The 72,089-nt window shown below is 39.8% G+C and overlaps 2 protein-coding genes across 4 annotated transcripts in view; one reads left to right on the top strand and one right to left on the bottom strand.

Annotated features, from left to right (window-relative positions):
* Positions 1-14,777: 14,777 nt before the first annotated feature.
* NET1 (neuroepithelial cell transforming 1) lies at positions 14,778-61,151 on the bottom strand. 2 transcript variants are annotated; one of them, XM_032146678.2, is made up of 12 exons: positions 60,888-61,151; positions 46,872-46,938; positions 44,390-44,449; positions 22,162-22,269; positions 21,590-21,757; positions 21,221-21,283; positions 20,487-20,583; positions 20,273-20,349; positions 19,311-19,568; positions 18,715-18,885; positions 17,554-17,740; positions 14,778-17,241 (listed from the first exon to the last, which is right to left on the bottom strand). In XM_032146678.2, exons 1-12 carry the CDS (start codon positions 61,013-61,015, stop codon positions 16,835-16,837), a joined length of 1,791 nt encoding a protein of 596 aa, XP_032002569.1. In that variant the 5' UTR covers positions 61,016-61,151; the 3' UTR covers positions 14,778-16,834. The 2 variants fall into 2 exon arrangements, with proteins under 2 accessions (XP_032002569.1, XP_032003208.1); XM_032147317.2 differs by lacking the exons at positions 44,390-44,449; positions 46,872-46,938; positions 60,888-61,151 and adding an exon at positions 27,221-27,470.
* A 7,871-nt stretch (positions 61,152-69,022) lies between these two features.
* The window catches only part of TUBAL3 (tubulin alpha like 3), a 12,011-nt gene continuing 8,944 nt past the window's right edge, over positions 69,023-72,089 (top strand). For both annotated transcript variants that reach the window (XM_032163202.2, XM_032163195.2), the window contains exon 1: positions 69,023-69,061. In XM_032163202.2, the coding sequence (XP_032019093.1) occupies positions 69,059-69,061 (3 nt within the window). In that variant the 5' untranslated portion in view covers positions 69,023-69,058. The remainder of the gene's footprint in view (positions 69,062-72,089) is intronic.

Raw genomic sequence — 72,089 nt, 5'->3', positions numbered from 1 at the left:
TAGCAGGCAAGTGATAACAGGCTTTAATCCTTTTAAAGCATGCTGTGGGATGGGATATTGGCATTGAGTGGGGTAAGGGTGATTAGGTTTTAATGAGATGGTAAGGGGTGCATGACCGGTCACCAAGGAGGGAGTAGAGGTATCTTATACTTGTGGGTTAAGGTGGGGGGATACAATAGGAGGACGCAAAGGAGGCTTTGGATTGGGAAGAAGGGTGGCAATGAGATGTGCTGTAGTCCAGGAATAGTCAGGGAAGCAGATAATTTAGTTAAAGTGTCTCAGCCTAATAAGGGAGCTGGGCAGGTGAGGATAACTAAAAAGGAGTGCTTAAGAGTATTGTCTAAGTTGGCACCAGAGTTGGGGAGTTTTAAGAAGTTTAGAATCCTGGCCGTCAATACCCACAACAGTTATGGAGGCAAGGGAAACAGGCCTTTGAAAAGAAGGTAATGTGGAGTGGGTAGCCTCCGTATTGACTAAGAAGGGGACGGACTTACCCTCCACTGTGAGAGTTACCTAGAGTGTCTGTGATGGTCCCGTAGGCTTCCAAGGTGATCAGGCAGTGTCAGTCTTCAGCTGCTAAGCCGAGAAGATCTGGGAAGAAGTCAGTCAGAGAGCCTTGGGCCAGAGTTCCAGGGGTTCTGGTAGTGGCTGCCAGGTGAGTTGAACAGTCCGATTTTCAGTGGGGTCCTGCACAGATGGGACGAGGCTTAGGAGCAATCCTGGGCTGCGGGCATTCCTTGGCCTGGTGGCCAGATTTCTGGCACTTGTAGCAAGCTCCTGGGGGAGGCGGGCCTGGAGGAATGCCTGGCCACTGCGGTTTAGGCATTTGGAACTTCTTGTGTGCTGGAGATGTGGCTGGGGTTTGTCTCACAGTGGAGGCAAGGAATTGCAACTCAGAAATATGTTGCTACTTGGCTGCCTCTACTTTATTATTGTACACCTTGAAGGCGAGGTTAATTAAGTCCTGTTGTGGGGTTTGAGGGCTGGAATTTAATTTTTGGAGCTTTATTTAATGTCGGGAACATATTGGGTAATAAAATAAAATGTGTATTGAGAATAAGATGGCCTTTTGACCTTTTAGGGTCTAGGGCTATAAAGCATCTCAGGGGCCATGAACTGGGCTGGGTTTTTTATATTTGATGAAAAAGAGCCTAAACACTAATTGATTTGGGACAAGTCAGATAAAGAAAAAGGAGCATTAACCTTGACTATGCCTTTAGCTCCAGCCACCTTTTTAAGAGGAAATTGCTGGGCAGGTGGGGGAGGGCTAGTCGCGGAAAGAAACCGTAAGCTGGACCGGGTGTGAGCAGGGGAGGTGATAAAAGGATTATAAGGTGGAGGAGCGGAGGCTGAGGAAGAATTGGGACCTAGCTTGGCCTGGCTAGGAGGGGAGAGGTCAGATGGGTCTGTAGAAAAGGAAGATTAGAAAGACTCAGCGACCCTTGGGGTTGGGACTGAAGGGACAGGCGGGAAGGAAAGAAGGAAGATTTGGGACGAGTTGCATTGGGCACAGAGACGAGGTAGGGACCGATGTGTAAAAGAATGCCTGGACGTCAGGCACCTCAGACCATTTGCCCATTTTACGACAAGAATTATTTAGATTTTGTAGGATGGAAAAAATGAAAGTGCCATTTTCTGGCTATTTAGAGCCATTGTCAAGTTTGTATTGGGGCTAAGCGGTGTTGCAGAAGAAAATAAGATGCTTAGATTTTAGGTCAGGTGAGAGCTGAAGAGGTTTTAAGTTCTTAAGAACACAGGCTAAGGGAGAAGAAGGAGGAATGGAGGGTGGAAGGTTGCCCATAGTGAAGGAGGCAAGTTTAAAGAAAAGGGAGAGTAGAGACACAAAGGGAAGGGGTTCGGGGGTTCTTACCCTCTAGAAAAGCAGGAAAGGGGTTGGGGCATGGAAATAAGTGGTTGGGGCACAGAGATAAGAGGTTGGGGTGCAGAAATAAGGGGTTGGGGTGCAGAGATAAGGGCTTGGGGCACAGAAATAAGGGATCAGGGCTCAGAGATAAGAGGTCAGGGCACGGAAATAAGGGGTTGGGGGTTCTTGCCCCCTAGAAAAGCGGGACTTGCCGCTAAGGGTGAAGGAGAAGGGGTTGAGGGGTTCTTGCCCCTCCCCCAGAAAAGTGGAGAAGGGGTAGAGACACGGAGAGAAGGGGTTGGGGTTCTTTCCCCTCCCCCAGAAAAGCAGGACTTGCCACTAAGGGTGAAGGACCAAGGCAGGCATCCCCATGTGGTCAGACACCTCTGAAATGTGGGTGAATTATCAGAGAGGCGTCCCTGCAATGATTAAACACCAAGGGAAGGCTGCCTTCCCAGTCCGTGACTAGCGCCGGAGTTTTGGGTCCACGGATAAAACATGTCTCCTTTGTCTCTACCAGAAAATGAAAGGAATTGAAATTAAGAGAAGCAAGAGATTGAAGTGTGGTGCCAAGATTGAAAGGAGAAAGACGTTGAGGGATAGTGAGGGAGGTTGGAGAAGAGAGTAAAAATAGGCTGCTTACTGGATTTGAAATTGGTGAGATGTTTCTTGGGCTGGTTGGTCTGAGGACCTGAGGTCATAGGTGGATCTTTCTCATGGAGCAAAGAGCAGGATGACAGGGGGTTGATCTCCCAAGGGAGGTCCCCTGATCCGAGTCACGGCACCAAATTTCATGCGCGTCCGTGTGAAGAGACCACCAAACAGGCTCTGTGTGAGCAACATGGCTGTTTATTTCACCTGGATGCAGGCGGGCTGAGTCCGAAAAGAGAGTCAGTGAAGGGAGATAGGGGTGGGGCCGTTTTACAGGATTTGGGTAGGTAAAGGAAAATTGCAGTCAAAGAGGGGTTGTTCTCTGGCAGGCAGGAGTGGGTGTCACAAGGTGCTCAGTAGGGGAGCTTTTGAGCCAGGATGAGCCAGGAGAAGGAATTTCACAAGACAGTGTCATCAGTTAAGGCAGGAACAGGCCATTTTCACTTCTTTTGTGGTGGAATGTCATCAGTTAAGGCAGGAACCGGCCATCTGGATGTGTACATGCAGGTCACAGGGGATATGACGGCTTAGCTTAGGCTCAGAGGCCTGACAACTTATATTAATGAAAATAAAGTTAGCAAATGGAAGCAATGCAGCATCACGGGGAATGCATGGAATTAAAACTGGGAAAAATGTGTGATGATCACAGGCTCCTTCCAGTCACCACGCTGCCAACGTTTGCACCAAACACTCATGGGTCCTCCCTGGCACAGGCTTGGTGGGACCCACTCACCATTGTCCACTAACATGTGCCCTGGCTCCCAGCCGCCTTAGGCACAGGCAGAGGAGGGTGTCCTGGCAGGTGGTGGCTGTCGTCATGGACCCTGCAGATGGGGGTGCTAGTTTCCTGGACTGTCCCCTTGGGCTTTGTCACTGCAGCCACTGATGCAACTCTGGGCCTTCCAAGTAAGGCAGCACCAAGCAGGGTCCCCAGAAGGGCCAGATATGCTGCTGCTCTGTCACCTCCAGGGAGCTTGCTTCTCCCTTCTAGAGCAAACACACAGCTAAACCATGGAGGAGTTTCTCCCTGGAGGCTGGTGATCTGGGACCTTGCAGATGAGCGGTGGGAGAGAGTCCAGGAGGGCCTCCGTGAGGGGAACCCTGCCTGTGTGCCCACGGCACCGTGGCTGCCCACACATGCTGAACTGGGATCTGAAGCAGAGTGGATTGGTAGCAGGATGGGCCAGGGGCGCTAGGCCGGGACGATCCCCCCAGTACCTTGGCTGCCTGCTTTCCTGGCTGAGAGCCCTGTCTCTGGTCACTCTGTCCTGATCCATCCTGGGACTCTAGGCTTGAGTGGCATGGTAGGGCCCAGCAGCGACTCCACCCTAAGCCTCTTTCTTCTCCTCCTCTCCTCCCTCGTGGGCATGGGCCGGGCCACCTGTCCCATTCCACTGGCCTCAGCACCTGGAAGGCTCAGCATCCAGACTGCCTGTGGGACCAGGCGGAGCTGTGTGCCGCCCCTGGCTCTGCCGCCCACCGGGCAACCTGGAGCACATCCCTGAAGCCTCAAACCTTCAATCATCATGAGGATTAAATAAAATAGTGGGTTGTGTTTAAAGTGCCTGGAAAAGTCCTCTCCTGAGACCTAGACGTTGGGCCTCTGCTCCTGGTGGCCCTCACTGTGAAGGCTGCAGGAGTCTCTCCAGCCCTCCCACATCCCCTGAGACCAGGGCCTGCTGGGGCATGAGGTCATGCCAGCCAGAGCATCCACCCCACTTTTAGAATGTGTTTCTCGCAGGGGTTGAGGGGAGCTGGAATTCCCTTCCTGTGTTTGCTTCTGTCTGTGGGACTAGCTGTGTGGGGTGTAGGGTACATGGGCAGACATGGGGTTGAGGGCAGGGCACATGCGAGGACTCTCCGTGCAGGACAGAGCTGGGCTGGGAGGAAGGGACAGACTGTGAGCTGCTGGCCTCCGCTTACGGTTCTTTTCCTGCACCTTGCAGAGAGCAGGAGCAGGGCTGGGCGAGACAGTGGGTGTGCATCAGCGGTGGCTCTCACTGTGTTTCTATTGAACCATGATGCTCATGCATCTGACAAAGCCTACACTGTTGTTATGCATGGGGATTAGGATGATCAGAAGCATTCTGGTGTGAGAGAGATGAGGGGGAAGGAAGAAGAGACAGAGGAAGGAGGAGGGAGGGAGTGGAGGGAGAAAGGAGGAAAAGCGACTGAGCCTCATACTGTTCATTGTGTGGCCGGGGTGGCAATGTGACCACCACTGAGCTGGAGGGAGGAACTGTGCTTGTCCCCACGTCCGCAGCCACCCAGGAGCTGTTGCTAGAGATGCATTGATTCCCTCCCGGGTCTGTTTCCCCTGCCATGAAATGAAGCAAGGTTGAGTAAGACGGGGACATTCAAGGTCAGCTTATTTGCTGGTGTCCTCTGGGACACGGGATCCAGGGACAGAGGGCAGCTGGCCTCAGGTCTCAGACTGCAAGCAATGCCTGATGAGTGTTTATGTGGCCTGCTTGGCCTGCTCCTCTGTTTTGGGCCTCCAGGGATGAGGTCTTGGTGCCTCTTCTTGAGATTTGCTGCTGCTTTATTCTCTCTGGTTTGGGCCAAATCCGAGAGCTCTGATGAGCTCCTTCTGGCCTGGCTTACCCAGTGGTGTACACCATCGTGACAACCCAGCCAACTTTCAGGACTTGGAGTCCTTACCCATTGCTGCACAACAGACTACATGAAAATCCAGGCTTCAAAGCACAATAAACAGGCATTTCCCCCCATTTCTCTGGGGGCTGCTCAGCCAGATGGCTGTCTCAGCATCTCCCATGAGGCTGCAGCCAGAGAGCAGCAGGTGGGGCTGCATCATTTGAAGGCTCGACCGGGGCTCCCTCCTGCAGGAGGCAGTGGGTGCTGGTTGTCTGCAGGAGGCCTCAGTTTCTCCTGTCTTGGACCTCTCTGCAGGGCAGCTCAAGTGTCCTTATGAATACTGGCTTCCTCCAGAGCAGGAGGTCCTGGACAGGGTAAGCAGAGGCAGAAGTGTCTCTTATGGTGTAGCCTCTGAAGTCACATTCTATCACTTTTGTCTTACTCTGTTGGCCTTGCTTTAAGGTACTGGCCTTGACACCTTGTGGGAAGGGTGTGAATCCTGGGAGGTGAGGTCCTCTGAGGCCTCCTGGAAGGCTGGCTCCTGGAATGCTGGGTCTGAGAGGCTCTGAGTCCCTGAGCAGCTTGTTCACTGAGCCATGGACTCTGGCTCATGCAGAGCTGAAATCAATCAGTCTTTACAGCTCACTCAGCAAACAAGTTTGAACACATTCTGTGTCACACAAAGTGGTAGTTTAGGGGGACACACAGACCGATAGACTTGGAGACTTGTAGAGAGGGCAACAGCCAACCTGGGAAGTGTTCGATGTTGGGGGCAGGAACCTAAGACCAGAGCATGGGGTAGGGCCCAGCAAGTAAAGAATGGGCTTCCCGAGGGACTCAGGGAAGGCTGCCTGGGAAAGGGAAGGCTCAGCTCCATGTGGAGTGGTACAGGGGATCCCGGCAGAGGGCTCTGGGGAGGGGGAGGCACAGCCCTCCAGGCAGGCGGACCACAGTGAGCAAAGGCACAGCCAGGCTGGCTGGTCAGATGACTCAAGTTGCTGGGCACTGCCGGAGTTCGGGTGTCATTTCTCCAGTATGCCCGGATTCCAGAACCTTCCAAAACAACAAAAAATTTCTCCTGCTTTGTAAAAGTCCTGTTAAGTCAATGGTTAACTTGTTTGTTACTGCAACCAAGAAGCTCATTAGAAAGTTCTGGAGAGACTCAGCCCTGGAGGACCTGGGTGTAATGTTGGGCCAGCCAGAATGAAAGAAATAGTTTCCATCATGGAAAAGATTGTCTCATGCTCCTTCGCTGCAGGCGAACATAGCTTCGTGGCTTTCGGGCCCCTTCCCCACTTGCTCTCAGCCAGGGTGTCCATGCATGTGTATTTATAGGCCCATGTGTCATTTTCCTTTGTTTTGGAAGAGTGTACTACCCACAGGGATCAGCGGAGGCTGCAAAGAACCCGAGGGACTCACGGGCCTGCCGGGGCTGGAAAGTTTAAAGGCTGCTTTGAGCTTTCGGCTCCATCTGCCACACCATAAAATGCACATCTATGCGCGTTTGATGGATGGAAAATAACACGCAGTCTATTCATTTGTACGCATGGTGTGTGAGCTGCCGAGGCCTCTCCCTGTGGTCTGTCTGTTTCAGAGCTGCCTGTCTTGGATTATATATTTCTAGTGGGCAGAGACATTCTGCTAATCCTACCCCTCCTGCCCGGTGCACAGAGAGGCATGCATGAGGTTCTGCAATGTGATAGAAAACAGGACAGGCCTGCAGGCTACGTCGGCCTCATTGATGTCTTGTTCCCCTTTATCAGAGTTGCCCTGGGAGGCCCTGGCCCTCCCGGCCTCCCCCTCCCCTCCTTGACAGTCCCTCCTGGCTTCTTTCCTTCCCTTCCCCCACCTTGGGTAGGGAGCAGAGGGCTGAGCTCACACCTGGAAATCGCCCAAGACAAAGAGAACCTACCTAAGAGTCTGCCTAAGGGGTGGGGACAGCAAAGCCTGTGATCGTAGTTGGCAAAGGTAAATGATGTCAGACAGCAGACGTTCCTCCAGCCCTGCAGCAGTTTCCAGGCGTGGAGGGAGGCCTGGCGCCAACTTCTCAAGTCACGTTCAATGAACAGTTGTGGTTTGAACTGTGGAGAGTGGGGCCTGCAGGGGAGAGAGAAATGCACCAGCCAAAGGCTGCAGCCTGACCCTCCTGATCTCATCGCTCAGCCCTACTGGGGAGGAGTCTGGGGCTGCAGCTCTGGGCGACTTCATAGTGGACGGAGAGAGGAGATGGCTGTGTTTCTGACTGCAGCAGGTGGCCTCCTTCCTCTCTGCCATGAGGCCGGCGAGAGGAGATACAAAGACAAGGGGAATCTGTCCCCAGGTTGGTTGACTCCAGGTTACCCGGAGCAGAGCCCAGGGACACCCACAGACTTGCCTGGGGGAGGATGGCGAGGCTGTAAGTTCCCTCATCACCCAGATCAGGGTGCTGCTGCTGAAGGCTGTGATTTAGGAAGACACCAGTCCTTGCCTTTTACCTGGTTCTTTTGCAACCCTGCTTCCCGCCCACCCAGTGAAAGGTTCACCTGCACAGGCTAGGGCAGCCTGGGGTTGGGCCCTGAGGCTCCTGGGCCTCTGGATGTAGAATTTTCCTAAGTAGTTATTGTCTGAGAGTGAGAGGTTGCAGCCCAGACCTCCAGATGAAAACAGCCTGGGCCACTTTGCTAAGCATTTAAATTCAGCGTTTGTAGAATTTGTATGGTATGATTCCAGTTTTGATCTCCATAGATAGGACTTGAAGGAAGTGTACTAATGCCATCTATTTTTCTGGGTCTGGATATTTTTTATCGAATTTATGTTTTAAAGACGTTTTATGTTTATAGTTAAATTGAGTGCTAAGTACAGAGTTCTCAAGCCTCCTCCGCCATCAACATCCCCACCAGATGGTGCGTTTGTTACAATCGGTGAACTTACATGGACACATCATTGTCACCCAGAGTCCACAGTTTACCTGAAGGCTCGTTCTTGGTGTTGTACATCGTGTGGGTTTGGACAAATGTATAACGACATAGATCCAACATGATAGCATCATACTGATCATACTGAATTGTTTCACTGCCCTAAAAACCCTCTGTGCTCTGCCTACTCATCCCTTTCTTCCCCCAACCCCTGGCGACCACTGATCTTTGCACTGTCTCCATAGTTTTGCCTTTAGCAGAATGTCCCACAGTTGGAGTCTTATAGGAAGTAGGCTTTTCAGATGGGCTTCTTTTGCTTAGTCATGTGCATTCAGTGTTCTGTGTCTTTGCACAGCTTGATAGCCCATTTCTTTTCAGTGCTGAATTGTATTCCATTGTCTGCATGGTCCACAGTTCATTCATCCATTCACTACTGTCTTAGTCTGTTCGTGCTGCTATAAAAAATACTGGAGACTGGGTAATTTATAAAGAAAAAACATTCATGTATCATAGTTCTGGAGGCAGGAAAGTCCAAAATGAAGTTGCTGGCAGATTTGGTGTCTGGGGAGGGCTGCTCTCTTGTTTTCCAAGATGGTGCCTTGTTGCTGCGTCCTCTGGGGGAGGTGGACACTTTGTCCTCACATGGCAGAAGAAATGGAAAGGAAAGAACCTTCTCACTTCTCTCCAGCCCTTTTATAAGGGCTCTAATCCCACCTGTGAGGGCTCTACCCTCATCACTTAACCACCTCCTAAAGGCCCCACTTCTTACTACTATCACATTGACCATTAAGTTTCAACATATAAATTTTCATGGACACATTCAGACCATACACAGCACCTGCTGAAGAACATCTTGGTTCCTTCCAAGTTTTGGCAATTATGAATAAAGCTGCTATAAACATCTGTGTGCAGGTTTCTGTGTGGATATAAGTTTTCAACTCATTTGGGCAAATACCAAGGAGCAAGATTACTGGATTGTAGGGTAACAGCATGTTTAGTTTTTTAAAGAAGCTGCCAAACTGGCTTCCATTTTGCATTCCTACCAGCAGTGAATGAGTGTTCCTGTTGCTCCACATCCTTGCCAGCATTTGATGTTGTCAGTGTTTTGGAACTTGACGTTCTGACTGGTGTGTAGTGCTATCTCATTGTCGTTTTAATTTGCAATTCCCTAATGACGTGATGTAGAACATCTTTTCATTTGCCTATTTGCCATCCGTGTATCTTCTTCTTCTTCTTCTTTTTTTTTTTTTTTGGTTTGTTTTGAGACAGAGTTTCTCAACTCATTTGCCCAAATGAGTTGAAAACTTATATCCACTCAGAAACCTGCACTTTGTCACTTAGGCTAGAGTGCAGTAGTGCAATCTCAGCTCACTGCAACCTGTGCCTCAGCCTTCTGAGCAGCTGGGATTAGAGGCCTGTGCCACCATGCCTGGCTAATTTTTGTATTTTTAGCAAAGAAGGGGTTTTACCCTGTTGGCCAGGCTGGTCTCAAACTCCTGGCCTCAAGTGATCCACCGCCTTGGCCTCCCAGAGTATTGGGATTACAGGTGTGAGCCACTGCGCCAAGCCTGTATATCTTCTTTAGTGAGATGTCTGTTCAGGTCTTTTGTTTGTTTTTGAATTGGGTCATTTTCTTATTGTTGAGTTTTAAGAGTTCTTTGCATATTGTGGATAACTGCCCTTCATCAGGTGTGTCTTTAGCAAATATTTTCTCATTATCCGTGGCTTGTGTTCTCATTCTCTTGAGGTAACTTCTTTTTTATACTTTCCTAATTTTCCGTGATAAAAATGTATAATTTTAGCATCAGAAGAAATATGTTTAAAGCTCTAATATTTTACTAAATTGATATTTTATCATTATCTAATTTTTGCTTTAGAAAGATCATTTGGCTGCTATATGGAGGATGGATTGAAGGATGGTGAGAGTTTGGGGACCAGTTAAAGGCTAATGCTGTTCTTCAGGCCAGAGCTTTCTGCAGCTAATACTGTTCGGAACAATGAAGGCAGTGGGAAGTGGTAGAATTCTGAATGCATCACGGAGGTGACACAGCCTGTGGATGGAGTGGTCAGGAAGCATGAGTAAAGTAGAGGAATCAAGAATGGGTGGAGAGTGGCGCCATTTACTAAGATGTGGAAGACTGGGGGTGGAGAGGATTCAGGATGGAAAAGCTAGAGTCCTCTCGGGTCCTGTTAAGCATGAAGCACATTAGACTTGCAAGAGGACATGTCAAGTAGGATCTGGGTAGCAAGTCAGGAGCTCAGAGGGGTGGTCAGAACTGGAGATGTAAATTTGGAAGTTGTCAGGTGTTGGTGATGTTAAAGCCATGGGATGGATCAAACTCCCCAGTAGATAAAACAAGATGTCTGGGAACTGAGCCATGGCTTTCCAACATTTAGAGGTCTGGAAGAACAGAGGTCCAAAGGGAGAAGAGGCGAGGGCGGTAGGAGATGAGGAAAGTGTGCTGGCGCCCGAGAGTGGAGGAGAAGGCGTTCCAGGTGCTGTGCTGCCGAGGTTGAATCTGATGAATTACCCCTGGAAGCTGCCGGCTGCTGGAGATGGGAGCTGGGGTTGAGGGTGGCTTAGAGGAAGGTGGGGGTGGGGGTAGCCTAGAGGAAGCTGGGGAGTCAGCGTGCAAAGGGAGCAGGGACGTCTGGGCAGAAGTGCAGTCGTGTGAGCTGATGATGGAGGGGGAAGGGGGTGCAGGTTTAGGAGGCCGACCCTGGATAGTGGTACTCGGGGGAGAATCGGAGGTGGGGAGCATGCATGGTAAAGAGCTGCTTTGCCTTGGGAGGGGACCACTGAGCTGAGCATTTACAGCATGGCCTGGGAGTTTGGGGTAGGGTAGAATGGGGCAGGGGGGCCACATCTCAGGCTGGAGGGAGGGCAGGCTGGATGGGAGAGGAAAAGCCGGTGCTTGGTGGGATGAGGTGAAGGAGGGAAGGAAGAACAAATACAGGGGCACTCAGATGCATTTAATCTCAGCTTTGCCACAAGCCAGCTGCCTGATCTTGGGCAATTCACTTGATGTTTGTAGATTTCAGGTTCCTCAGCTGGCAAAGGGGGTCAGACTATGTGATTCATGTGAGTTTCCAGGTCTAACTTGATAGATCTGTCCCTGCTTGTCCTGCCCAGTGAAAGAGGAAAACAAAAGGCCATCCACCCGCCGCCAACAGCAGCTGTTGAGGAATCTCGATTCTATGGGAGATTATCAGATTCCTCTGAATCTAGCTAATTTTGCCTTACTTTCTGATCTACTCAACAGCAAACATTTCCAGGTATTGTAACACTCTCTCCTTTCTTAGAAGACAGTAATGCAGCTCTCGCGCTGGCCGTTCATGAAATTCTCAGGGCCAGGCTGGGTGGATTGCTTCCTGGGAGGCCGAGGAGCTTCCTGTGTCTTCTCATTGCCTCAGCTCACATGGAGTGTGGCAGCCACGTTTGTGTGGCAGAGAAAAAGGTGTTGGCAAAGGAAACAAATCATGGTCGAGAGATACAAGGAGGAGAGGAGAGGGAGGAAAGGGGCTGTATTAATGAAGCCAGAATCCAGATTAGCCTAGTATGACTGCCAAGTTGTAATGGAGAGGACAGCAAGTGTGAAATTCAGGCAAAAGGTCTGAGTTTCTGTGAGATAGTAAAATGCAGTATTTTGAAAAGCAGAGGCTGCGGGTTGGGGGGAGTTAAGAGGCTGAGGAGCTGGAAGCATTATAGATACCTGGAATTCCACAAGTTCTTTTCTTCCTTTTCATTTTTTAAAGCGGTGGTTTCTTCGCGTGTCACCCAGGCTTAGTGTAGTGCTAGTCACAGGCAGGGTCATGGCTCACTGCAGTCTCAAACTCCTGGGCTCAAGCGACCCTCCCATCTCAAGTCTCCTGAGTAGCTGGGGCTACAGGTGTGTGCCACTACACTTTCTTTTTAACTTCCGCTTTTTTAGTAAAGAATCTCCAATATACACACAAATGTGTGTAAAGAGTATGATGAATTCCCTGTGTGTCTGATCCAGCTTCAGTGATTCCCAGCTTATGGCCAATCTTGTTTCATATTTGCCCCAACCATTCTCCTGCCTCGTAATTTCAAAGAAAATCCCAATTGTCATTCAGTTTTACCCATAAACATTTCAGTAAATGCCTCTATGACTCTAATCACAGTGCTATTGTTAAACACAAAAATCTAACAGTAACTACTTGACTTTAAATATACACTCAGTGCTGGATGTTTTCTTAAAGTTTGATTTAGCTCTAAATGAGGGCCATGCATTGCAATTGTCTCGTAAGTCATAGATTTCCCTCCATCTCTCCTTTTTCCAGTTTCTATTTCATTGAAGAAATTCTACTTGTCTTAGTTTCCTGGAGATCAGATTCACGTGTGACCTCGGCAGGACTTAGCTGGGATGCAGGTCCCTCGGGAGGTAGTGGCTTGTGTGTTCTGTGCCCTTGATGACCCTTCAATGCATCAGGGTTATGAGATGGCGATACTCTACCATTCCTTCATTTATTAACCGGGCTACTGCTCCACAGAGAATCTCCCCTTTGTTAGCTCTTTGGCTTTTCTGATAGTCTGTAGATGAAATGGTAGGATAAATGCCTGACTTTTTCCCTTTATTTACAGTTTTCAAAGCCCTACATTGGTTCCCTGAGATACTCCAAAGGAAATCAAAGTTATTATTTTGTAAAGAATCATTATGTAGCTATGGGCTTAAATGTGTCTGATGTTTCAATCCGTGGCAGTTATTATCCTAATGAGCTCTAATTGTCTCAAGCACTTTTAAATTAATGCCCCACTCGTCATGAGACACCTGTGTGTCTCCGTACAGGCCCATGTCATTCCAGGCTTAGGAAAGGCACCTGCTTTCACTCAAGTCTGCATTCATCTGTCTCATAAGCAGCCCATCTTCTAAGAAAACAGGCACATTTCTTGATTGAACAGGTCTTAGAAGAGAGAAGTATTCTGAAGCTAAGGCTATGTGGTATCAAATTGAAAGTACTTTACAAAAGCATACTTGATACTTTTCTGTTATCCCAAAGAAACATATTCAGCACGGTTGAATGTGTCACAAGTGTGATTTAGCAGACCAGCGAGAAGTGTGAAAGATTAAGGTTTCTGACTCTTTATATAACAAATGTGATGTCAGTGCACGGAGAACCCACAAGAACAAAGTGAATCCGTGTTCCCCAGCAGGTTCCCTGGAGTCCTGTCAGGACAGACAAGAGGATCTCAACTTGGCATCCACAGGGTGGTCTGGGGAATATCCCTGAAGTTCCAAAGTCATGTGGATGTGGTTGTACATCCATTTTCCTGGGGAGAGGGTCCAGAGCTTTTATTAGAATCTCACATATGCATGCTGTAAGTGTAAGTACCACCGGACTTGAATCACCGTCCATCCGGGAGAAGTCTTTGGTCTTGCAGTTGGTCCTGGGGATTGCTGAGTGCAGAAAAACTTAAAACTTCTCTGGGTCCAGGGAGATTTATTTTTGAGGACATTCCTCCCACCGGAGTTAGATTCCATGGACAAAGGGGTATTACTCTTTCATCAGTGTTCTTTCATGCCAATTTTAAAAAGCCCATTTAGGCTGGGCACAGTGGCTCATGCCTGTAATCTCAGCACTTTGGGAGGCAGAGGTGGGCTTATCACCTAAGGTCAGGAGTTCAAGACCAGCCTGGCCAACATAGTGAAACCCTGTCTCTACTGAAAATACAAAATTACCCAGGCGTGGTGGCACGTGCCTGTAATTTCAGCTACTTGGGAGGCTGAGGCAGGCGCATCAGTTGAACCCAGGAGGCAGAGGTTGCAGTGAGCTGAGTTTGCGCCATTGCACTGCAGCCTGGGAAACAAAAGCAAAACTCAGTCTCGAAAAAAAAAAGGCCATTTGAAGGCTGAGATATCATCTACTTTGAACCCCCAGGACTCCTAAGTGTATACTTCTTAGCCAGTTTCAGCTCTAGGGACAGGCAGGAATTTCAAGTGAGGAATATGATGAAGACAAACTGTAACATTGTCACTTTAGGTCTTTCTGCCTCTGTCATCAACATTTACAGATGGGGGCCTTAACTAGGCATTTTCTGATGCTTGTAAAATTAATTACTGGCATTATAGCCATATATATTTGAAACAAATATCGTGCTGTCTGCATACTGAGAAAAGCATTAAATACAAAGTAGACCCAGCTACCACAAAAGTCGCTGAACACATCTGATGGGTCAGTTGTGTCCTGATAGATCCCAGGGTGATTTACCTGTGATCCACGGATGGCTAATAAGATGACCTGGTTTCCCTTACCACTGTGCGTACACACATCCTGAGACGGACCGTGAAGTTTAAGAAGATTTTCAGGGCAGAGACTATTCTTTGGCTGAAAATATGTAAGCACACAAACTGGAGAAAGGTAAAAAGGCAGGGAAATTAGACTCTCTTCAGCTCTGACTTGGAACAGGTTAAGGCAAAAACTAGGAATATGGTGGATACATGTTGACTTACTATCTATCAGTTACCCAAAGGGGGCTGATATATAATAGATGAGTGAAAACTCAGTGCTGGTCCAAGGAATTCACAGCATCGGAATTGCTAGGAGGGATGCTTGCAAACAGAAACAATCAGCCCTCTACCCTGACGTCCCACAATCTGGATTCAGTAACACGGTGTATATGGGGTTGCAGGGGGTATGTTAGGGGGTGAGGCCCAGTGACTTTTTTTTTAAAGCACCTCTGGTGATTGTGATACCCAAAGAGGTTTGAGAACTAATGTGCTAAATCACTGAATGCTCTCAATGACAGGTGCTATTTCTGAAGAACATTCATTTAATATATTTACTTAGATTCTGGGTCTTATTTTTACCCTTGAGGCAACCAAAGGAAGATACAGTTTTAAATAAAACATCATTCCATTAACAACACTTGAACTACTACTTGCTTCTTAAACTTCAGAAGCTGATCAAGGTAACTCTGGAATAACTATTCTATACAACACCTCTGGAAATGATTAGAAATCTTGCTTTCTGGTGTTGCAGATCATAATCATTGGTGTAATATACACTTTTGAATGTGAATTTCCAAAGACAAGAACCTGAGGTACTCACATTAAAATCTGAAATTAATCAGGATGCTTTGCCACTACCCTTACTATCCTATCCAGAAAGTAACAGGTGTTCACTTATTTTCAGTACAACTGCTGTGTCTGATTACACCATGTTGTTAAAAGATTTCCTAACACGAGACTTATCTACCTTTCACTGATTCATCAATGAATTTCAAAGGTTGAACTACAATTTTTACTAACTTTTATGAGGCTCACCACTACCTCCTTTGCCACACCAGCATATTTTGCCAAATGCCCCCAATATAGCCACCAGGCAAGAAACCTTCAGGGTGATTATGTGTGTGCTTTTGTTTTTTTAATAGTATCATTCATTTGTACAGAGAAATCACTTGGATGGATCTATTTACAGTCTTTTCTGATTATCATTTCCACTGGCCAAATATATTTCACAGAATAGTCAACACTGACTTGAATTGATCACCATTATAATCGGGCTTTTACTCCTCCTCCCCCCTTTCAAAGATGATGATCCCATTTTAACAGGAACATTTTGTAATAAAAGATTCACCAGTCTTTTTCCATCTTATGAATAAATCCACCAAAATTTATCTAATATGGTCAAATTTTTAACACATTTCATTGTTTCTTTTCAAACTCATTATTTGCAGGTATTGCAAACCAAGGCAAATAAGTCCACGTCCCCTCGAGCCTTCTACAACTTACTACACGCCCTCCAGTTGAGCTTCTCCTACCTCCTTTCACACTTGTGAAGTGTCTGGCACAACCAGCCATTTTACTTGAAGACAAAACCACTCTCTTTTCCTCCCTTTTTCTTTTAACTCACCACCAATCGCCTTCCCTCTTGCATTTCAGACAACACTAAAACTTTCAACAAAATCTTTGAAGTGGCTTTCTTTCAGTAGTCTAGAATACATCCAGTCATCTCATGGGTCTTTACCCTGAAATGCTACACTTTAAAAATGGCAATTTTCTTAATTGGCTCAAAAACAGTATGGCTTGGTTTCGCTTGGTAAAATTAATGTGATTAAAAAAATATATATATATATACACACACACACACACACATACACACACATTTTTAATCAGGAAGAAAAATACTTTAAAGACATGCCAATTTGAAAAGGCATCAAAGTAAAAAATTAAAAGCAAATGCTAAAAACTACTTTACAATAAAAAAATTAAATAATCGGCAGGTTAAATGAATGTAAAATGAGGAATGTACAGTGAAAAACAAACTAATATAAAGCATTCCAGTTGATAGAAACCTCCTCAGGCTTATGGTTTGTTTTCCAAGGAAATTATGTTTCAATGTAAAGTTTGAAATACTCCAGACATACATTCCGTGTAGGGTTTGGATGCCAATGTTAAAATTTCAAATTTTGCATGCAAGGCTTATCAAGGAAACACTGGCAGAATTCCAGTACTTGCAAAATTCTAAGTTTTGGTGAATATTGTAAATATTACAATTGGTATTAGAAAGCCATGATGAATCCAGAATTAAGAGAAAACCCATTTCATAAATATTTCGTTTGATTAAAAAATGCCAGGCTTACCATGTTCTAAATAATTCAAGAAAATATCTTTGGAAAAAAGAGGACTGCAGTTTAACAGTAATCTGTATATCTTTAGCTGCCATTAAAAAAAGAAAAAAGAACAACCCAAAACAATGAAAATGTTACAACTGGTATAAAGTAACTCTATGATGCTCCCCTTACGAGGAAACAAAACTGTACACATTTATCAACAGCCTCTGCAGCAGTTACCATACAGAGCCTTCTCTACACCAAAGTCTCCTTCCGTTTGCCACCAGACCGGGCTTTGTCCCTCGCTCTTCGGATGCCGGGCTGTGTCTGGTGTGTCTTGAAGCTCTTGCTGTCCTCTGCCATCTGCATGCCAGAGCCACATTTGTAAGCGTTTTCATCAACTTCTACCTCAGTAACACTGGAGACTGTGGATGCCCTCCTCTGGGCTGTGAGCTTCCTCACAGAGGGGTGGTCCCCCTCACGCTCTTCGTGCAGCTCGGGCAGGCCCTGCAGCTCAGGCGGACTGCCTGCTGACTGGAAGGGGGCAATGGCCGCCCGAATACAGTTGAACCACTGCTGCTTGTGGAACACGTCATTGGCTTGCAGAGTGTGAGACTGGCCTGGAGAGGGGTCATGGAAGCGAATTCTAAAGATATTTTTAGCTGAAAAAAAAAATTGGAAAAAAAAAAATCAGGCTAAAAAAAGGTTTATTCTAGACAAAGTGGTCATACAATCTTAACATGACTGTCAATTTACGGCAATTTATTTATGTCAATGTGAATACATTAAGCCTATGCATTATTTCTTAGATACACCTGCGGGTGTTCGAGCTGAGAAGGCCTGGACAACTCAATGGATGTAACAAGTATAGGACAATGGAGCCATTTCATCTCTAGAATTCTTAAAGGCAAAACTAAATTCACTTCAGTTCTGAGCTTCTATTTCTTTAAATTATTTTAAGGCCTGCATTTTACCTTTCTCTGAGTTGCTGAAAGCTCCTCGAAAGGAGCCTCCCATTCTCACATCTCCGTCCTGCAGGTCTTCTAGGACCAGCTCCTGGACTGGGATTGGCTGCCGGTAAACCTGGTAAGAGTGCCGTTCGTTCCGTGTGACGGGCCGAGTCAGAACCAAGATGTCTTGAAACAGGAAAATGTAAAGTTTCTGGAGAAATGGGAAACAAACTCTTTCTAAATATGAAACTTGTGTTTTTAAGTGACTGAAATATATTGCTAAAATAACTTGACATTATTAATTTCATCAGATTTATTTTTCGAGGATCTAAGTGACAAATCTAGTAATCCATAAAGACAGTGATTTCAAGGCTAAGCATGTTCTATTTGGAAAGTTTTTCCAATCTCAGAATAAATAAAATGTTTCTTATTGACATGTAATATCAGATTAAGCAGCAGCTAAGTGAATGCTCTGCATCACAAAGACCGATTAGTAGTAACATGACTTGAAACACTAGTGTTGTATACCACAGTTTTCTAACACGAACTAGGGATTAAAAATGCAAGCTGGTAAAATGTTAATGGTTCTATTTTGTCCCACACAAATTTATACCTTTATAAATTTTTCCCTCATGAGAGAAAAATCAGAGATGTCAGATTTCAAATTTTTTCAACAAAACTCCAACTTATAAATTGGGCTTTTGAAAATGCATGATGAAACAAAAATACCATTCCGTGACTGCACTTAGTTCTAGCAGGTACTTTTATAATTAGCATTTAAAAGATAAATTTGCATTCATTCAATCTGCTTCAGAAATATGTAGTGCGAAAAAGCATAAGATAAACTCTTAAAAGTTTTTTTTGAAGGATGCTTTTTTATTAAACATTATGGAACTAATACTGTATTTAGACAGGAACTCCTGGCCAAACAAGTTGATTTATGCTCCGAAACTAGAAAATAAAGTATTACTGATTCTCCACTGAGATATTTAAGGCATCTTCTTTATTCTGTAGTCACAGAAACCAAATGCTGGCTTTATCAAGCTGGAATTATAAAATTAAAATTGGCAACCTTCTTTTACTATGTCATGACTTTACCTTTACAAGCCTGCTTCATAATAAACGTGTAAAAGTTAAAAAGGCAGGAGGGAAGGCTGCTCTGCCACAGCAGCAAAAGTCACCTACATGTCCACTCTTGCTCCGCAGCTCCCCATGGCACAGCAGCACTTTGCTCGCTTCGATTCTGGGGTCCCTCTGCTTTTCATCCAGGTACTCCAGCTTGTCGATGTAATACTGGCACTCGGATTCACCTTTCTTCAAGTTGATATCAGAGAGGACTCCCTGTATTATCAGTATCTGAAAATGATAAATAAAATTGACAGAGCAGCTTCAGTTTATTAACTCATTCTGCTTCCTGCAGAGCAAAAATGTCATATGGAATGGAAGAACTTTAAAGCTTGAAGGGACTTTAGAAATCAGTTAATTCTGCCGGTCTGTTCATTTTATAGATCAAGAAACAGTCCTAGCCAAATTGAGTGATTTGTTCAAAGGTGACAAGGTGAGATCGGATGAGAATCCTGTCCCTTAAGATACAAAATGTGCGAAGTCCAGCACACACATCTCCTTATTGCTTAGTGCACAGTGTACTAACGCACTGGGTACTTAAAACACCAAAACAATTCACTACGCTGATGTGAATCAGCATCTTCAGAAGATAATGTTCTAAAGCAGCTTAATGTATAAACCCAAAAAACAAAACAATCACTTAAGGGACTACTTACAGCATCCTCCAGAAGCTGAACATCAGGGTGATCTTTTGGAGTGTGTTTAAGAATTTCTTTTAACAGTAAAGGGTATTTGACTAGGCGACTTCGAGGGATATCTAGGAAACTCCAAAGATCTAGTTTTCGACTAAAGGGAGACTCGAGACATCGCTGGAGGAAGTCTTGGACTCTTGGATCCTGTTTCTTTTGATCAAGAAGAGCTTTGGCTGCCAGCTGGTTACTACAGTAGCCTCTGTAGGCATTCAAGCGCGGTAACTGAAGAGTAATAAAAGAAAAGGTATAATGTGTTCCTGTTATAACTGAGTGCATTAACAAGCCTGCAAACATGAAACACAAAATGTACAGCTATTCTTGAGAGTTTTAACAAGCTGTGGACATTTTCTGGCAGATAATAATGGAAGCTGAATAGCATTTTAGCAATCATCAAAATGCTCTTCAAATTTTCATAATTTGGCTAAATCCGAGTGAAGACTCATGACTTCTACTACCCTCCAACCTCAGACACTGGCAGTCTGTGCTCCCAGGACACTTGAGTGTCCTCCATTTGCCACCAGCCCTGAGACTGTTTATGTGCTTGGCTATTCCTTCACTAGGCTATAAAGGCAGAGACTGCCTTTCATCACTGACTCCCAGCGACTCCTCCTCAAACAGTGCCCAGCATCTGGCACACACTTAAACATATGTGACAGAATGCAACGGATAATCACACATGATGTGGGAATTCTATCCAAGCAGGAACGTATTTGTAACACAAATGAACCTATAGCATTAATGAAGGTGTTTTTTTTTTTTTTTAAACAGACTGTAACTTCTTACGTCACTGTAAATTTGTTTAGTTTTAATGCCTTATGTGTTTGTAGAACAGAGTTATGGGATCAAATCAGTCTCATATTCATCAGAAACTGCAACATGGCACATCTGTAAGAAATTGTATCTGGGGTCAACAACTCACTACATACCCAGTTCACGAGAATGTGACCAATCTGCTCCACTGTTCCATCGGGCTTGGTTGCTTCTCCTATTCTTGTCAACAAATCTGAAGTGATAAAAAAGCATAAACACCATTAACAGGTTTATTTAAAAAATAGGTCAGCACTACATTAGAAGTTTAGACTGAAAATTACATGCACTGCTGCTCTTTAGATTTAATGACAATTAAGTGGCACATCTAACCTTCATGCAGAGGTATGTAAGAGTCCAGATCACCAAATATATGTGTGAGTTCCTCTTCTGACATGATGGACAACTTTAACATAGGGTCATGGTAGGCCTGTCAGAGGGGAGAAATGTGTCACAGAGAGATCATGTGAGGAAAACATGAGGGATCTATACTTGGAAACAAAGAGAATTAATTACATAAAAGCTAGCGTGGATTCTGTTTGCTACACATAAAATAAATTAGTATGTATTAATCCCCAAATAAACTCTCTTACTTTTTTTTTTTTTTAAGACGGAGTCTTGCTGTGTCACCCAGGCTGGAGTGCGGTGGCGCGATCTCGGCTCACTGCAAGCTCCGCCTCCCGGGTTCAGGCCATTCTCCTGCCTCAGCCTCCCAAGTAGCTGGGACTACAGGTGCCCGGCACCACGCCCGGCTAATTTTTTGTATTTTTAGTAGAGACGGGGTTTCACCGTGTTAGCCAGGATGGTCTCGATCTCCTGACCTCGTGATCCGCCCGCCTCGGCCTCCCAGAGTGCTGGGATTACGGGCTTGAGCCACCACGCCCGGCCTAAACTCTCTTACTAATACTTGTATTTGAGGATGTGTCTAGACCTCATCTAACAAAAATGTATTCACCAGTAGATATTTTCTATTCTTCTACTTCTAAAGGGTAAGAAAACTATCCTTTAGATTTTGTGAAATGTAATTTTTAAAAACTAGGGCATCTGATAAAAAGTTATTTACTGACCTTTCTTGCAAGTTTGAGATCCTCAATTAAATCCTGTTCACCTCGGGACATTTCATATATTGCCTAAAAACAGCCAGCAAACATCAGAGGTCATTCTTTCGAGAAAGGAAAATTATATACAACTGATAATTACATTATTTGATGTTTTGAATGGCATTTTAAAAAGTAACTCAGCCTGAAAATTGTAATTCAGAATGGAATCTCAAATAAAAGGTTGCCATATGTTTGGTAATTTTACCCTATTAGAGTTGTTTAATTTGACCACCATCCATCTTTAGGTTTTGTTCACCATGTATTAGGAATTGTTGCTCAAACACAAAAATCCAAGTTGTTCTTCTGGGAAAACATGGATGCTGAGTGCCAGCATACCTCCTGCCGTCGGATCTCCCTGGTGGTGAGAGACTCCTTCATGGTGACGTCCAGCATTTCTGACCACAGTACACTGCTCCTCCTCTTGGTGGGTGTCGGGACTGTTGACCTGCTAGAAAACTTCTGGGCAGAGGCTGGGGATCTGTGGTCACCACGAAGGGTAAATGACTTAAAAAAGAAAAGGTGAACAAAAGAGAAAACAAGATTTGGAAGAAACAGAATTATTCCCATTTTCTTTTTTTTTTTAAAGTGAAGAAAGACAAAGTTCTGAGAATTTCTCAATGCAGAAAACAATAATTTATCCAAGTTTCCACCTACCAATCTTATTTATCAGCTAAAATTACATTTTTGGGAATAAAAACTAGCCAAGACTATGCATTGATGTAAGATGCAAATTAATATAATGAGGCTACACATTGTTCTGGAACAATATTCCTTACTAGCATATTACAAAAAGAAAACTATGTTTAAGTATAATAATGCAAACCTGTTTGTACAGCTCAAAAACAACTACAAATTCCAGGCTTCTATAAAGTCCCCTGACTGCATTACTCTTCCTCCTCTCTTTTTACCTGTATTGTTTGACCAAAACGTCTGACAGCTCCATTTCTTACAGGAGAGATTAAATTTGCCAAGGACGTCACACGAGCCAGAGGTCGAACTCTTTTATTGCTTGGCTCCTATAAAAACAAACCAGATGACACTAAATATATGTCTAGGTGCAATGATTTCATACAAACTTGGACAAAGTAAAGCCCTCTCACAAAACAATTTTTGTACATTATAAAATACAGAAACATGAAAATAAGAGTTGTTCTTCATTGTCAACACAATAAGAACTCTATTGAGTAGCAGTAACTTTTCAAAAAATAAGAGTATAAGAAAAGCCAGTCAAATATTTCCATTAGGGGAAAAAATTAAAATTCAAACAAGGAAATTACATCCTAAAATCCAATAGAACTTTTTAGTTTAAGGCAGGGAATAACTTCTTTTTTTTAAAAAGCCTTATTGTTATGAAAATTTTCAAACATACATGAAAGTGGAGAATGGCATAATGGATCCCATGTGTCTACCAAGCGGCCTCCACAGTGTCTGGTATAACAATTTGTTTCATTTTTGTCCCTACTTAAATATTTTAAAGCAAATCTCAGACATTGTATCATTTCATTCTTAACTACTTCCGTTAGAAAATATGACCTTTCAATAAACATGTCTGACACTGGAATGGGCTGAAAAATATTGAAGCCAAGGCAGGGAGGAGTTAAAAGAGCACCCAGGCTCTGAAATCTGACTGGGCACAAATCCCGGCTCTACCACTTGATAGGGCACACCCTTGGCGTCAGTTTTCTCATCTATAAAATGGGGCTAAAAGTAGCACTTCTCTTATGAAGTTGTTGTGAAGATTAAATGAATAATAGGGCTTGAAACAGTGCCTGGCACATACTAAGTTTGAGCTATTACTAACAGATTTTAGGAATATTTCCATTTACTACATAAACACTGGGATTCATAAATAAATAAGATCCTCTCTCAAACAGTAATTTATTAACTTAAAAGAAAGGTATACACAAATCAAGAAGAAATAGTTATGATTCTACATGTTATTGCTTTTAAATAATATAACAAACACATCACTTATTCAAGGATTTTGAAACTTTACAAAAATTGCATTATTCTAATTTTATCGCTAGAAAAATGGAGGCATACCAGTAGGTGACTCACACAGTAACTGAAATGAAGAATGCCAGATCATAAAAGTAGCGGGTCTATTCTTTATAATGTCTATGGAGCATAATTATTTGTATTTTGTGCTTCTGACAATTGTGGCATACTTGACAAAATAATTTTGATGAGAATCCAAGGAGGATATATAATTTAAAATTATATTAAAATATCACTGAAAAACAAGACATCATTTAAAAATAACAGAAGCAGCAACTTTTTCCAAAAATTCTTTGACATGACTAAAGTAATATAAAAAGGAAGGGGTGTAGAAAATTGAGTAAAAATAATGCCTTTAAACAACTGAAGACTATATTGACCACTTTTGGTTTGGGTAAAAAAAAATTTTTTTTTAATTAAGTATTTAAACTGACAGGAAAAGTTAACATTATTTGGAAAGAAATGTAAATAATTTGAATATCCAAAGAAACAATTAGACTCATTAAAGCTCCTAAATGTATACATATGTATCAGAAAGGAATGTGAACTATTAAGGAAACTTGGTAGATAATCAAAGAGAATTTAGAAATTTGAAGGCTTTAAGAGGCAGAGTTGTAGGTCAACCCCTCATACCAAATAATCAACTCCAAAGTAAAACTTTGAATATAAATGAACTGCAAAAGAAACCTTCGCGATATGTAATAAGATGGCACACGCTGTGCTTCTGAGGACATGTGTGGATGCCTCCCTCACGTACATCTGTGCTGACTGACTGACACACGCGTGTGCAGGGGCCAGCACAGGCATTCCTTTCCATTTAGTAAAGACAGCACAAAGAGTCTCCTGTTGGACTGAAGATAGAATTACCTCACAGAGTAAGAAATGCCGACATTTCACTGGAACAAAGCAGTTGTCAGAAAGTTCTGTTCTGCTTTTTGGGAACAGAGGTTAACTCCTTTTCCTTGTTTCATGCATAACAAATTTGACTTCCCAGAAAATATAATATTTAATTTCAACTTAAAAGGTCTTTGGAAAGGTGAATATGAAAGGAAAATTTAGTTAGCAGGAAATAAATTTTTGATATCTATTTTATCACATAAAATCAAATTAATAATAAAAACTTATTATCTTTATAGGACCAGTTACTGCACAACTACTAACTTCCTGGTAACTCAAAATTATGTGATATTTTAAAACTACAGAATTTAGATTTAGATAAGTGAATGTAAATATATCTAAAGCATACTTCTGAAACAAACACGGGTTTTGTTGAGGTGGTCTCTTTAGGGTGGCAGCATATTATGCCAGGTGGTATTTGGTGGTTAAATATGTTCCACAGTCCTTTAAAAACCCAACTCTAATCTCACTTCTCCACAAAGGAAATGCTGCTCTTCAGAGTTTCTCAAATCTAGGCTGTCTTGGGAAGTAAGATGCTTACTCAGGAAATACAGGTTGGGAGAGGGAGAGAAAGCAGGAGGGCACTTTGCACTTTTTCACATGCTTTTGGGGACTGAATGGTGGGTAACTTTCCGGCCTCACTCAAAGGACATACATGAAGAATGTTTGGCAAATACAAAACAAACTTTTAGTATATATATTTTAAAAGTGTGACCAATTTTAATGACTAAAACAACCAAAAGTGTGATTATGAAATGTAAAGGTATAATGCTGCTACTAATTTCAGGATACATATACTATTTGAAAACAGACTCATACATGAAACTTCTGTGGAAAAGTGATGTGGTTTAGGCATTCACAGGCCACCTAAAAGATTGGGACAAAAATTTGTGTCTTTCGGAATACAGGTTAGAAATTGGCCCATGTGAGCCGAAACCAAAAGTAGTTTTCTTTAGAGGTCCACATGAACTATCTTAATAATCTTGGTTTGACTATTAAGAACCTAAATATTTGCAGTCACAAAACAAATTCCTAACACAATATTTAGATAGGCCAGACAGCATTTGGAGGTGATGAAGGTGAGTGGAATAGGCGCTTTCTATCTCACCACCACCAGATGGAAGGCACCCATAGTTCCACTGCTAGGATTGTTTATTTTTACTTTGGAGTCCTGGAAACATGTTATGGCAAATTCAAGAAGCTTAAAGAACAGATATGAATACTGGAACCATACTCTCCTCAAAAAAAAAAAAAAAAAAATCCAAAAATCCATGGGAATAAACAAAAAATGCCAACAAGCTTTACATGCTCAGTGAATTTTCTGCTGCAGGGAACCTTTCACCAGGGCTAAAGTTCACTTGGAGGGAAAAAAAAGTCCAACACTCTCTAACATAAGTTTATATTGTTAATTTAGGTTAATTTTTAATCAGACTAGGTTAGCTAGGCAGTCACATGCACTATTATAGGCAATCTGCCCACAGATCAGGGTATGTATTAATGTTAGTAATCCACTTGTAGTTAGATTTTATGCCTTAAAAATTTCTCGACATCTATAAACAGAAAATTGTTGAGAATAAGTTAAAGTATTTTTCAGGTTATGCCTTATACCTAACTGCAACAACATGGAAAAATCCTGTTGAGAAGTCAGCGTTTTGTAGAAAGGCTTTTTCTTCTAATGATGCCAGTTAGAGAACATATTTTAGGAGGGTCTCTTCTATAACCAATCGTATCAAGACACTGAATAAAAAAAACAGTATGCGCCTAGGTCTATTCCTTTGGGTTATAATAGTTAAATAATCTTCTCTCCTACTTAGCAAAAACTTTAAAATCAAAAGAAAATAAAAGTTATTTTTAAAAAGATAAAAATGAGTTACGATCACATGGGATGAATTCCTTTTCTAGAAATACTCAAATTATTTAGAGCTGTGTCACTAGATCTAAAACCCTGACAACATTCCTAGTGCTTGTAACTTAGAAATAAAGGTAAGGCAGAAACACAGCCCATGCCTGATACTAAACAAAGGCCAGTTTCTATGGGCCCAACAGATGATAAGCTGCAGGATTCACACTAGTGACTGTGGATGATGGCTCTACTCAAAGGAAATGCTCATACATTTTGAGAAAACCGACACATAGGCAAAGACCAAAACCAAGAACAAAAACCAAAGCCAAACCACACCAAATAAAAGTGTACTTCCTGAAGACAGCAGCTATTTTAACTACCAAAAGGTGTGTGTATGTGTACACATGACAAGCAACTTTGCTGGGGTATTCAGTAAGCTTTACATATTTAAAATGCACAATTAGATAAGTTTTGACATGTGTACAGAGATGGAAACCATTACCACAATCAAGAGATACACAGTTAACTGAATGCAGGAACACTATTCCTAGCATATAAGTGACAATGTAGTATATATTAAAGTATACAGTATAAACAGAATATCACACAATATTAAATCAAGATTACATAAAATGGCATAATTTGATTTATATTGATAAATGTTCATAAAGACTAAAAAAATGACTTCAGACAAAGCAAGGAGGGTAAAAATAATAAGTCATTGGTTTAAATATTCTAACATGCCTCTTTCCTTCTGAAGAAAAAAGTGGCATACGATGAACTCATCAGATGGAAGAAAAATGCACACCAGGTCAGACTAAACTTGAGTTGCAATTTGTTCACTAGCATTGATCTACAACAACGGGATTCTTTTCCTCTCGCTCCATTAAGGTAGTTTCTAAGACTGGATGATATAAATTCAAGTTAAAAAAACAACAATTATATTAAGCATCAGAAACGTGACAAATGTAACCAGAGTAACATATACATTTAAAATCTTTTCCTTTTGTATAAAAGGTGTGTACACTCAAGCTATGCTGTGTATAAACTATTTAAACTTAGACCACAGTCCCTAAACACATTTCAAGCTTGCACATAAATCAAGAACATACATTGTAAAAATAAGATCAAAAGTTTAAAATTATACTGTTAATACCTTGTTAAAAATCTTAAAACTCCGTGGAGTTAGGAAACATTCCTTTTGCCTAACGTTTCTCTTAAAGTCTTACCTCTTGTTCTCTGAAGGACTGGTTATTGACATCTAGGACTCGTATGGTCCTTTTAATAGGTAGGAGACCTCCAGTCTCATCATGTGCCACCATGCTTCCCAAGTACTCCCTCAAACCTTTCCAATCAATCCACACCGAGTCAGCGCTGTAGCGACGCTAGGCAGAGGCACACGGGCTTTTCTCCCCAGAGTTGGGCCACCCTCGGCAGCCACGTGCCCATGCCTCTCGCCGCGGTGGAGCAGACGCTTCTGAGAGCCGCAGGCAGCAAGCACCGACCCTAGAGCTCGGGGGCGGGGCCGCAGCCAACCGGGCCCTGGGGGCGGGGTCCACCACCACGTGACTTCAGTTAACTGAGAGCTGGGCACACCTAGGCCTCTCAGCTTTCGCCCGGGAGGAGAGTGAAGCTGGGTTCAAGTAGGACAGAAACTTCTCTTCCTGATTTAAAATGCATTCCCGAAGGAAAACAAATTGTTACGTTATCTACTCTGGTGCTTAGTCACAGACAGGCAGACTTTTCCTATAAAACCCTATTGCCTGGGAATAAGTTTAGTATGGACAACTTAACAACTCAAATAAGGAAATAGAAATTCTTATTTAATGGGCCCGAATCAACGTATATAATGAAGAAAAGCCTAATTTTCCAGGAAACCTGCTTTTATTTTACAGAAGTGCAAGCATATTCACAATTATAAAATAGATTATCTAAGTCTTTAAATAGTTCCCACCACTTTTTCTTAAGACTAGCAGGGTAAATACAGCAAGTGCACTTCTGTTACCTCTCTTCCAGAAGAAAATCTCCCATGAGGTTACGGGTAAACTGGGCTACTTCAGATTTCAAAATTCAGTATTTCTTAGAGGTAGATATTTTTTCTGTATCTTTTTAAAAACTTGATTATCTGTGTACTAGATATTTTATAACAAAGGTGATTTCTGTTCTCTATATTGTATACATAGTATATAATTGTGTATATATTATATATAAGTGTATAATATAACAGGGTCCTTCTCTAAACTGAATTAACTGATCTTGATATAGCTCAAACAGGGTCAAAAGACTGCTTAAAAAGTCTTGCATTTTACAGGTGAAGAAATGAGGCTCACAGAGGTGAAGTGACAATAATGACAGTGACCAGTGACAGTCTCCAAATTTCTAGCCTAAGTCTTTTCCTCTATGGAATAATACTACTTTTGTTGGCTTGGCAGGCCTGCTGTGAAGCAGATTTCCTTTTAAACACAAAATTCTTTATTCTATTTGGAATGGTAAAATTTTACACTATAAACTACTATAATATGATGGTATGTTGGAAAAATATTTCTATTCTGAGGATTTATAGAATCAGAGAAATCTATTCTATAAAAGTCACTATTCTAGATACTTGCATAATAAAAAAAAATAGGCTTCATATCTGCTAAAGGGACCATTGTGTAAAGGTAGGCCACATGAAGAGATAACAGAAGATAGCTTTTGCAAATTCAAAACTAAGGTGTGTAGCTAGTAAGTGCTACAGGAGTTCTGGAAGAGAAACCACTTCAGGTAGTTTTCTAAGTTGAGACATGGCTGGGAACAATGCCAGGAAGAGGTTTAAGATGTTATGTCTGTGGGGCCTTGAATGTAATATTTTTCATAGATTTGAACAAGAGAAAATTTCGAGGATGAGGGAGTGAGTCCACACTGTGAGGTCATGGGCTGTGCGTAAAGATGGAACAGATGGATGTACTCAACAAGTGAGAGAGATAATGAGAGCTATGTTGTAATAAGATATATGTGACTGGTGTTTAAGACGGTTGAAAGATGACTGAAAACATAATGCAAAAATCACAATCGGGCAACAAGAACTTTGCCTAAAGTAGGACCAGTAGGGAAAAAGGAAAAGGATATAAGCAAGAAGTCACAGATGCCTAAAATTCTTTAAATAGGAGGGGTAACTGTTAGTGCAAATCAAGAAATAAGAAGGAACAAGCTTTGAAAGAAAATTCTAAGTTACATTTTAGATAAACTGAGCGTGAGGCGGTGGAAGAACGTGCAAATGAAAATATTCTGCTGGTAATTGGAAATGTTGGACAAAAACCTGAAAAAGAGGCTGAAGGCTAGATTTAGACTGGAGAGTCAGATACAGAGATAAAAATCGAAGCTATGGGAGTGAATGAGATGCCTGGGAGAGAAAATTTGGACAAAAAGAACATGGTCCAAGTATCTAACTCTGGAGGAAAGCCAAGGGAAGGAGAATTCTGCAAAAGGAATAGTTAGAAGGAAAGAAACAAAGCAAAAGCCAAGGGAAGAAAAAAATGTTAATTACAGCAAAGAGGTTAAGGAGGGTAAGAAAAAAGCCACAGATTTAGTGATTACAAGTTTAATGAGGATCTCAAGTGTGCTATTTCAGGGGAGTAAAGACAGAGGCAAATTACAGGGGTTGAAAAGTGAATACAGAAGAATAGTGGGTGCAGACTATTTATAAAGACAAATAATCTACAAAAAGTAATTGCCTAAGGTTTGCAGGAGAGTTGCTACTTCTTGCAGGAAGGACCACCACTGCCCTTCTGTAGCTATGTGTGTTTTATACACGAGATGTGGTAATAATTCCTCTTTCTGCTTTGAGTTTATTTTTTAAAGTAATGGAGATTGGCTCTGTTTCATCATCTACTCTATTGTCCAGTCTGTCCTGGGCAGTATGTGTGATGTGGTTGGCCTTAAGAGTGGATGACTGTAGAAGATATTTCCATATAGCATGAAAGTAGAAGCACCTGAGCGATTGTGGACTCCTAATTTTACTCTTAATTTTAAGAACAGTGATCTGCCTACATTCTCAGAGCTAATATGAACAGCCTAGGCTAGACCCCAGCAGTCTGGTTCAGTTAGCTTCATCAGTTAAAATATGGTGTAAGTAAGGCCAATACTTTACGGCCACCTAGTTTCTAAGGGAATAAAGGATTACGTGCAGTGGGAGTTAGGAAAGAAGCAGCTGGGAGTTCTCCTGGGATTCTTACCCAATGTCTTTCTTGAAACTGTTTTTCCACTTAGTTCCAACAGAAATGAGCCAAGATAATGAGGAGAAGGGGTATCTTTCATTCTGTCCTTCAGCTGGGGACCCAAGAGGTAAAGGTAGAAGTCTTTATATGTAAAAACAGAAATAGAAAACAAATAGGGTATACTGATGACAGCCATGTTCACAAAAGCCCCAGCTCATCAACACTAAAATCTTAGTTTCATTTTGAATATGCAGGTTTGGGGTCTAAATGTAGACAGCATCTAAAAAAGGAATGATGAACATGTGGAAGTTCAACTAGACTCAAGAATCTTGAGCGTTGTCACAATGCTGCATAAAATCAGAGGACTAAACAGGCCCTCTGAGATCATTCACCCATCCTCTTCAGTTTTCTCATAAGGAAACTTAATGGGTGGTGGTGAAAAATAGAAGAAAAATGTAAGGTCTTACTTTGTGCTAGAGTTCCATACGTTTTCTTATTTAATCAACTCTATGAAGTACTTATTATCTCAATTACTTTGTGCTAGAGCTTTATACATGTTATCTTAATCAACTCCATGAAGTACTTATTATCTCGATTTTAGAGATGAAGGAAACTAGGACTGACCAAGTTTAAGAAACTTGTCCAAAGGTACCTTGTTAATCAGTGGCTTAACAGACCTGACAACTCTGGTCTGCGCGGCTGTTTTGACACTGTCCGATTAAGATAACCCATGTAAAACCTTTAGCATGTGTTCTGAGACACACTAGGTGCTCAGTATATGTTAGCTGACCTAAGTTAACAGTAGACCTAAGTTTAAAACCAAAGTCTCCTGAGTCCCAGGCTAGTAGTGTTCACTAAATTGCCAATACTTTTATAGAGGAGGAAACCATAAGAATGGTTGAGAGATTAGCTGCCTTATAGCCTTTTTATAACAAGACATGGGGTAGGTAAAAAGATAGTAAAATAGTTCCAGTTGTTTAAGTTTAGAAGAGTTTTTTTTTCTTTTTTTTTTTTTTAAGACAGGGTCTTGCTCTGTTGTCCAGGCTGGAGTGCCATGGCACAATCTCAGCTCACTGCAACCTCTGCCTCCTGGGTTCAAGTGATTCTCATGCCTCAGCCTCTGGAATGTGCCATCACCCCTGGCTAATTTTTGTAATGTTAGTAGGGACGGGGTTTCACCATGTTGGCCAGGCTGGTCTCGAATTCCTGGTCTCAAGTGATCCGCCTGCCTCGGCCTCCCAAAGTGCTGGAATTACAGGCATGAGCCACCCTGCCTGGCCAACAGCAACTATTTGTATAACTTTCTACAAATGGCATAACTGAGGCACAGATTGGTTAGCGTCCTTTCTTTGTGTAGAACATCTAGAATTTATACATGTAACTGAGTTATGTAAAGGTAAAGAGAAAGATAATGTTTCTCATGTATAGAAAAGGAGTGTTAGGTTACTTGTTCTCCCCCTTTCAAGTGAAAAACTGCTTGGAATTTAGAAATAAATTAGAGCTTAGGAATAATCATTACTTTTTTTGGTCTAGGCATTATTATTTACTTTTACCTGGAACAATAACAAGCAATTGGAAATTAGACTAGGGAAGCCATACTACAGGCAAAGAGAAAACAAAATCTAAGCTCTCTGCTGCCCTCTACATGAGATATTGTGAAATGCAATTGTCAACCTGTTTTTCAACTTTGAAATTATATTTGTAAGGACATTACATAGATGACTACATAAACAATCTCTTAATTTTTGGAAAAATATGACCAGTAAAATCTGTATTTTCAGTCTTTGTACAGCCTTCATGTCTTATATTACTAAATTAAACATATTTTAAAATGATAAAAGTATATGAAAAAGATTCCACAATTCACAAGAAATATTTTAAGAACTTTTTCTAAATATAAGAAAACTACATTCCATTTTAAAACTCTAGAGTTCAAGATTACAAGCATATACTCTGTATCTCACTAAAAATAGGTTAGTTAAAAATAAAATTTAATCTTACTAAAAAGGAAGCATTAATTGAAAAGTGGAACTTTTGAAAAACCATAGTTCCAAAATATCTAGTAATAACTTAAAAACAAAAAGAGTTACATTTGAACTGGATAAGTATGAAAGAAATTAGTAATGAAGTTCTATGTGATTTGAGTCTCCAAGTTTAGTACTAAGAATTTGGTTTGGGAAAAAAACATCAGTTCAGACCAATTAAGTATTATTAGACACACTTTACACAAAATAGTCTCCTAGGCTAATAAGTTTGGTATTGTCAAAACAATGGTTCTTTTGTGCGATGACAACACAAATAGCCAATCAAATGGGGTATCAGCACTGTTAGTGGTGACTTTTTATCTCAGGTAACGAATAACTTCCAGTATAACGTAAGACCACTTATTCTTCTGTAACAAGCTGTTGAATGGGATTCCTCCCATTTTTCCCTGAACTTTAGCTTAAGGACCCAAACTAAAGACAAAACGATATTGTGTCTTGTGCCCAGCCTCCTGTTTTCTCAGCCCAATTTGACATTGCCATAGCAACTGGCTCCCCACAGGAGTGACCCCACAGTCCCTTGCCTCAGCTGCACTGTGTATCTCTTGCCTTCCACCCTGGGCTTCTTGGATGCTGCTGTGTGGCACATGCGCACATGTAGCCACGAGTGTGTGGGATGGACACCCGAAAGGCCACTTGTTGACTAACAGAGCACAGGAGCTGCAGGATAAAAGCTCCCCTCTTCAGTCCCTTGAGAGGAGAAGTCTGTGGTGTGTTTTACACAGCTCTTCAGAGCTCCAGCGAGATCTACCCCACTGCCCACGGTAGTGACAGCTTAATTAGACACTGCATGGGCCTCCTCTCTTTCACTTCTCCAGCCTGTTCCCTGGGATCATACCTCAAGAAAGACATCTGTCAATGAGTCCTCGTTTTAGGCTCTGATTTCTGGAGGGAGAACCTAGGCTAAAACATGGACACTGAGATTGGTCCTAGAGATCAGAAACACAGGATGGGACTCTGAAACAGACTCACTCACTAATAAAATGGTGACAAGGACTACAGGTATGAATAGGGATGAGACACAGAGTAGTGAGGCAATGCCTTACGTAGTAGTGGTGGCAAATGAACAAGAGAGGGGCAGTGGTAATTGTAATGATTGTAGTGTTGACTGGCTTTGGTTAATTGCTTTAAAATATTTGAAAAAGCAGCTGACAGAACTTTCATAATGTTCTCAGCACCACAGTGGGAATAGCTAAGTGGGAGTCCCTGAAATTTCACCCCTTACACCTGGGCCAAGATGGTAAGTCAGAAGCAGTATTGCATACCAGGAGAAAATGCAGAGATCAGCCATCAAAGTTACAGACTGCACAAGTGATGGTCTCCACTAGATCCTCATTCTGTTTATCTGAGTGCCTCTTACAATAATGAGGTGGACTGTGGTAAATGACAGTGGACCACTGTAAACTTAAGTGGTAGTTCTAACCTCAACTGTTGTGCAAGATGTAGAGTCTACTGGAGCAGACCAACAAACCATCTAGCATTTGTTACATGGTTATGGTTATGGTTACTGATCTGGCCTATGTGTTCTTTTCAATCCCCATTAGTAAGAAGAGTCAAAAGTAGTTAGCTTTTAGGTGGGAAGGACAGCAGCCTGTGATTGCTCACGTCCTGAAGCTGTTCACTTTCTGTTTTCTGTCACAAAGTCAGCAAGGACCAGATATTCCACAGAACATCATACAGGCCCCCTATATTAATAACATTATACCAAAAAGACCTAGTGAATAGGAAGTGGAAAGTATTTTGGATATCCCAGTAAATCAAACACATGCCACAAAAATTCAGGGGTTGCCATGTTGGAAAAGTTTTAATAGATCCAATGACCTGAGGCTTTCTGGGATCTCCCCTCTACAGGAAAGGACAGGTGTTGCACCTTGCATCTCCTAGGCACAGTGCTAGCAGGCCTCTTCATCTTTTGGAGGGAGTATCTGCTATATTTGGGAATGTTGCTGTGATAGTTTTGAGTAGGTCCCAGAGCAACAGAGGTCTCTGTAGCAGGTCCTCCAGGCTGTGGTGCAAACTGCCCTGCTGTTCAGGCCATATGACCTGGTATATCACATCAAGGTTGTGGTATTTATGGTAGACAAAGATGCTGTGTGATGCTCTGGCAAGACCAGGAAGAGAACTGCAATGCAGAGCCTTAGGGCTCCAGAGCAAAGCTCTGCTTTCCACGGCAGAAAATGACTCTGGTTTGAAAAGTAGCCCCAGGTGTGGGGCAGACCTAGTTAGAGTGAGGCCCTGGCTACGGGACATCATTTAACTGTGCTATCAGATGTGCCCAAAACAAAGAGTCGCATCAACTGAGTCAGAAGGTTGGGAGGTACAGCAGCAATCTGTTATACAAAGGAAATGGTCCATTTGTGATTGGCTTAAGGAAGACCAAAGGGCATCAGTATATAACATGAACAGATGGCCCAGACTGCCATGTAACCTAGTACGTTACACTGGTACTTTCAACTCTTCATTTAGGGGTGGAGTACATCTCTAAAACCACTGAGAGAAAAATTTGGCCCTCATTCACACATGAATTAGCTTCATATGTTGGTATGAGCAGAAAATGGACCACTATTGCACTGCATCCCATTCAGGGGTAATCCTAAAGAGAGCGGCAAAGGAGAACACTCCATTGTCAGTAGTGCACTTGGTTGTTCACTCTGTGTGAAGGGAGAAATGGCATGACATACAGATATACACAGGCTCCTGAGCAGTGGCAAATGGGTTGGCTGATTGGTCAGGAGCTTGGAAGGAACCAAGATTGAAAAGGTAGAAATAATTTTGGAGAAGAGGCATATGGATGGGCCTATGAGAATGGCCACATAGTGGAAGGATCCTTGTCTCTCATGTTAATGCTTACCGAAGACTCTAAGGTGCTAGTGATTTACGTTGTGGATTCCAGTGCTGGTGCAATAGACCCATGAGCACAGGAGCCATGACAGCAGGCATGAAGGTTCAGTGTACTCCAGCAGCAGGGGCGCTCTTTTACCAAGGCTGGTTTAGTCACTGCCACTGGCGAATGCCTAACCTGCCAGCAGCTGAGAAATGATGCTGGTCTACAGTTTTCTTTTCTTGTAGTGTTGGCTTTGGTTATCAGGATAATACTGATCTCTTAGAATGGCTTAGAAAGTATTCCATTTTCTTTGATTTTCTGAAAGAGTATGAGAAGGATTAATGTTAATTCTTTTCTAACTGTTTGGTAGAATTTACCAGTAAAGCCATCTCATTCAGAGATTTTCTTTGTTGAGAGGTTTTTGATTGCAGAGTCAATCTTTTTACTAGTTATAGGTTTAGTCAGATTTTCTCTCCATGATTCAGTCTTGGTAGATTGTGTGTTTCTAGGAATTTGTCCATTTCATCTAGATTATTCATTTTTTGGCATACAAGTATTCACAGTACTTTTATTAATATTATCCTTTTTATTTCCGTACAATATGGTAGTAATAGCCCCACTTTCATTTCTCATTTTACTAATTTGAGTCTTCTCTCTTTTTTTCTTAGTCTACCTAAAGGTTTGTTAATTTTGTTACTCTTTCCAAAGAACCAAATTTTGGTTTTACTCTATTGTTTTTTGATTCTATATTTTATCTCCACAGTTCTTAATGAATTTCCTTCCATCTGCCAGGAAGGATGGGTTAAGACTGCTTTTCTTTTTATTACTTCCTTAAGGAATAAAGTTAGGGTACTGATTCGAGATATTTCTTACTTTTTAATGTAAAGTGTTTACACCTGTAAGTTTCTCTCTCAGCAATGCTTTTGTTGCATTCCATAAGTTTTGGCATGTTGTGTTTTCATTTCTATTTGAAGGTATTTTCTAATTTCCTTTGTGATTTGTTTTGACTCATTGATTGTTTAATAATGTGTTGTTTAATTTCCACATACTTATACATTTTTTAGATTTCCTTTTGTTACTGCTTTTTAGTTTCACTCTGTGTGTTAAAAAAAATGGTCTGTATGATTTCAGTCTTTATAAATGTATTAAGACTTGTATTGCAGCCTGACATACGGTCTATCCTGGAATGTTCTACAGGCACTTGAGAAAAATGTATAATCTACTGGTTGTTGGGTGAAGGGCTCTGTATGTCTGTTAGGTCCATTTGGTCTGAGTGTTGTTTAAGTCTTCTACTTCCTTATTGATTTCCTGTCAGGTTATCTATCCCAATAGTTGGTTAAAAAAAAAAATACTAGGGAAAATACAGAGTTGAAAAGGGTACTCGGGTATGAATATTATCATAAACCGATAGAAAAGTATCAATTTGTCAAACATTTTGGAAGGCAAATAGACAATATTAACAAAACTAAAACTTGCAACCCACTTCTAAACAACTATAATAGAGACACAAACATGGTCCCTCCTTGTGCACAAGAAGGTGAAGTACAGCACCGTTTTTAATATGAAAAAAATTAGAAATATACAAAAATAGCCATTCTTAAAAGACTGGTTAAATAGATTATGGTACTTTAACACACTATGGAATACAATATAGCAACCAAGAAGAATTGGGGAGCCTGCTTTATATGTACCAATAAAACATAAATTTAAAAAAGCAAGCTATAGCATATATACAGGATAATCACATATCTGTAGTCATTACACATACTGTATGAAAATAGATAAATAAAAACAACCTAGACAAACATCAAATAATAACTGGATACTTCAGAGGCTGAAGGCAGTAAAAGAGGTCTTTAAAAAAACGGTTTCATTTTTTTGCCAGAAGAATGTATTCATGTATTAAAAAGGAGACATAAGTATTTAAATACATTGCAGTCTAGGAATGATTAAGCTTAAAAATAAATAGCTCTGTATTGCTCAATGGCTTCTCAGAGCACTAATCAGCAATAATTGTTTTGTATTTAACTTTCATATTTTTGGCCAAGAACACCATTTTCTTATATCAACACCTGAACCAGCAGTTGGCTTTCTTTTTTGGACCTCTGCCACAGCAAAACAATGTTTTGTTATCTTATAAGGCAACCAGTAGAAATCATAGCTAAATCAAAGTGCAGATGGAGGGCAACAGTAAGCTAGGTGAGTCACGAGGTTTCATATGCCAGCTAGCTTCACACTATTCAAATCTGTGCCTTGCAACATGATCAAACTACCTGTCATGGTTCTAAGAGGTTGTTTCTCAAAAGTGGTATTTGGAATGTTAAATCAGAAACTGACAAGACATTATTATAATTATAAACAATCACAATGCTTTTAAAATTATTTATCATTTATATGTTATTTATTAGGACTAAAACACTTATTATTATGTTTAATCTAAAAATGGCAGAGTATACCAATACTGAAAATATAACCCCCAGGCTGGGAGCGGTGGCTTACGCCTGTTATCTCAGCACTTTGGGAGGCCGAGGTGGGTGGATCACGTGAGGTCAGGAGTTCGATACCACTCTGACCACCAGTGTGAAACCCTGCCTACTAAAAATACAAAATTAGCCCGGCTACTTGGGAGGCTGAGGCAGGAAAATCACTTGAACCTGGGAGGCGGAGGCTGCAGTGAGCAGTGAGCCGAGATCGAGTCATTGCACTCCAGCCTGGGCAACAAGAGCAAAACTCCATGTAAAACACACACACACACACACACACACACACACACACACACACACACACATATCTCCTTTTAACTTCTAGGAAAACAGAAAACTGAGATCCTAAATTTGAAGCTTCAGAAAAAGAACATACTTTAAAACATTTCTTTAGAAGTGTTCTGGTTTGTGTTATCATTATCAGAGTTAAAGAAATTAAGTCACAAAAATATGCTCAGTATACTCATGCCAGTGTTATTTCACATTAACAAAGTCAACAGTCACTTTTGACTCTTCCTATCAAAATAAAAAGGAAAGGTTGTAGTTGCTAACATACATAGCTGAGAAACACATTTGGAAAACTATGTTCTTTTAAAAATGAATAATTGTATACATAATACAGAAGCAAGTCAGCCTAGTAAGACAAGGCTGAAATTTTACCTAGAGAAAAATCTGATAAACAGTCACAGCTTCAAGACAAAATAGCTAATGATCCATAACATGAAAATTCAATTGACATCAGAATTAAATTCTTCATATAAAATATCCAAAGTCCAAATACGTAATACAATGATCATGTTACATGCTTATGTAAGTCCAAGGTCTTATGTCATTCATTTGACCTGTAGTATTAATATTTCATTCATTCATTCAATATTTACGGAGTATCTGTTTTATCTATCTATCTATCTATCTATCTATCTATCTATCTATCTATCTATCTCTCTCAGGCATGGAGGCAAATAAAGTAGAATGGCTCCTAGCAACAGGCATCAAATAATTGTACTAACACATTATGTTTAGCTTATTACATAAAAACTGTTGTATTTAGATGTAAGTCCAAGCAAAAATCAGGGGGAGGGAGGAATAACTTTAAGAATGTCACATTCTAGTTTTTAACTCTGGCTATACACCAGAATCACCTGGTATCTTTAAAAAATAAAAAGAAAAATCAAATGTTCCTAGGTCCCAATGTCACTTATCCTCATTTCCTCCCCTATTCCTCCATTCATATATGGAATTGGTCTGGAATAGGTCCTGTAGCACACTTCTCCTGCTACACAAGCCATCCTCAGGTGACTCTGATCTGCAGCCAGGGTTGAGTATCTCTCTTTTAGCCAATCATTATTTTCAAAGTATAAATACAGCTTGATGCTACTGGGATCATCAGAACTTCAAGCCTTTTGTTTGATTCACTATTTGTTACTGAGCAGGCTTTTCTATAGCTCTGAAAAAGTAAAAGTTAACTCTGTAGAAAACTCATGGCAATGCAAATAAATTTTGTAGGTAGAGATGCAGATGAGGATATTAATATTTTATATATAATTTGGTAATCTCAGTCCACCATTCTTTCCTTCAGTGATTAGTGTATGTCAGTGTTTCCTAGTCCTTTGATCAGCTTTTCTATAATGTTGGTTAACTCATTAATAAGTTAATTCTTTGACAGGTCTTTACTTTTAAAGAAAAAAAAAAAAAAACAGAGCAACTAGCATAACCAAAAAAAAAAAAAAAAAAAAGAAAACCCACAAATAAAATCCACAACAAAGAGAAAGATTCCCCTTAAACCTCAAAATATGAGCAGAGTGACAAACCAGACAGTTACGAGGCCCACAAAGTATCAGCATTTGTGCATGATGAGGCAGGGGGAAGGCACGGGGCTTTTCTGATGGCTCTGGGAACAGGAGAATCCCTTCATCTCCCCTGAAGCCTCAATGGCATACTAGTCTCAGAACAGCAGCCTCATCTGGGAAAGGCTCTGAAGGATCTTCCTCTCAGGCTGAGAGCAAGAACAATGCCATGCAAATAGGTGCTGGAGCAGTCTGGGCCATGTAAACTCTTGAAACTGATACTTCTTTTAGAAAAACTAGGAGTAGACTCCAGACTGAGAAGACCAGGGCAACAGAAGCAAAGACAAGAAAGTTCCAGATAAAAGAGAAAGGGAGCAGAAAAGATCTCAGAAAGGATGAAACCATACTTTGAAAAATCACCTTGTGAACACAACACAAGAGGGAGCTCTAGAGTTATGAAGCTGAAAAGGCTATCCTGGCCTATTCCTCTCACCATACAGGAAACTTACTGCACTGAAAAATGAGCGACAGAAGTATTAAGAATTCCACTTAGAACTATTATAAGGAAACAGAGACTGGAGTAGAATCATGTCTCTACAGCGTGAAGTAAATTAAGAAAATTACAGAAGCTCTGAAGAAACATAAGACTCAGAAATTAGGTGACTGGAGAAGGAATTGAAATGAGAGGTGATAGAACTAAGAATTAAAAATAAAAAAAATTATTTCAGAATGAAAAGTACAATGCTTAATGCATTAGGGAAAAAAGGAGGATGGCTTTAAAAATAAAAAGATAAAAAGTTTTGAGAAAAAGTAATAAATAGAAAAGATTTTAAAAGATGAAGATCCAACATAATATAAAGGGTACAGACGGGAAACAAAATACAATAAATACCAAAAGGTATAATTCAAGAAAAAAAAAGTTCCTAAAAGATGACCTGAAACTACACATTTATTATGACTTTGAACAGACATAGTTTATGCCAGAACACAATGGAGTAAAATATTAAATATACTCAATGAAAGAAAAGGTGAGCCATGGGGTTTCATATCCATCCAAATGAACCTTCAAGTATAAAGGCTGCAAACAAACTGAAAAGAACATGCAACATGCAAGTACTTGGGGAATACGATGAATGCTGCCTGAGAATCTACTCAGCTCCAGGGCAGGGGTCAGCAAACTTTTTCTGCGAAGGGCCAGAGAGTCAATACTTTTGGCTTTATAGGTCCTATGGTTCCTGTCACAACTGCTCAGCCCAGATACTGCAGTGTTTATGAAGGCAGCTATAAACAAAACCGAGAGAGATCAGTCACATATGGCTTGTGGGTCATGGTTGCTGACCCCTGTACTAGAGAATGAGCTTCAGAAACCAAAACAAACAAACAAACAAACAAACAAACAAACGAGAAAGGACTCAACATGAGGACTGGTGCTGAGAATTAAATATATATTTACCAGTAGAACTAAGACTACCTGATGGTTATCAGGGTCTACAGTATAGCTCGTAATGGCTAAAAGCTCTGACAAACTATTTTCAAAAATGAGAGGAAAGTGGTGAATGTACATGAAAAGTAAAATAAGCTCACTTACTGCCTTAAATGCATTAACTACAAGTCAAGCAATAGTACTTCAAATCAGAAGAGAAAGAGGGTAGGGAGAAGTGCTAGTTAACTAAATGCTCATAGGAATTAACCCATTTATAGTAGCCCAAAAGGCATTACATAAGGTATCAGTATAAAGAACCATTAGAACAAAAACACAAACCTACCTAAATATCAAAAGATATACCAAAGCGAAGAGCAAACATACAAACAAAACATTATGAAAGACAGTAGGCTACATACAGTTCATCCAAGAAAGTGGAATACTATATATATATAGTTGCTTATATATTTTAAAAGTGGAAGGATAAACCATGAAATTAAAAAAAAAAGATTTCATCTGAAAGAGTGAGTAGGGTAGAAGAGTCAGGAATAGGAACAAGAATCCTCTGTCGAATGACTTCAAAATTCTACATAATTCTGTCACACAATTGTAAGATAAATTTAAAAAGCAGTCATTCTTAAACAATAAATTTTTTTTAAAAAACCAAATGAGCTGTTGGTGTAATTACACACAGAAGTGAGTGTAATAATTTAAAAACACAGTAATTTGACTGTACATCCCTACTGTTATAACCCATAGATTTTAAAAAAGCTGAAAAATGCAAGAAAACGTAAAACGTTTTCAGAAATCATTAATAGTAATGCAAGCTGTTGTCTTTGAACTGTGGTATAAATCAAATGCGTAATTAAATCAGTGTCTCTGGACTTTTGGTGAAGCTGAAGGAACTCTACATAGTAGGACTGATAAGATTAAGTTAAATCCCTTTATCTTTGAATTTGAAATTTCAATATAAATTCATTTTTTTTAAAAATTATATTTATCTCCTAGCTCTATTCATTAAAAAGGCCTATTAACAATGACCAATCCAGTAGAAGGGAGTATTCCTAATACCCAGATTTTAGCCTCTACCATTTCCCAAAGCAACCAGACTCCTTTTAGAAATGACTGATTCCAGGCATAGAGCAAAAAAATAGGACCTGCAATAATTTGTCATCCTAGAAGTTAAGGAGGCTATTAAGCCACTAGATGTGAGATAAAAGTCATGTCGAAAGGACACAGGAACCACCCTGAAACAGCATCTAACAGCCGAAGACAGATATGTGAGGCATCAGTAAGAATAACTGAAATGAGGCCAGGCGCAGTGGCTCATGCCTGTAATCCCAGCACTTTGGGAGGCCGAGGTAGGAGCACTGCTTTGAGACTAGGAATTTGAGGCCTTCCTGGCCAACATAGTGAGACCCTGTCTTTCCTACAAAACAAAATTTAAAAAAACTCAATCCATGTAAAACAAGTATTTATATGCATGAGTTCATAATACTAAGAAGAAAAAAAAATCATTACTTACTTTCAGAGAATGCTAATGAATAGAACTCGTTATTGTTGAAAACCGACAAAGGAAAAGAATCAAGCACTTGTTCTGCTTTTATTATAAATCAGAACTTCAGAGTAATCAAATGGCTGACAAGGGGAATTTTCTCTTTACAGAAGTATTCCAGTTAATAAACAGAGGTCTGATAAAGACATGTCATCACTTTGCAACCACCAAGAAAAAAATGCATGTAGGCAATAAGCATCCATTTTGAGAGCATCACAGAAAGGCATTACATACTTTTTGAGGTAAGTACATGGTCCAAAAAAACCACACTGGATCAGCTCTCTAGATCTAATTACCAACTTATCAGAAATACAGGGAATAGAGGAACATAGTCAATGATACCATGGGATGCAATCATAAATATTCAGGCTATAAAAAGATCTATAGGAAAATCCTGCATGACATGTTTCTTCAACAACAAAAAATTCCAAGAAAATAGTTAGAGGGGAAACGAATGAATTAAAAGAGACTTAAGAGATATAGTTAATCATAATGTATGTGTCTTATTTAGACTACAAACAGACAAAATGAACCCAAAACCAAAAAAAACCTAAACAAAAAACCCCACAAAAACACACAAACAAGATCAAGAAAATGCATGAATTCTGAACTGAATCTGATATTAAGGAATTATTTGTACTGTTTTGTAGAAAGTGTATTATGTTTTTAAAAAGTTCTTATCTAAGGTCCGGCATGGTGACTCACACCTGTAATCCCAGCACTTTGGGGGGCCCAGACTGGAATTCAAGACCAGCCTGGACAACGTGGCAAAACCCCGTCTCTACTAAAAATACAAAAATTAGCCGGGCATGGTGGCACACACCTGTAGTCTCAGCTACTCAGGAGGCTGAGGCAAGAGAATCGCTTGAACCCAGGAGGCGGAGGTTGCAGGGGGCCGAGATTGCGCCACTGCACTCCAGCCTGGGAGACAGAGCGAGACTCCGTCTCAGAAAAAAAAAAAAAGTTTTTATCTAAGACAATAAAGATAATAAACGGAATATTTACAGATGAAAGGACATGACATCTAGGATTTACTTCAAAATAATTCATATATTGATAATCGTTAAAGCTTAGTTGAAGACCACATATTTTACTGTGGCAAACTACAAATACTATTTCTGTATTTGATTTGATTTGAAACATACCTAAAAATAATCAAGATTGTCATTTCATACTTTTTTCTTTTTTTGAATACAAGATATTTTAAATGCAACTAAAACTGTTTTGCAAAATGCCTAAAACTTAAAACATAATTCTTCTATGAAGACACTGTGTACTAAAAAGAAGAAAAAAATTGACTTGCTGGATTTGTTAAAATGTTGATGAGCAGATTATAAAAATTTGATTTTTAGAAAATATCTTGTCTTTAAAAAGAAACAGCAGCTGCTGCTGTTAAACATAATATGAAACATTTTTAAAAATCGCATTTAAAAATGTACAACTCTTTTATAACCTTAAAAAAAGACTCTCCAAAACCAAGATGCTACAGTAAAATTTACTAACTGGCAAAAATGATGTTAGTAATTCCAAAGATACTAGGTTTTTGGACTTAAGTACAATTTCATATAAGAAAACTTCAAGTATTTTAAAGTGTGTGCTGAGTGTTAGTTTATTCTATGTCACATACTTGAAGCCTTGAAGCCCATGGGCCACATTTTGCTTGCATGTATTTTTTAAGAAAAACTGACTCGACATTTAAAATTCAGGAGATTTCACATAAAAATCCAGGTTTTGACAGTCCTACATGTGACATTGGGCTAGAACCTGGGGCTCTCCTTTTCACCACCGGCCCTCTCTTACCTCGTTCCTTCGTACAGATTACAGCCTGTCTCCTTAGGGATTTGTGTTTGTGATCAGTAGTAATAGCCTAACATTTTGAGAGTGGTTTCTCCCTCATTCTTAACAAAGAAGTAGAATAGCGAAAAAGACGGTGTCTATGAGCTAATATTATTCACTTTTGCACTTACAAAATGCAAAAAACAAAAAAACAAAAAACCCAAACCAGCATTCGTTATTCTTGTAGCACAGAAATAGAATGCTATCTGCACATTTTTAAATGCTTTTCTTTAACAGGGCAGCAGGGCTTACCTTCAGATCAAGGCTGCTAAGGCTTACAACATCATCATCTTTCTCTCTGCGTTTTCTTTTCTAAAAGAAAAATAGAGATTTCATTCTCATATAAAAGGACTGCATATTACATCACAAAACAAAGACTCTATAAAACTAGAAAAATCAATTTAAAAAAGTTAAGCCTTTGGCTATAGTCACAAGAAAATTACTTTGAGGCCAGGTGGCTCACGTCTGTAATTTCAGCACTTTAGGAGGCTGAGGCGGGCAGATCGTCTGAGGTCAGGAGTTCGAGATCAGCCTGGCCAATGTGGTGAAACCCTGTCTCTACTAAAAATACAAAAAAAAAAAAAAAAAAAAAAAAAAAATTAGCTGCGCATGGTGACACATGCCTGTAGTCCCAGGTACTCAAGAGGCTGAGGCAGGAGAATCATTTGAACCTGGGAGGCAGAGGCTGCAGTGAGCCGAGATTGCGCCACTGCACTCCAGCCTAGGTGACAGAGCAAGACTCCCTCTCATAAAAAAAAAAGGAAAATTATTTTGAGGAGAGACGCTCAGGAATTGTCTTTGGAATAGACACTGTCTAAACAGTCTCCCCTGACTACGTCATCACTGCTGTGAAGTGGCTACCCTATTAAAACACTACTGAAGTTTTTCAGAACAGAACTCTCAGCTAAATCAAGGGCTGTCTGTACTTGTTAGAGAAAAAGTAAAAATTTTTTAAATATAAAATCAGCTAGTTTTTTTTTTTGAAAAGGAACACATTATTTATCTTGGGGGCAAGGTCTTCACTAGAAAAAAAAAAATCCTTTTCTCATGGCCCAAAGTAATTAAGATTTGTTGCCTGAGGCAGGATTGATTAACTAGAAGGTGAACAGCCATGTCCCTGGAGTACTTTCCACTTACCATTTATCACTTTCAGCCCTTCTGGTGCCAGTAGTTGCAAAACTGTGTATATATCTACCATTTCTGGTACTTAATCAATAGTGAATAAGCACCCACGAGTAACACTTCATTCTCCCACATCCCAAAATAACTTTTCAGGTTACCTACACAGCTTAGTTCTTGGGAACTCTTAAAAAGTGACTAGTTAGGGTTCCCTTCAACTTGCTGGCCCCACAGCGAGGAGAAACTGCTGGGAATTGAATCAGAATTGAACAAGATAGGGCCAACAGAGAAGAAAAAAAAAAAAAGGAAAGGCAAAGTCCAGATAGAAGTGGAGAGAGTAACAGAGCCAGGCGGTCTCAGAAAGCAAGCTACCATAAAAACAACACAAAGGAGGGTTGTGAAGTCAGAAAAGCCATCTGAACCAAGATTTTGTGTACAGGTTGAAAACTAAATTCACACTAAAAGGAACAGAAAATTCTCAAAGTCAAATTCTATACAATGTCATTCTATGAAAAAAGAAAACAAGGAACAGAATCTATCCCCTAGGAAATGACTGCACACCAGGAGGAAATGCTCAAAGAAGCAGAGCAAAATTATAACACACTGTTTTGAATTGAGCTAAAAGACATTAGGAAAATGATCTAAGACATGAAAGAACAATATATATCAGAATGGAGGTGATGGAACTCAAGAAATATTTTACTGATCCCAAGGTCATACCCAGAAGATACAGAAAATTATGAATAATATGATCCCAGGTTTGAAAAGCCAACTAACCCAAAATCCTGCTTGTGTATTTATCTGTGAGCCTGTTTGTGTATATTAATGATATGAGCAAAATATAGAAGGATACATATGGTACTGCTGACATGATTAGAGCATAGCCTGGGAATGGACTAACATGGAGAAGGAGAAGAAGGGGGGAGGAAACTGCCTAGCAAAATAAGACTGTACCTTAGCACATATATGATCATACTTATGCATTTATATGAAATTGTATTTTGAATCACTTTTGCTATTTTTCCTAGATAAGCATAAGAATCATGATCTATTTGTACATACTTTATTTATATATGTATTATAAGCTAATAAGTTTTAAGTACAAAAAGAATCAATTTTCTGTTGTCACTTCACACAAAATTAAATGCCTCTGTAGTCCTGCTATAAAAATAATAGAGTCCCTTTATGCTGAGATGATTAATAGCAGAAAATCATTCATTATATATATTAAATATATATACACAATGTGCAATCAAGCATTGTTATATTTTCAATCAAGAAAAAAAGGCAATAGAGGATGTATACAAATAATTTCATGTTTTATAATATATTATCAGATTTAACATTGAAAGGAATAAGAGAAAGGATGGCATAGAGTTAAAGATTAATAGATGTGAGTACTTTGCAAAATATGTTTTATATTTACTTGAAACAAAAAGTTATTACAGCTTGTTAGTAGAAAAGGATTAAATTAGGCTGCCAAAGATGGTTACAGGAATTCTGTTCCTCAAGACACTCAGAAGTACTGACCACTGAGGTGTGTAACAGATTGAAAGACAACTGGGGAATTAATTCTATCTAATGTCTTGAAATAAAAACCCAGGTATCTACTCACCAAAGTGAAGTCCCAGTTGGGGCCAGGTGTTAAGAATGTGAAGGAGCTGCCTCTCCGAAGAGAACATCTATTAATGGAAAATTCAAACAATAAATAAAGAGATTGACTTTAGGATAATAGAGCATCAAACAGATAAAAAGCTATACTTTTCATACTTTCAACTGTTTAAAGTGGACTGATTTGTCATTCAATCTTAGTAATATGAGAGATGGTCTATATATATATATATAAAACAAACAAACAGGGTATAGGTTTTGGTCATTCTCAGCATCTTTACAGTGAAAAGGCCTATATAAAATTAGTGAACAGATTATTTTAAAAAATAATTCGCCAAACCAAACAGAGTTTACCTTAGGAACATATAGTTCAAAAACATGAAATATATTAATAGGTTAAATAAAAAACAGCAAACAAACTTCCTAAGTGCAAAAAATTTAGCAACATATTCATGTATAGTATTTTAAAAAACAAAAATAAAAGGATACGCTTAACAAAACCTAAGTATAATGATCTGCATTTCATGTAAATACCTAATTTTTTAAAACTGCAATTTAACAAACAAAATACAAAGCTATGAATAACTACATTTGAGACAAAGATCTCAAGATTAAAATGTGATTAGAATTTTGTACTTTACTATTAAGTGAAAGATTTTTCTGTGTTTTTTTCCATTCATTGTAAACACATAAAGCAAGAAAGTCTTATGACAAAACCTGTCTTCACCTTTCTAAAATATAAGCCGCTATACGTTTATAAAGTATAAACCTGTGTTTATAAAATATGTAGAAATTACAAAAACATAGCTAGCACAAGAGATAAAGGCAGTTTATAAAGTGTATTTATTATTAATCACTTCAGATGTAAACAAATGTAGAATGAACACAGATTATTTTTTTCCTTGTGGAAATAAATGAAGATCAACCAAAAGAGAGAAGCAAAGGCTATTTATTCAGTGCTTGCTACAACAAAGGAGTCATCTATTGTCATTTGCATCTTGACAGAGACTAAAAGACAGGTAGACGAGTGTGAAGTTTCATAATGGAAAAAAGAGAAGGCTCAGGTATGGCCTGATGGAGGCTGTTGGCCTGGGGAGCTGTAGGCAGGCTAACTAGAAGTGGGGGCATCCTACTGTGATTGGTTAGGGGTATATCTGGCTTTCATAGGTTGGTTATGAATTGGAAGTGCGACAAAAATTAGGAAGCTGGCAGTTATTAATGAAGTCCTGGACATTTTAGGTCAATTGTTATGGTAGTTATTATTTGGCTTCTTGGATTGTCAAGTCATTGTCTGTTTATACAGGTGATCCTTAAGCTTCATATTCTTTGTTCATCAAGTTATAGAAACACCACTGATGAGTGTCTTTCCTGCAAAAATGTACAAGCTTAAATCAAATCAAGGGCTTCTGGAGTTTTCTAAGCTAAATATGAAGGAGAAATTTTTTTGTTGTTGTTTTTGTTTTTTTCCGACAAGGAACACAAAGGAAACTGGCTATAAGGTAAAAGAGGAGGTCTGGAAAGCTTCACAGATGAATTAATACTTAAGTAATACAAAGTATTACTGAATCTGAAAGAAAAATAGCAATTAACAAAGCATTAAGGTGGAGTGAAATGAGTTACATTCTGGAAACTGCAAGTAGTTCCTCACATTTGAGTAAAGAAATAAGGAAGGGCTAAAGCATGAAAGGCCTCACTTACTGCACTCAGAGAGAATGGACTTGATCTTGAGTATGTGTGGCAGCCATTGAATCTTAAGTAACGTGAACAATGGATTGTAAGAAGGCAAGACTGCTCAGTTGGGAGGCAGCTCCAATATTGCTTACAAAAGATGATTGGAGCTCTGGCAGCAGTAACAAGATTAGAGTGGAGAAGCTGATTTGAGAGAAGGTTCGATGTCAAAATTGCCAGGAAAGACTTTCCCCTTTTCCTCCCTAAACCTGTTCAGTTATTACCAAGGTTCTTCATCTGGGGAAAATATGATGCCACTAACAGAAATTAGATGCAAAGATCTTAAGATATTTAAAACAAACATTTCCTAAATAATTATTTGGAGAAGATCAAAACACAGTAAGACTACTCATGGAGCTCAAACTATTTTTGAGGGCCTCTTTAGTGGGCAAAACAACCTAAGAAGCTGATTATTCCATCTTTTCTTGCTACTGCAGAAAAGTCAAGCAACAACAAAGAAAATGGTATTTTTTTTCTTGAGAAAACCCTGGAACAAGGTATTTAAACAAAAAAAGTCATCTGAAATAAATTATAATTCGTATCAAGAAATACATAGGATGACTATCATAAACAAATGGTAAAAGATTATGGGAAAGACAGGACCTCTCTGTCATGAGTCCACAGATCACACTTAAAAATACTGCTCTAGGAATTAATACTCTTAGTGTATTAAGTGCTACTGTATGCTACATGGTTAGCAGGAGCCATCAGTGGGCACTGGCTTAAGAAAAAGCAATTATGATTTCTCAGGTTATTTTAAGTCTAATACAAACCTACATTACAAAGTGGCATTAACTGTGGCACTTAAAATATTCAGTAAATACTTCCTTTCAGGTATAAGTATTAGGGAGTATTACAAAACCAAAGCTACTAATTTCTTTATTCCCTAGAAATGACCACGCTAACCTCGGAATGCATTTGCCATCTAAAAGCTGGAAAGAAAAATGGTTCTTAAGAATTTTTAAAAGGTTAACTGGAAAAATATTTCCAATCATATGATAAAATTCTTTCCAGCAGTATCTGTAACCAGCTGTACAGTAATGCTATTTTTTCCCACTTCAATAACAAGCTTCTATTTATTTTGAATACCCATGGAAAAAAGGAACCCAAAAAACAAACTGTGCCCACAAAGTATGTGAGACAGTGCCAACTTTCACAAATCTTGGAAAGACATATACTCATTTTTCACAAGGGTCAGACTCAAAATGTAATAGCTATTTTAAATTCTTGTGGGGAAAAAAATGATTTCATAAAACATTAAGATTGCAAGTTGTTTTTCCAGAAGATACATAGAATAAACTCCTAAAAAGGAGGGCTTAAAGGATGAAATGTAGAGCAAAAAGTGGCAGTCCACCTTTTCAAGAATTTTTGTCCATATATCCAATGTATTTTTCCATATATCCAAATAATTATAACATTTAAGGAATAAAATAATACATTAAGGAATTAGCTTAGTGCATTAAATTAAGTTCCCGATTTGACTCCTGTAGATTTTCCTTGGCCTTTAATGTATTTCCTTTCATATCATTTGGTATGTTTTTGAACAATGTATTTACACTAAATTAGATTTAGTCTAAAGAAATCATAATTAAAATGATAAAGCCGCTGTTCAAAAGAAAAGCATCTTGTTAATTCATTCTTAAGCCAAATTATGTTTTCGGAGATTCTGATTTGTGTCACCACCTCCTCCATCATGCCAGATAAGACCTGACCTGAAATTATAAATATTTTCAAAAAACGTATTGAAAATTACTATTACCAACAGGAAAAAAGCATTCTTAAAAGCATAATTTACCCTCAAGATGCATTCATCATAAAAAATGGATGTAGAATGAAAACGAGTTTCAGAAAAAGATTTTAAAAAGGACAATGTTATCATTTATTGGGTGCCTACTATGTGACATGCACTGTACATATACTCTTATCCTAAAAATAACATTTTTTCCAATTAAATAAAAAATGTAATCTGTAAATGCCAAACATAAAAAGAATTATACCATACATGTAAAAAGAATGGTATAATTTATCCTCTGCAGTTAACATTTTTTACATTTGGGGTGTGCTAAGCAACTGAGGTTCTCAATTTCTTTGCAAATCAGGCAAAAACAAACTAAATTATTATAGAAACAATTCATTTATTTGGGTCACATATCTGATGTAGTAGACATCCACTACTGTTTTGACTGTTCAGCATCTTTGCTATTAAGGAGTTGTCTCTTCTTCCACTTCTGACAATCATGTAGACTATGTCTCCTATCATACTAGGGTTTTCTCATCTGCATGAGAGTCTCAACTAATACATACATCTTGGAATATCTTGGCTAGAACACAGTTGAGCATCTAGAAACTAGCAAACACCGCCCCCAAAGCACCCCAGACATCCTAATGTCCTGCATTAATTCTCAGGCCTTGCCCACAGCAGCAAATTCAGGGAAGAGGGAACAGGGGATAATGACACCAGCAAGTAACAGAAGGAAAGAGAAATTCTGAAGGCTTCCATCATTAAAAATCCAGTACTCTTTGGAAACAGTGTGGCAATTCCTTAAGATGTTAGTGGTAAGTTCACCATAGGACCTGATAATTCCACCCCCAAGAATTTACCCAAGAGGAGTGAAAACGTATGTCTACACAAAGACCTTTTTTTTTTTTTTTTTTTGAGACGGAGTTTTGCTCTGTCACCCAGGCTGGAGTGCAGTGGTACGATCTCGGCTCACTACAACCTCCACCTCCTGGGTTCAAGCGATTCTCCTGCCTCAATCTCTCGAGTAGCTAGGATTACAGGCACACGCCACCACGCCCAGCTAAATTTTATATTTTTAGTAGAGACAGGCCATGTTGACCAGGCTGGTCTCGAACTCCTGACCTCAGGTGATCCACCCGCCTCGGCCTCCCAAAGTGCTGGGATTATAGGGGTGAGCCACCGCACCCAGCCTACACAAAGACTTATGTGCAAATGTTCATAGCAGCGTTATCCATAAAAGCACCAAACTGGAAACAAATCAAATGTACAACAGCTGGTAAATGGAGTTGACAAAATGTAGTATATTCATATAATGGAATATGGTTTGGCAATAAAATGAAATACTGATGTGTGTGAAAGAAGGCAGATGCAGAAAGACTACGCATTGTATGATTCCACTTATATGTCCTGAAAATAGAAATTTATAGAGCTAGAAAGCAGATCAGTGGCTGCCTAGGGCTGGGGTGGGAGCAGGGATATTTGGGGTGATGAAATGTTCTAACAGTGGATTGTGGTAATGACTGCACAACTCTATAAATTTACTGATAATCACTGAATTGTTCACCTACAAAGGGTGAATGTTATGATATACAAATCATATCTCAATAAACTATTTAAAAACGTAGTCAACTTATTTGGGAGCACATGGCCTTACAAGCTTCTGTGAGCATGCTTTTTATTTTTGGCAACTACTACTACTACTAATAAAGATCCTGGGTTGTCAAGAATTGGTTTAAGACTATACCTTTAACTCTGGATATCCACTGTACAAATCCATCAATTAATTTTACTGGAAAAACAAAATTCAAAGAGTTAGCCTTATCACTGTTGGTAGATCATAGGTCATACTATTATTTTTCTACCAATGGACAGCATTATTTCAAAACTGCAAAAAAGGAAAATATAAAATCCTTAAAAGGATCAGTATGTATTTATATCTCTGCCATATGGGTGATATGTAAAGTTCTATGGCTTTCCCTAAGGCCCCGAAAGACAGAAATAAAATTACTTAAACATTATTTGTGTCCAATTTTCAGGACCTTAGACATAGGTACTATGAAGTGAGATTTAGAGACTAAGTAACTTGCCCAAGGTCCTTAAGAGTCAGAATTTGAACCTAGGAAGTCTGACTGCTTTTAATGCCTAAACTCTTTAAACATTACTCTTTGTCTACGGGTTCTAGTCTAAAAGAACGTTAAAAGAATATACATTCTCAAAGGAGAAGACAGAAAATAATTAGGTAAATCAAAGCTGAGGCCAGAACAGACTTGGTATCAAAAAAAAAAACTAGGCCAGAAAAGCATGCCTCGTTCTGAGCTCTCAATCATGTAGTATAACCTAGGGTTCTTTAGAAAGACCCTTGCTGGCTGGGCACAGTGACTCACACTTGTAATCCCAGCACTTTGGGAGGTCAAGGTGGGCGGATCACGAGATCAGGAGATCAAAACCATCCTGGCCAACATGGTGAAACCCAATCTCTACTAAAAATACAAAAATTATCTGGGCGTGGTGGCACATGCCTGTAATCCCAGTTACTCGGGAGGCTGAGAAAGGAGGATCACTTGAACCAGGGCGTTGGAGGCTGCAGTGAGCCGAGATCGCGCCACTGCACTCCAGCCTGGCAACAGAGCAAGACTCCATCTAAAAAAAAAAAAAAAAAAAAAAAAAAAAATTAAATAAAATAAAAAAGAAAGACCTTTGCCCACTACCCAGAACTGGGAAGTGAGGAGAAAGAAGTTAAGAGGCCTGTCATATCACAGGCAATATCTACATAGAAAACATAACTGCTGCCCCAGAGAAACTTGCATAGGTGTATGGAGGAGATGTACCAACAAACAACCTAAAATCCCAAATACATCTTATACAACATACCAAATAAATTCCACCTGAATTATAAAAATTTTATGTTATAGTATCTCACTGTACAGAATATCATAATGTATTTAGCTTCCTCCTCCTGTTTTTTCTAAACTTTCTACTACACAAATGTGCTAGGATATACTTTCTTGTACATACATCCCTGTATGCTTGCCCATTACTTTAAGATAAATTTCTGTGGGTAGAACTGCTTGGTTTAAAGATTTGCATTAAAATTTTGTTTTATTTGCTATATTTCCCTTCAAATACACATAATGGGAATACCAGAAAGAGAGGAAAAGAGCAGAAAAAAAAAAAAAACTTCAAAGAAACAATGGCTGAAGCTTCTCAAAATTTATTGAAAAACAACCACTTACACATTTGGAAAAAGCTCAATAAACTTCAAGTAAGATAAACACAAAGATATCCACAGACAGACACATCATAGTAAAAATGGTAAAAGTTAAAGATAAGAAAATCTTAAAAGCAGCAAGAGAAAAAAAGACTTATTTACAAGGAACCCCAAAAAGATTCTGACTTCTTAACAGAAACAATGGAAGACAAAAGCAGTGTGATAACATATTCAAAGTGCTCAAAGAAAAAGAAAATTTCAGAAAAGAATCCTATACTATCAAAATTATCTTTCAAGAATGAAGGAGAAACAAAGACTTTCCCATAAAAACAACAACAACAACAACAACAACAAAACAAAGAAAAAAACAAAGAGAATTTGTTGCTAGCAGACTTGCCTTACAAGAAATACCATAAGAAGAATTTCAGGCTGAAAGCAAGTGATCCCAGACAGTAATCTGGGTTCACATACAAAACCCCAAAAAGCCTAGTAAAAGTAGTTTCAATGAAAAAAATCAGTAAAGAAATTCAAATGTTATAAATCAGAAAATTCTCACTTAATGCAAAAGAAAGCAATAAAAGAGGAATAGAGAAACAAAAGACATATATAACACAACAAAATGGCAGACATAAATCCAACTGTATCAATAAATAACATTAAATGTGATTGGAGTAAACAACCCAATCAAAAGAAAGGGACAGCCAGACAAGATCAAAACCAACCAACCAACCAACCAGGATCCAACTATATGCTGTCCACAGAAGACACACTTTTGTTTCACAGATATAAACAGCTTGAAAATAAAGGGATAAACATGTATCATGCAAATAGCAAGCCACAAGAAAGCTAGAGTAGCTATATTAACATCAAACAAAACAGTCTTTCAAAGAAAAAAATGTTACCAAAGAGGGATATTTTATAATGATAAAAGGATTGATCCATCAGGAAGATATAATTACAAACATGTGCATATAAAAACAGCACAATCTCAGTAAATGTAAAAGGATAGAAATAATACATAATACAAAGTGTATTCTCCAGCTACAATGTAATGAAATTAGTAAAAATTTGTGAAAGTCACAATTATGTGGAAATTAAACAATGCATTCCTAAATAATTAATGGCTCAAAGAAGTCAAAGAGAAATCAGAATTTGAGATTAATGATAGTGAAGACACAATATATCAAAATTTATGAGATGCAGCTAAGGCAATGCTCAGAGGGAAATTTATAGCTGTATCCCTATATTAAGAAAAAAATCTCAAATCAGTAACTTAATCTATAATCATGACACTGGAAACAAAAAGGGCCAACTAAACCTAAAGCAAGCGGACTAATCTGAGCAGATTACTCAGATTACTGAGCAGGAAGAAGGAAACAATAAGGATTAAAGTGAAAACAAAATAAAGAATAGAAGAACAAAGAAAATTAATGATGCCAAAATCACATTCTTTGGAAAGATCAAGATTGACAAGCCTTTAGCTAGATTGACCATTATAAAAAGGATGAAGACACAAATTACAAGAATCAGAAATAAAAGAGGGGACATTACTATTGACATTACATGAAAAGGATTATAAATAAATACTATGAACAAGAGTACACCAACAAATTAGATAACTTTGATGAAACAAATTCCTAAAGAGATACAACCTACTGAAACTGACTTAATAAGAAACAAACTATCAGAAGACACCTATAACAAGAGATGAGATTGAATTAATAATAATAATAAACTATCCACAGAGAAAAGTCTAGGCCTAGGTGGCTTTACACTGAATTCTACCAAACACTGAAAGAAGACCAATTCTTCACAAACTCTTTCAAAAAAAAACAAAACAGTAGGGAATACTTCTCAACTGATTTTATGAGGCCAGTATTATCCCAATACCATAACCAGACAAGCATAGTACAAGATAATAAAACTACAGATCAATATCTCATGAATATATATACACAAATATTCAACAAAATATTAACAAAATGGATCCAACAATATATAAAAAAAAGCTATACACAACAATATATAAAAAAAAGCAGGACTTATACCAGGAAGGCAAAGTTGGTTTAACATCCCAAAAAATCAATTAATGTAACACATCAATAATAACAACAACCACATGATCATTTCAATAGACAAAAGAAAAAAAACCCTAAAACCTTTCATGATAAAAACCACTCAAAAACTAGAAATAGAATGGAACTTCCTCAACCTGATAAAGGACATCTACAAAGCTTACAACTAACATCATACTTAATGGTGAAAGATGGTATGTTTTCCCCTTAAGATCAGAAACAAAACAAGAATTTCCCGTCTCTCCACTTCTGTTCAGCGTTGTACAGGAGGCCCTACCCAGGGCAATTAGGAAAGAGAAAAAAGTAAAGGGCATCCAGAGATTGGAAAAAGAAGTAAAACTATTTTTATTTGCTGATGACATGACCCTGTACATAGTAAGTCCTAAAGAAACCACTAAAAAACTATTAGAACTAATGAGTTCAGCAAGGTAGCAGGATCCAAGATCAATATACAAAAATCAATTGTATGTGTTCCTATACAATTGAAATTATTAAACTGAAAATAAAGTGATACAAAGCGGGGCAGGGAAGTGCTGGGTAGAGGAGAGCGTGGTCCCGCGCTAGGGCTCCATCCCCGGGCCTGGGCCCACGGACCTAAGTGAGGATAGGCATTTCTGTTTTCCTACCCAAATGTTGCATTTCCCAAGACCACCCTGGCCCACCACACCCCCATCCTCTGCCTATAAAAGCACATCCCCATCCTGTGTCTATAAAAACCCCTGAGACCCTAGCAGGCAGACACACGGGTGGCTGGATGTCAAGAGCAACACCGACATGGGAGTACACCAGCACGCTGGCAGGCCATCGATTCGCAGAATGACACAGAGCTTGGCCAGGGAGGTTGGAGGAGAATTGGGCAACCTGACACCAGGGGAAAGCCATTTCCCTTCTGGCTCCCCCATCTGCTGAGAGCTACTTCCACTCTATAAAACTTGTAATCATTATCTAAGCCAACGTGTCATCTGATTGTTCCAGTACATCAAGGCAAGAACCCTGGGATACAGAAAGCCCCCTGTCCTTACAATAAGGCAAGGGTCTAACTGAGCTGACGAATACAAGCCGCCTATGGATGGCTAAACTAAAAGAGTACCCTGTAACACACGCCCACTGAGGCTTCAGCTGTAAACATTCACCATAGACAAGGCCATGGGGTTGGAGCCCCACAGCCTGCCCTATCTATATGTTCCCCTAGAGGTTTGAACAGCAGGGCACCGAAGAAGCGAGCACATCCCCAGTGCACGCCCTGCGAGGGGGAAAAGGGAACTTTTCCCATTTCAAAAGAAATGAATCCCATTTACAACTGCATCAAAAAGAACAAAATAGTTGGGAATAAATTTAGCAAAACATGCAGAACTATACTCTGAAAACTACAAAACACTGTTGAAAATCATTAAAGATCTAAATAATTGGAAAAACATCCCTTGTCCATGGATCAGACTACTTAACTCTCTGCAGAGGGCAATACTCCTGAAAATGATCTACAAGATTTAATGCAATCTCTATCAGAATCCCTGTGGACTCCTTTGTAAAAATCGATAAGCTGATTCTAAAATTCACATAGAATTGCAGGAGACCCAGGATAGCCACAACAATCTTGGGGAAAAAAGAACAAAGTAGGAGGACTCACACATCCCAATTTCAAAACTTACTATACAAAGCAATGGTAATCAATACACCATGGTAATGGCATAGGGCTATTACATATAGATCAAGGGAATAAAAGTCAAAGTCTAAAAATAAACTCTCATGCTTATGGTCAACTGATTTGTGACAAGGGTGCTAAGACTACTCAGTGGGAGAAAGAACAGTCTTCAAAAAATGGTGCTCGGGTACCTGGATAGACACATGAAAAAGAATTAAGTTGGGCCCTCATCTCACATTATATACAAAAACTCAAAATGGATTAAAGACCTAAATGTAAAAGCTAAAATGATAAAATTCTCAGAAGCAAGCACTGGGGAAAGGATTCATAACAATGGATTTAGCAGTGATTTCTTGGATGTGACACCAAAACACAGGCAACAAAAGCAAAAATAGACAAGTAGGACTACAAACTAAAACATTTTTGTGCTTCGAAGAACATCATGAAAGTGAAAAGATAACCCACAGAATAAGAGAAAATATTTGCAAATAATCTATCTGATAAGGGACTTGTATCCAGAATAAAGAACTCTTAACAACTCAATAAAAAAGAAATTTAAAAATGAACAGGGCCAGGTGCGGTGGCTCACGCCTGTAATCCCAGCACTTTGGGAGGCTAAGGCGGGCAAATCACAAGGTCAGGAGTTCAAGACCAACCTGGCCAACATGGTGAAACTCTGTCTCTACTAAAAATACAAAAAATTAGCCACGCGTGGTGACACATGCCTGTAGTGTAGTCCCAGCTACTCGGTAGGCTGAGGCAGGAGAATCACTTGAACCCGGGAGGCAGAGGTTGCAGTGAGCCGAGATCACGCCACTGCACTCCAGCCCCGGTGACAGAGTGAGACTCGGTCTCAAAAAAAAAAAAAAAAAAAAAAAAAGAGCAAAGGATGGCCCACCAAAAATGGCCACACACGTTACATAAATCCATTCATATGCAATGTCCAGAACAGAGAAATTCTTACAGACCGAAGATTAGGTTTTGGGGCAGAAGGGGTAGGAGGGGAACAATAGCTAAAGGGTACAAATGCTCTTTTTGGGGGTGATGAAAATGTTCTAAGTAGTACATTTAGATTTAAGTGGGTAATTGTGTACAGATAGATTTAGGTGGGTAAATTGTGCTGTACGTATTTGTCTTTCAAATTAGTTTATACTGAGTTTTGCCTGCAGAACGTTTTTCAATAGTCACATAATCATACACACAAATCCTTTTCCTTATGATTTCTGAATCTGATACAGTGCTTAGTTGCTTCTTGCCTCACAATTAATACTATCTTGTAATATTTTATGTATTCTTGTAGATGATCTTACATCTTTTCTGGAAAAGGAATATGTTATTTAATTCTCCATTTTCCCTCCATGGTTCTTCTGTGTCTCACTCTCCTCATGCTGCCTGTGTTACTACGCTTTTCTCACAATGTATCATTTCCTACCTCACACAAAAAATAGAGGTCTGGCGGGAAAGTCCTCAAATTCCTGCTCACAACACACCCCATTCTTCAAAACTATATACCATCCATAGCTTCTTGTTAGGCTAAATCCTCTACTTTTAATTTGGATTCTATCCTTTTCCGCCTTCTTGGATCCTTGTTCAACCATTTTTCTCCTCTACTGTCTGTTCAACTTCTCCCTCTATTTGTTAACTCAGCACAGCACATCAAGGGAATTTATTCTTTCTTAAGAGTCTATCCCACAAACTTGTGTTATTTCCCTCTGTTCTTTCTTGTCTTCCTGTTGCAGTGAAACTTCTCTTCACCAATCCCACTGCCAGCTATCAGATTCGAACAATCATCATTTTTTCATTTAGACTACTGCAGACTGATTTCCTACCAATCCATCATCTAAACTTGGAAATTTTAATTTGGTATACACAGCTGGGTCCACAAATCTCCTGAAATGTTTATGTATATGTGCACATTTTTGGGGAATAGTTTTCATAAAATATGAAGAGTGAGATGACTCCAAAATGTTGCTTATTTTTCTCATGGAAGACAAACTGATCTTTTAAAATGCAAGTATGTCATGCCATTGGCTCATTTAAAGTCTTTATTTCCCCATTACCATGAAGATAAAACTCAAATTCTGTCAAGGCATACAAGGTCTCTTCATGATGTGGCTCTTACCTCTTTAGCATAATCTCTCATGACTACCTCCTCCTCCTCCCCACAATGGTCTCCTCTCCTCTATACAAATAGCACTGTTAATATAGTAATAAAATAGAATATATACCCAGAACTCATCAGACTCATTTGCTTCAGGGCCTTTCTACATGCTTCTCTGCCTGAAATCATCCATTTACATCTGCTCTCTAAACTGGTCCTTAAAGACTCAGGGATTACAACAGGAAATCATTTCCTATTCTCTCCAGTCAGGATTAAGTGTTCCTTTTAATCTACGGCATTCTGTGTATACCACTATAATAACTTTTATCACACATAATAATTACTAACCTACTTATCTTTCTTCCCCACTAGATTATAAATCTTAAACAGTAAGAACAGTATTTTTCCATTTCCATATTCCTAGTGTTGGCACTCACATTGTATTTTCTGAACAAATCGCATATTCCCTTCTCAACCTGTCGCAAAACACTCTAAGTTCGATATTGTAACCATTCTTGGAAACTATCTAAGATAATACTCTCTTCTCATTACCAAATTTAATTTTCATTCCTCATCTAGCTTAATCCTCATCTTATTTTACTTAATCCTCATTTTATTTGACCTATCAATAACATCTGACATAGCTCGTCACGTCCTCTTTCTTGAAATTCTTTCTTCATTTGGCCTCCTGGATACTGTTCTCACTTGGTTCCCTTCCTCCTAATTCACCAGCTATCCCCTGAGCTTCGCTTTGTGAAATTTCACTGAGCCAAACACGACTCATACACCCTCATTTCAATGTATACTTCCACAAAAAGTAAAAAGAACACGAAAATGGTTGTGATGAACTCTCTAATAGGCATCTCATAACATATCCCGAAGTCAACTTATCCCTTAGTCTTTTCTTTCTCAGGACATGGAAGCCCATTCTCGTGGTGCTCACCATGACAGTTTCCGTCTGAGCAAAGGCATTTGGGAACGCCAGCCTACAGCCAGTTGGGGGTGGAGAACAAAACCATTGTGGTTTTTCCTAAGTCTCCCCTGAGAAACAGTCAGGAGGCGAGGAGACTCAATAAACCCGCCCCTTTGCCACAGGCAGGGAAAATCGCAGTTTGGGGTCTCAGGACCGACCTCGGTCCAAGGCCAGGCACACTGTCACTCCAGCCTGTGCCACCCTCACTTCCAGCGGCCCCGGTACCCCCCACCCCCCGCAGTCACCTCCCCCACCCCCCATTCACCTCCCAGCTGCCCTCGCCTCCCCCTGGCCCTCACCAACCCCCACCCCCCCCGCCGCCGCCCCCCACATCCAACTCCCGGCCAGCCCTCCCCTCCCCCTGGCCCCTGCCTCTCCAACACTCACCTCCCGTTCGGCCCTCTGCTCCCCCATACTCACCTCCCGTTCGGCCCTCTGCTCCCCCATACTCACCTTCCGTTCGGCTCTCCCCTCCCCAACACTCACCTTCCGTTCGGCTCTCCCCTCCCCCATACTCACCTTCCGTTCGGCTCTCCCCTCCCCCACACTCACCTTCCGTTCGGCTCCGGCCCGGAGGTGTCAGCCGAAGGCGCCGTCGCTCCCTCCGTGCTGAGCCCAGAGGCCCGGCGGCTTCGCCTCCGCGGCCGAGGCTGCTTCTGAGCCGCCAGCTCGGGCTCCATGGCACGGAGGAGGGGGTGGGGCGGTGGCCGAGTGCCCGGGAGACCGGCAGGGACGGGCACGATGCCCGCCAGCCACTGCCAGGCAGAAAGCGCCTGTCAGCGGACTGCAGCCGCCACCGCCGTCATCCGGGGATTTGAAAATGGCGGCTGAGCAGCGATCAGCCAATCAGTGAGCGCGTAGCGGTTCCTAGGAGACGTGGAGTCCCGCCCCTCCGCCGTTCCGGAGATCTACTTGCCTAGCAAAGAGCCGAGGAAAATTTGCTCTTAACTCCTGAGCGCTTCCCTGAGTCCCCAAGGCCCGGTACCTCCTTCATTGTTCATTAGGACTCACTACAGGCCAAGGCAAATGGACTGGAAGCATTTTAATTCACCAGATCTTTCTTAGCATTTGGGGAGAAGAGGGGTCCAAACTAATGACCTGTAAACAAGGCTTGTTTATTGGCCATATACACACTAAATTATTGTGCACGTGGCCAATATGAGATATATTTCCAATTACCAAAGGTTATGCAAGTGTGTTCCTGGGACTGTCTCTAGGAAACCAGCAAAATCTAATTATGAGCCCTCATGTCTTCTAATAAGGATGACACAGTCTCTCCCCAGCAAAACAGAATGAAGTGACTTCATCCTTTGCTTGTAAAAGTCAGCAAAAGACACAATATAAAATAAAGGACCGCCTCAAGTAAAAAAAAAAAAAAAAGTTAAACAAATTACACGTTCTTTGTTTTTAAATATTGCTTTATATGTGTCAAAGTCTTTAAAAATAGCTTCTCCTGACCGGGCGCGGTGGCTCACGCCTGTAATGCCAGCACTTTGGGAGGCTGAGGCAGGCGGATCACCAGATGAGGCGATCAAGACCATCCTGGCCAACATGGTGAAACCCCGTCGCTACTAAAATACAAAAATTAGCTGGGCATGGTGGCGCATGCCTGTAATCCCAGCTACTCAGGAGGCTGAGGCAGGAGAATTAATTGGACCAGAGAGTCAGAGCTTGCATTGAGCCAAGATCGTGCCACTGCACTCCAGCCCAGTGACAGAGCCAGACTCCGTCTCAAAAAAAAAAAAAAAAATCTTCTCCTTTGCCACTATATTTCCACTTCTGGAAATTTATCCTAAAAAATAAAATTATATAAACATGAAGCTATTAATGACATTGTTTATAATAGAAACATTTAAGACAACCTAAATAAACAATGATTTACAGCTCATCCACTGAGAAGAATATTTTCAGCCAACAAAAATGAAGTGTGAAGGATGTAATAGTATACTGGTAATTTGAAATAAAAACATGAAGTATAGAGGTATATTCAGTATATTCAAAGTTATGAATTACAAGAGATTATACAAAGGAAAAAGATAATGTCAATGTATTAAAATATATTAAATGTATTAAAAAGTCAATGTATTAAAATGTCTCTAGGTAGTTAGACTTTAGGTATTCAAAATTTTTATTTTTATTTTTTGCATTTAATTTTTTTAAAAATAAGAACATATTATAACATGAGGGAAAAATGTTTTAGTTTTAAAAAGAGTAAGAAATTAGGGAGTAAGATTGAGAGGTGAAGCCAGCTGGACTTCCTGGGTCGAGTGGGGACTTGGAAAACTTTTCTGTCTAGCAAAAGGATTGTAAAACACACCAATCAGTGCTCTGTAGCTAGCAAGGGGATTCTAAAATGCACCAATCAGCACTCTGTAAAAATGCACCAATCAGTGCTCTGTAGCTAGCAAGAGGATTGTAAAATGCACCAATCAGTGCTCTGTAGCTAGCAAGAGGATTGTAAATTGCACCAATCAGTGCTCTGTAAAAAGCACCAATCAGCAGGACCCTAAAAGTAGCCAATCGCAGGGAGGATTGAAAAAAGGGCACTCTTGATAGGACAAAAATGGAACATGGGAGGGCACAAATAAGGGAATAAAACCTGGCCACCCCAGCCAGCAGGGCAACCCACTGGGGTCCCCTTCCACACTGTGGAAGCTTTGTTCTTTCGCTCTTTACAATAAATCTTGCTGCTGCTCACTCTTTGGGTCTGTGCCACCTTTAAGAGCTGTAACACTCACCATGAAGGTCCATGGCTTCATTCTTGAAGTCAGCGAGACCATGAACCCACCGGAAGGAACCAGCTCTGAACACAAGTTGACCTTGGTCAAGAACCACTTCTGTTCTACCTTCCCCATCTCTCCCCAAAAATTAAAGAAGAAAGTATTGCTTTGTAGCAGTTTGAGTGCAAGAATACAGAAATGTTCTAAATATTTGGGGAGTTGGTCTCCACCAAGACAGAGCTTCAGAGGATGCAGATGTTTAGATTATGAACAAAAATAAACCTGTAAGAGCAATTCTTCAAGTCAGATCCCAAGTGGCTAACTGGGTTCAAATTTTAAACAGAGCCAAGGGCTATCTGCTTGACTAGAGGTCACACCTACTCTGTGTCCAGAAAACTCACACCCCTTTCGGATTTTCACAATTTACCCGAATTGACCAATCAGGCCTCACCTGATGTAACCAATCAGAACTCATCTGCTTTATACAATCAGGGTTCAGCTGTATTACCCAATCTGAACTGAGCAAGTCTGAATCTTTCATTTGCATAAACACATCTGATTGGAAACCTGGACAAGAACTTTTTCTATAAAAGCGAAACCCTCCCCTTTATTCTCTGGAATCACCTTTCTTTTACTCCGAAGACTGTGTCTCCCTGGTTTGCAAAGTGTTCACTAGAATAAAGTCTCCTTTCTCCAAACTTCCTTTTCAGAGAACTTTTGTTCACAAGATAGGACCATGTGAATCACTGACATTTGGTCTTTTTACCCACAGAAACAGCCGTTTCATATTAATAGTTTCAACATACTTCGGTGAGATCCTCAGAATTCAGGGTCTGTCCTCAGCTTTGCAGGTCCTGAAACTGGTTTTGATTGTGTCATCAGAGGTGGTCAGTCCTTTGGTAACTTGTAATAACTACTCACAAAGTGACAGATACTGCAGGATGTCAATGTGGGGATTCCAGTGGTGGGGGTGGGCACTTCTTTCCAGTGACCTGAATACTATTGTTTTATGCAGAGCAACTATTTCCAATTTTCATTCGAGAACTTATGATTTTGTTCAATTATTCACAAGAATTTATTAAATTCCTGCTATAATATGCCAGGATCTGTGCTAGACATTAGGGAAATAAGGAATAGAAGACAAATTTTGATCAGAAAATGGCTAGGTACCATAGAAGAAAGACAAAGAAAAGTGACTGCTCTGAGGGTTGGTCATTGAAGACCTGGGAAAGGCTGGTGACATCTCTTGATCTTACAAGAGATCAACTTTCTGGTGTCTGAATGCCATTGTCCTCATATTCTATGTCTTACACTGTATAGAACAGTCCCAAAACCATGACAAATGTTCTCTGAATCCTCTCTCTTTCAGTTTCCCACAAATCATCCTTCTCCCTTAAAATATTCACCGGGATAGGGTTTGAGGAAATTGTTTTGATTTCAGCTTTCATATATATAAAATCAGACTCTAGAACTCCCTCTCTGAGAAGATATTCCTACTAACTTGACTGGAGCAAAGTGTAACCCAAACTTCTTCAACCACAGATTTGCAAAACAAATATTCTTTTGGGGAACTTCCTCAAAGATTATTTCCAAAACCTTCAGCCCTATGTGATGACACCAATCATTTTGCAGGTTGATATTAAATATATTCAACAATCAATAAATGAATGTAAATTATTATGTAAATCAATAAGTTAAAAATCTATTTTCTTTCATTATCTAAGTAAATCAAACTATTTTTGCAAAACTGCTTACGAAGTTTTATATATATATATATATATACATGTATATATTAGAGTACAAAGTGTTCATCAAAACACTCTATTAATTTCCAAATTATTTGATGATTTTGATGTGATATTTCGTTTGCCATTGCTATCACTAGCTAAATGATTCCCCTTTGGTCTGTCGGCTCCCATAGAAAAATGTAGCAAATTTGCAAACAATGACCTACCAGTAGAAAACTAGTAGTCTTAATAACGAGAGAATTGCTCTTTGAATCAACATTTTCCTTTTTCATCTGAATCTTCTCATAGCTTCTCATGAACTAATGGCAATTACATTCAGGAGAATGAATGTATGTATGTGTGCATATACATATAATTTATATATAGAATGTTATAATAAAGTCTGAAATTTTAAAAAATATATTTACTATATCTACTATTGATTAATTTATAAAACTGTTTATTAGACTGTAATTTTTAATTGGGTCAAACTTAATTGTTCCTGCCAAATGAAAGGGAGTGTAGTCCAGCAGCTATAAGTATGTGGACTGCATTGTCATTCTGACAAGCAGAAGTGTACTTAGAGGCACAATAGGGCAGAATATTTGAAATCAGGTTTGTCATCCCTTAAAATCTATCACTGTGTGTGTATGTGTGATGTGGGGGGAGGTTGTTTCATTTTTTGCCTCAATCAGTCAATCAATCAATCAATCAATCATCTATGAATCATTTGTTTACCATATTGGTTTACTCTTAGGTATTCCAATGAGGAAAATGGAAAATTCCAAAATCTAGCTGTTGAGCTTAGAGAAAGAATAAAACTTGAGATGAAATACGTGTGGCCAGAGAAGGTGCCATTAATCCAAAGTAGAGTGTAATTCATTTTTCTTAACGCTTGGACTATCTTCCTAAAGACACTGCAGGTCTAAAAGACTGATTTATATTAGTAGTAGGAGAGGAGAACAGAGGAGGAAGGAGAAAGGGGTTTCAGTGCAATGGTAGGGGGCAGAGAGAATGGCAGAGGACAGTGATCTGGCTGTGGTCATGAGGCTGCCAACAGAGAATTACCAAAGAGAACTTCAGAAAGGTCAGAATGTCAATGAGAATTATTGCTCAGAGTTGAATAATTTGTTTGTTTGTTTGTTTTTAACAAATTTTCATGCTTAGAAGGTTTTGTTTGTCTCATTACTTGGCCAGTGAATTGACTGGCTCACAGTGAAAAATACTTAAGAAAGGAACTTTTTTTTTTTTTATATGGAGTTTTGCTTTTGTCCAAGCTGGAGTGCAATGGCGTGACATTGGTTCATTGCAACCTCCGCCTCCAGGGTTCAAGTGATTCTCCTGCTTCAGCCTCGAGAGTAGCTGGGATTACAGGTGCCCGCCACCACTCCCGGCTAATTTTTTGTATTTTTAGTAGAGATGGGGTTTCACCACATTGGCCAGGCTGGTCTTGAACTCCTGACCTCAGGTGATCTGCCCACCTTGGCCTCCCAAAGTGCTGGGATTACAGGCATGAGCCACTGTGCCTGGTCAAGAAAGGAACTTTGAACAAGGAAATCGTAACTATAAATACCACACTTTTATCACTCTGACATTTTCTCACTCTCAGAACCTAAGGGTGGCCACCAAGTATGTCAGAGTCAGTAGTGTGTGTGTGATTTATTTTAAGGAATAAGTTAGTGTGATTGTGGGGCTATAAAGTCTGGAATCAGTAGGGCAGGCTGGCAGACTGTCAGGCTAGAAACTCTTGAGTAACAGCTAAAGCTGAAACTAAAGGTGCCATCCTTAGGAGAAATTTCTTCCTCAGAGAACTCTCCATTTTGCTCTTATGGTCTTTCAACTGATTGGATGAGGCCCACTCACATTATTGAGGATGATGTCCTTTACTTAAAGTCAAAGTTTACTGGAGATATTGACCACACCTCCACACCTGCACAGCAATACCCAGACTAGTGTTAGATTGGATAACTGTGTGCCACAGCCTAGCCAAGTTGACACAAAAACTATCACCCCAGAAGGCCCCTTCAGACTTGAAATTCCAATTATTATCACTTGAGGAAACTTTTTTCTTTAAGACTTAGTCTTTCAAAGAAATAAGGAATTACTAAAAGATAAGATGCATTTCTTAAATTATACTACAAAAGAGATTTTTCTAGTTTCTTTCTAATTCCTACATAAATCTAAGTGAATCATAGCTCCACATCAGACTGACAATTTTTAAAAGTTAATGAAAGATACTGAGTACATCAGTGGACTAGAAATGAGATACTCACATTATCTGATTTTTCCCTCATCTTGTTTCAAACTGAAAATATCTGGGACCAGTGGGAGAAAATTTGATACAGCAACAAAATAAATATCATTCTGATTTTATAAAATGGAACTGGCTTATTTTTTCTTTTTATTATATGAAACTACCAGGACGCTAAACATTTGGGGAGTTATTGACAGAGACAGATAGGATTGACTTTATGAAGATCAAAATGAGAGAAAGTATAATTTATAAGAAGTTCAGGAGAAAACTGCCGAAGAACACTATGATTTCTTCATTTTCTCAAAGTTGAAAGGAAGAATTGGTAGAAACCAAGATTCTTGAGTAACAGAAATTTTGTTTTGATTACTGAATAATAAAATTGTTACTATGCTAACAAAACATGTCATTAATTCAAAAGAAGATCAGGAAGAAAAGAGAACTTAGAAAATGGAGACAAACAAAAAGCACAAAATAAAACAGTACTCTATATCTAAACCCAACTATATTAGTTATTATATTAAATGTAATGAGCTGAATTCTCCAATTCAAATACAAAAATAGAAAAAAAATTCAGTTATATCATGCGTACAAAGAACACATCCAAAATATGAGAATATGGAAAGGTTTTAAGTTTCTAAGAATGTAAAAAGATGGGAAAATACCTCATTCAAATGTGAACCAAAAAACTGTATTAAAGTAGTAATATTAATATTTGATCATAAAAACTTTAAGGTAGGCCAAGGAGGGCACATCAGGAGGTCAGGAGTTCAAGACCAGCCTGGCCAACATGGTGAAACCCTGTCTCTACCAAAAATACAAAAAAATTAGCTGGGAATAATGGCACACACCTGTAATCCCAGCTACTTGGGAGGCTGAGGCAGAAGAATTGCTCGAACCTGGGAGGTGGAGATTGCAGTGAGCTGAGATGGCACCACTGCGCTCCAACGTGGATGACAGAGCAAGACTCCATCTCAAAAAAAAAAAAAAAAAAAAAAAACTGTAAGGTAAAAATCATTAATGTATATAAGGAGGGTAATTTAAAAATAAAAAATTGTTAAAGTTTTTGAAAATATAATAATTTAAAATTTATATGCTCTTCATAACATAGCCTCAAAATATATAAAGCAAAAATTGACAGAAAAAGAAATAATGGGTAAATTCACAATTATAATGAAAATTTTTAACACATCTTTTGAAATAATTGGTACGCAAAATTTGGACTACACAATAAATCCATTTGATTTAATAGATTGATTGAATGATCAGTCTATCTAAAATATTGCATCCAACAAATGCAGAATGCACATTCTTTTCAACACTCATGGAATATTTTCAAAAATTGACCACATAGTCGAATATAAAGGAAGTTTTAGCAAATATATAAGGAGAGAAATCAGTTAAGATGTGTTATCTGATCTTAGTGCAATTAATAAAAAAACATAAGTATATATTATGTATAATAATGTAAAAGTTCCAAAGACAATAATAATAAAAACAGAAAATTCCCATACGTTTGGATGTGGTAGTGGTTGAGAGGCATGCATAGGACACAGAAGTAAAAAGGACACTGTTTTGGTTTGCTCTATGTATTCAGGGATTGTTTAAATTTATTTAAGAAGATATTCATATAGTACTCATGCAATAGAAAAAGCTACTTTGCTGTTGCAGAAAATTTTACTCATACTCTTTCCTTTTCTCTGCCAATGCTAAATAAATTCTTAACCCAAAAGTGTGATTTTTAAAAGACACATGTTCTTTTCAACATAGGTATAAGCTGGACGCAGATTTGGATAAGCTCTCAGTAGTTCATCTGTACCTGTGTACAAACTTTATCCCAGGTTGTTCAGGCCCAACACAGCTACTCTGAGACCAGGTAACTAAAAAACTAAAAAGAAGCTGTACCACTTTAAGTGAAGAATGCTCCAGCCCTCAGGTGGAGTCATTTCCGGGCCCTGTGATAAAGCTCAGATGGGAGGCTCCTCAATCATTACTACAGGGCAGGAGGGGCACGTTCTCATCAGCATGGTAAGTGACTACACGCCTATGCATTATTGTAGGAAATTTTACAAATCATATTTGGCCCTTTTCCTATAGCGAACAATTCTTAATAAAATTGTAATGCAAGAGAAGACATTTGTAAAGAAACGTTTGTTTCTTTCAATGTCCATGTAGATGAGTTGGGAGCAGATGTGGACAGGCTGTAATCTATTCCTCTGTAATGTTGCTTCTTTCAAGGTAAAGCTCACTTGATTTGTAGTATCTCACTGCCATTAATTGAAGCACTGAAGCAAAAACCTTTCCTTCCTTTAGTTTTCACCTTTGTTTTAGGCCCAGAGTGCTGATTTTTCTGTAGATATTAATTGCTTCACTTTTCGTTAGGCTGCTAAGAGTTTCTGAGGACTTCAGACTTAGGTAACCACGACTAACCTCATAAATGCCTGGCAGGGTAAAGTGCACAGACATCTTCTTTGCCCTCCCTTGAGTTTAGTTCTTTGGGCACCACAATGAATAGAATAACTTACAATAATTCTGTTTTGGGATGACCTTTTCAGATCCATTTCCCCTTCATTTTCTTCTGTGCCAGTTTTCAGTATCTTTGAATTTTTAATTCTTCAATGGAAGCAACATTTCGAACTGCGTCTTCATCTTTGATTTCTCACCCCATTGGTCTCTCTGTCCAACATTTAAAAAATTTTAAATTGTTTTGCTTTTAAAAATTATGCCTTTCAACATGAGAGAGACTTGTGATAATAGCATGTTCTGTATCTTGACTATCACTGTCAACATTCTGGGTGTGATTTTGTATTATGGTCTGGCAAGATATTTCCACTGCAGGAAATGGGTAAGGGATACAAGGGATCTTCCCGTGTTATTTCTTACAACTGCATATCAATGTACAAAGATCTCAAAATTAAAAGTTTAATTGAGAGTTATGCTTTTCCAGTAATTCAAATAATCCTTATAGCAGCGTTTAATAATGTGCTATGACTTATCAGTGTTGACGTTCAGTGGGCATTTTATAGTCTTCTACTTTATAGTGTGACTAATATTTTCATAGAGAATTTGGAAAAAAAGGAGAGGCTAAGAGAAGAATAAGGCGAAGATAGTCTTCTACACCCTTGGACAGAGTTATGTTATAAGCTAAGCTCCTTCAAAGACCAAGGATGCTTGTTAGGCCAGGCTATTCATGCTGAGTTCAGAAAGAACAGCATCACTCTGCTTTCTGAGTCACTTGAACAGACCACGTGAAGAGGAACAATCTTTTTTTTTTTTTTTTAATGTTAGTGATTATTTTTACTGTGACTATTATGAATAAATACCACATGTACACCTGAATTTTACTCGTCACTGTTAACACAGGACTGGGTGGTAGCCAGTGGAGAAGACAGAGAAATCTTATATGTAAACTTTACAAAGTAAGAGGTTTTAATGATGTAGAAACAATGAACATTCACCCTCTCCTTTTAAAATGTTAACTTAAATTTAAGGAGCCAAGTTGTGATCAGATTACAGCAGCTAATGTATTTACAGCACTTTAAGTCCCACAGAAGGGGAGAGGAATAAGATTAAGGTTATCTGAAGCCTGATAAGGGGTATCCGAAGCCTGTTGATAGCAGAATGTGCTGTCTTGAGAGGTGGAATGTTAGTTTGTCCTAGTGAAGTGCTTTCGAAATTAGAGAGACTGATAGTTGCACAGAAAATAAACAAGATGGAAGCCCTACTAAAGTAGTGAAATTGAATTGGTCATGAAGCAAAGAGGGCTGTGTCATGCCTTGTGAATCACAGAGACAAAGTGCAAAGGTTTGATGCCATTGAACATGAACAGAGTCCAAGTCAGATTGCAGGGGTGTGGCCGACCAGAGCCCTCTCCTTACTTTCCTCTGACTAGTGGTCTGTGTAGACCAGTGGTCATCAACCTTTTTGGCACCAGGAACCAGTTTTGTGGAACACAATTTTTCCGTGGAGTCGGTGGTGGGGGATGGTTTCTGGATGAAACTGTTCCACCTCAGATCGTCAGGCATTAGTTAGATTCTCATAAGGGGCACACAACCTAGATCCCTTGCATGAGCAGTTCACAATAGGGTTAGTGCCCCTATGAGAATCTAACGCTGCCGCTGATCTGACAGGAGGCAGAGCTCAGCCAGTAATGCTCACTCACCTGCTGCTCACCTCCTGCTGTGAAGCCCAGTTCCTAACAGGGCACAGACTGGTACTGGTCTGCGGCCTGGGGGTTGGGGACCCCTGTGTAGACCACAGGCGAGGGATTGACAGGAGGCCTGAGGTCTTTCAGTAGTTGAATCTCAGGCTTTAGGGCAGTGTAGCCATGAACAAGGGCAGGGTTCCCCTCAGCTTATCTGTGTTAGGTAACATGGGGTACCTTAAAATGGCACCCTACCTTAAGATGGGGCCAGTTCCGGGTTCTTCTCCCCTCCTTGACCGGGCACTGTCTGAACCCGCCAAAGGAGGGCCAATCAGAAAGAAGCATCTCCCGCCTTTCCTTGGGCCGGCCCCTAGCCCAATCCACGTAGGCCCAAGGGATATAAAACCCAGCACACCAGCAGCCCTCTCTCTCTTCTCTTCCTTCTCCGCTCGATACCTCCAATAAAGATCTCTTGACCGCGACCGGTGTAGTTTGGTCTCCGCCCGGCCCCTTTCAATCTGGTCGAACAGCCCAAAGGGTCCTGATGATGCAGAAGACATGGGGGTCTCATTCTATAAGACCCCCTAAATAGATTTGTTTCAGCACCACTGTCAATCAAACCACACTAATATTAAGATCAGCGATTGCCATCACCTTGGATTTCTAGGATTTAGCTTTTTCTTTCCTTCTCTTTTTTTTATTTTCCTTCTCTTAAAAATGTAGATCACTGTCTATTTAACAGAATAGTTGTTTGCCTTTAAAAAAAAAAAGATGATTTAAAGTGGGATGGGGGAATATGAAGGTGGAAGAAATAGTAAAGTTTAGACAAGAAAATAAAATCACTACCCAGGTATTACTAGACTTAATATCTTGATACATTTTCTTTTAGATTTTTATGCCTATTTCTGAACA

The sequence above is a fragment of the Hylobates moloch genome, unplaced genomic scaffold (assembly GCF_009828535.3).
Source record: "Hylobates moloch isolate HMO894 unplaced genomic scaffold, HMol_V3 SCAFFOLD_2, whole genome shotgun sequence".
Classification (NCBI taxonomy): domain Eukaryota; kingdom Metazoa; phylum Chordata; class Mammalia; order Primates; family Hylobatidae; genus Hylobates; species Hylobates moloch.
This window is presented reverse-complemented; position numbering and strand designations above follow the sequence as displayed.

Bases quoted from the DNA above. Each gene is read 5' to 3' on its own strand.
- NET1 (XM_032146678.2), bottom strand. From the start codon at position 61,015: ATGGAGCCCGAGCTGGCGGCTCAGAAGCAGCCTCGGCCGCGGAGGCGA. The intron at 46,939-60,887 runs GTGAGTGTGGGG...TTCCATTAATAG, and splicing joins GGGCCGGAGCCGAACGGAAG to ATGTTCTCTTCGGAGAGGCA. The intron at 44,450-46,871 runs GTGAGTAGATAC...TTTTTCTTTTAG, and splicing joins CCAACTGGGACTTCACTTTG to AAAAGAAAACGCAGAGAGAA.